The sequence below is a fragment of the Anser brachyrhynchus genome (genome assembly GCF_964034855.1).
Source record: "Anser brachyrhynchus genome assembly, chromosome: 1".
Taxonomy (NCBI): Eukaryota; Metazoa; Chordata; class Aves; order Anseriformes; family Anatidae; genus Anser; species Anser brachyrhynchus.
In genome coordinates, this window is record NC_137694.1 from 183755854 (window position 1) to 183814399 (window position 58546).

Consider the following 58546-nt stretch of genomic DNA (forward strand, 5'->3'; position numbering starts at 1 on the left):
GTCCCCTTGGCAGGGTGTTCAAAATCTGGGAAAGTCCTTTCTGTGCAAGGGCTTTTTGCTAGACTGAGATGCAGAGGTGTAAGGGCTACTCCTAGTGCACTTCTTAACTGCATGGAGATAGAAAGGAAATCCACACTGGAACTGAGGAACAGCCCTAAAAATAGTCCAAAAAGCAATGCAATGAATAACATGGGAAAGTTTCCTCTTATAACCAGATCTGTACAAATAGTGAGAAAAGCAAATAACAGCATCTCTCTATTATAGACTAAATAAATACTCTGCTGCTGAGGATGCCGTTGAAAGCAGAGTTTGCGCTTAGCTAATAAAGAGATCAGATTACCAGCAGGACTCATTGCCCTTTAGATTTACTAACGCATGCAAAATAACAAAGACAACATCCTTACAGCACTTTATATCGTCATAGCACTGTGTAAACATTAGTCATACACCTCAGCAAACCCCAGGATCTTCTCAATACCCCAGCAAGACCTGGCTTTGTCCAGACATCTGCTGTGTTGGCCTCCCTTGCGCTACCCAGCCTTCCGCCTTCCCTTCAGGGTGGTTAGATATGGCTGTGGCCTTCTGTCACTTGCACTGGAAGAGGAACCTACAGCAGGTATATCACTGTGTAGTTATCAGACTGTAAACCACTAGTATTTTATTTTGTTGGTGGTGGTGAAATGATCCAGAGCCCACACTCACTTCCCTGAGCCATCTAATACCCTTTCCACAGTCATTGCAAAATTAGTCACAAGCTATACCATAAGCTCGCACCATTATCACCCATTAAAATTCTTCCTTACTTACAGAATGTTTAAACGTGTTATTGTATCATGGCTGATATAATCATGGCTGACAATGTGGGTGGGGAGGTGAATAAGACTTTTTTGGTCCATTTACTTCTTCCAGTGCCCAAAAGCTTTGCCAAAAATGCAAGAAAGGAAGCAATCACTCAAACAATCCAATAAACATTTTCTTCATGTGGCTGATCTCACGATACAGCAACCACAGTAACTATAATAGTTACTAAAGGAAACTTTTCTACCCCAGATAAATGATCTTATCCCACAAGAAATGTTTGCCTGGCAGAAATAGCCAGTAAGCTAAGAGAGTTACATTAACTACAGTTTATTAGTTAGTGTAATAAAGCTCCTTCAAGAATGAGGAATTTGTAGGCATCTGTCTACATAGGAGAATACTGTTATTAGCCTGGACACAGTTTCCCTACCACCCACGTGTAGGCTTCATCTCTAGCGATGTAGAAAGACCCAATGGGATGTGAATCACCTGAGGGTGCCTATATTTTTTCAGTGACTAAGGCAGGCAGATTAGTAGGTCACCTAAGCTCCTCACCAAACAGTGCTCAAGAGTGTCTAAAATTAAGCAAAATTCATTTTGTCTGATACCTGTTTGGTGTTCCCCTGGAATACAAAACGAAGCTGCACACAGATCTTCACACAAGGAACTGACCCACATATTCATGCACAGACAATCTTTGCTTTTATCTTTCAAAATTTTCTTTTAGACAAATCATTTCCTTTGATCTTTTCACCAACTGGAGACATTTCTGCTATCCTGTGCTTTTACTCTGGGCTTGTGACAAATCTGCTTTTTGTTTTACCTGGAAATTAACATGACCAAGTTCTCTTGGCAAAAATCTGTCTTTCTCTTTGTACGTTCAACACAGACTCATGAAGAGTGAGGCTGGAAGGAGATTACACAGCCCATGTTTAAAGCAGCACAGATTTTTCTCTGTTCCTGCACTGCCTTGTACTGAGTATTCTCCAAACTTCATCTGTCTAAGGACAATAGGAAGATGCTGGAACTTACAGGAAGAGGCATTTTCACTGCGGGTTCTTGGGAAAACAATGAAGAAAAGTGGATTTTTGAGGAAAAGAAGAAGAGGAAGAAGAAGAAGAAGAAGAAGAGGAAGAAGAAGAAGAAGAACAACAACAACAACAACAAAAAACAAGAACAAGAACAAGAACAAGAACAAGAACAAGAACAAGAACAAGAACAAGAACAAGAACAAGAACAAGAACAAGAACAAGAACAAGAACAAGAACAAGAACAAGAACAAGAACAAGAACAAGAACAAGAACAAGAACAAGAACAAGAACAAGAACAAGAACAAGAAATGGGGACCCTGAAAATGAGCTTAAGAAGGTTAAACTGTGGCAATGAAAAAGGGGGGAAAAGGAAAAAAAAAAAGAAGAAAAAAGAAAAAAAAATACTTCTAGAAAAATAATCTCCTTAGGGAAATGAGATGAAAAAGAAAGGGCAAAAAAATATTAATTTATATGAAAATGGGAGCAAAATAAAGGGATGTTTTAACCTTAGATGGGATAAGAAGATCCTCTGTGCTTTTCTTATAATCATTCCATCCTTTCTTACATGCTTTAGACCTTCTTTGTCCTCTACAACATAAATTTGAACTAATGGCTCTTATTCAGAGCAATAAGAGATATAGTTTTTAAAGAATGCTGAGTATCTGCATTTCCGATGGACAGTAAGCTCTGAAAATCTTGTAATTTTCACCTGGGAACCTAAACACAGATGTAAATACCTAACACTGAATGGATAGGCTTGAAAGGGATTGTCGAAATGTAGCATCAGATTTTATTTGATAAATCCCAAGTGAATAAACTTGGCATCTGAATCATTACTCCAGCCACAGAACTTCTGGAGAGCAGTTAAGGGAGCAACTTCTGGGCAAGCAGAAGTAACTAGTAAAACTTTTCACATTCTTTGAACAAAGGCAAGTGCTTTAAAATCATATATTTTTTTCTTCCTTTGACAGACTTGGAATGAAATTTTTACAAGTTTTTTGCCCAAATACATTTTTTTTGGCTCTTAACTATTTCTTAAGGGTTTTTTTTTGTAGCACTCACAGCTGTAGCATTATCATGGAAAATAGCTATTTATAAGATCGGTCTTGCAAATACAGAATATTGTCCAAAGTGCTTATCCAAAAAACACAATGCAGATCTATAAAATACTATGCAGTAATAGGCCACAGTAAATAGTCCCAGAAATGCCAACATACACACATATGTATGAGGGTATAAAGGATGCATATGTTCAAAATGAAATTTAACATTTTAATTATTAGTGCCATTTACTGAGTAGATTCAAAATAAGGAACAGCATTGTTTTAGTGTTAAGATTAACAGTACATTTTCAGACAATGAAGGTTACTGTTTCATTGTTTTCATGCATTTCTGTTTAGCCCAGAATCCATGCCTAAATCATTTTATGGAAGTCACACGCCATTTCTTTGAGCATAAACAACATTCCTCACTCACATACAAGAATGTGATGATCAGCTTTTCCTTGAATGGCTAGTTAAAGGAGAGATGATGATTTTATTCCCCACTCTATGTGGAGTTGCTTTTTTGTTTTAACATGCTGACGTGCTGTGATGAGCACTTTATGATGCACGGCCGACTGGCTCTAATACCACTTGATCCTTTATAAATTAAGAGGCAAGAGGCTGCAGCCTATCATGTAACTCCATTACTGGGATTTGGATTAAGAGTGTCTTGCACGTGTTATTTTCTTTCTTTTAGCTGCTATATGTTAGGTGCCTTGAGAATAGCTCTTGGAATCCTTTTCCTCAAGTTGTCCCTTTCCTGCCCACTTCAGCTCTCCCAAAGATGGGCCAAGGATAGATTTGCTAGTGAGCTGTGTGAGCGCAACTCTGGGGAAAAATCCAGTAATCAGTAGTAAGAGTAAGAAAAAGTGTAAGCTTAGAAAGAAATTTTTCCATTTTATTTCCATCTGTCCTGCAAAAGCTTATACTGCCTAGTAGAGTAAACAGTTTTATTTGTGCAATAATTTCTAGGTTCAGCCTATGGGTATTTTACCTATTAGACTGTGGAAGTAACTGTTTTCCCAAGAAATCTGTTATAGCAGATAGAACAGTGAGTACAACAGCAGTTAGGCATTTTTTGTTCATCTTTGGGAGCCAGTGGGTTCTTAAAGTCTGAAGACAGCTTTCTCACTTGCACTTCTCAGCAAATGCAGTTAAGCACCTTATCCGTCTCTGTCCTCCAGACACTGTGATCGCTATAGCACATGGTGACCTGGGGGCTGCTGTGGTCCTGCACTCTCCTGGGATGTGGGACTTCCTACTGCAGTGCACCCACCACCACCAGCTTGGTTTCTTCACACTTGTGAGCAGCTGGGCTTTGGTCTGTGCATCAAATAGCTTGAGGTTTATGGGTGCAATTAGCAACTTCGATAGTTGGGCATTGTCTCTTGACATGTCTTCCATGGTGATGGATATTGTTACCTTTATCCTTCCAGACAAATCTTTTCCCCCATCGGGTCAAACCAAGAGGTTAGGAGGACATGGCCACTCAGCTGTGCCCAGGATGCTACCCATAAATCACTGGAGGCCAGCCACGCCTGTGGAGGCCCCTGCAGATTTACCAAGAAGGCTTTGATCTGTCACGAATCTCTGATTGAGGCATACCAGAGCTGAGGACAACAGCCATTAGAGGCTTTGTCATCTACACCATGCAGCTTTCTAGAGAAAATGAATTTAGAGCATAACTGCTGTCAAGGCAGCTTTCCTGTTTCATTAAGATATTTCTCCACCACTAGCTAAGCAGCACAGACAAAATCAGCCATGTATTCTAATAGTCAGACTGTTACCAAAACTAGATAAGAGCGTGGGCTAAGCATAGCCCTGCTTTGATCCATTTTGTAGATTCTTATTATCCCTGCTCTTCTTGAATATCAATGTTGCATCTCAAGATGGATCAGCAAGGTATCATTAGAAATGTGCATTGTCATTATGCTTTTCTTAAACATCTGTTTTTGGCCACTAAATGAGACAGATACTGGGCTAGATGGGTCTTGGACATGACCTCGTACAACCATTCTTATAGTCTCTAATAAAAGAAGGTTGAAGAGCAGCCAGGGGTTCCTGGAGGCAGTTATTCTAAGAGAAGGCATTCAAACACTTCAGTGATGGGCAGCCATCCAAAACTCTAAGGTGGAAGGATGGCAATAAACCAAGTAGATAAGCAGATGGCTTCCAAGCTACAGTATGAGTTTACAGCAACAAACACTAATAGTCTTAAGCCATTTTATGAACTTCTCACAAAATACCAAAACCAGCTATTATATGTCTGGGCTTCTTAAACATCAAAGCTTTTTTTTTTTTTTTTTTTTTAAAGTTGATTTATGCAAGCCAAAAGAAGTTATGTAATTTTCAGTTGAAACTTGTAGACCAAAGAAATAGCAACCTAATGTTTTCCTGATAATCCTTTCTGGCTAATGGATTTTGGGCCAAGTTTCTGCCCTCAATGCTTTTATATAGCCCAGTTACACTTCTGCAATGCTTTCAGTGCAGTTTGAGAGCAGCAGCTGAAGTCAAAATGAGTCAGGGCTGCCATGGTCCTGTCCCCTGCCCTGGAGAAGCCATGCACAGCTGGCTGTCCCGTCCCTCCCTGTTGTCTTGTCTCTGGCCTTTGTGCAAGCAGAAGGTGAGTCACTTCAGGAAAATAATTTGGCTGAAGATGAGCCACTTTTTTCTCTCGCTGGGCTGGTTTTCAGTCAGAACAGCTCCTTGAAATTCTCCAGGTAGTTTGGAGACGAGGAGGCGTGCCTGCCTGGTTAGGGGCAAGAGAGAAGGGCAAAATCTCTGCAGCCTCGTTTTAGCAGCGTATTAGCTGCTAAGGAGCACTGATGCTAACAAAAGCATGAGACACCCTAGTTCTGCAGGTCAGTGGATGCAATTTGCAAGTTTAGTTGAGACCTTTACTTTGATCCATCAGCTCTCAGAAAAGGCCATCCTGGTACAAATGGATTAGCCAGAAAACTGTTTGTCCTCTGGGATGCTTCACATCTGCTCAGTGACCTGCCTGCTGTGAGAGAACATTAGAAAAGTGCCTGGCCCATATCTTGGGACAGTGTTTCTCCTCCTTTTAAGTCCCAGTGATGTTTCATTCCTTGCCAATTTTTAACAGAAGCTGACATTTATATCAAGCAGGATTTCTCCTTCCCTTCTGCCTCTCCCCATGCTGATGACCAGAAAAGATACCTCTGAAGGAAAATATTCTTGGCATCACTGCCTTCCAATATTCTCAGCACAGGCAGAGGCATCATGCATATAAGGCTACTTCCAACGTGAGAGAAGGGATATTTTAACATTTCTTCTCCCATCACACCAGTAAAAGGAGTGGTTATAGCCTCAGCCTAATGAGGGAGGGGAAAGAAAGTCTGTACAGCCAGTGAGACACAGCCACTGGACACAGGAGCTCCTGCAACACCAGCCAGTGTAAAGGGGACTTTGCCACTTCCCTCTGCAGCAGTAAATCTACCCTTGTTTATGGATCTCAGAAATGGAAACAGAAACAAACATCTTCTAGCAAAAAATTATTTAAGTTTTATTTCTGTGATCTACTTTGTGATGTTTACCCTGGTTTAGATTATGCATTAAACAGCCATTCCTGTTGTTTGCTTGAAAAAAACATTAGTAAATCCCACAACTACAGAATGAAGAGTTTTAATAAAAATATTGAAACCCAATAAGCCCATCTGATTATCAATCTTCTGATTAAAAATTTATGCCACAGGTAATTTAAAACTGGATTTTTACAAATGTGGTAAAACAATTCAGAAAGAAAATCTCCCTTGGAGATTCAACAGTGTTTTGAGTGTAGCTGCTGCTTTCCAGAGTAAAATGTTTTACTGTCACGACCAGCTGCAGTGGAAAAAAAAAAAAAGAAAAAAAGAAGATCATTTTTTCCCTTCAGAAGAGTCTACACATAAAAGCTGCTATAATATTTACTACTACTGCCATAGGGGTTTAATTCTTCCTCTTTGAACACCAGTGGGTACAAGACTGGTACTTGAAAGTAAATGTTTCCTCTGCCTTGTAAAACACACTGTTTCATGAAAAACTTTGTTTAATGGAAGTTGTCATGGTTACCATCAGAGGAGTGCTTTTGTGAACATTATCATCATTCCTCGTAGAGCAGTGACACTGAGTATATGTGAAGGGCTCTAGATACTTGCCAGAAGCCAAAACGGTCTCATTGACCTCATAAAATGGACAGAAGGTCTGCTGTCTGCGCTCCTGGCAATCTTCTCACATACGTGGCACAACATGACACTTGCTAGCACTCCTTTAGACGTGACAATGGAAACGTTTCCACTGTTCTGTAATGGATGTGAGTTAATGCATTCTAGCACTTCCATCAAAAAAGAAATGAGGTAAATGCTTGAGCATCACCTAACCCTCTCTCTGGCTAAAACATTACCCCCCCCAACTCAACAAGTCCACACAAGGCAACTACAATCTCACTCCACAAGCCAGCACAGATGAGAGCAGCTGCTGGCCAAGCAGGCAAAGAGTACTTGGAAATATGTTCAAATTCGTAGGACTATCCAGCCACTGAGATCTTGAAAGTACCTCTCCAGGCCAGTGGCAATCCCATACAACCTTGTCAGAACTGTGCTGATGCACACTTATGGGGCACCAAAGGAGAGGTGCAGAGTAACACCCATGGTCTCTGACAGTTCCTGTCCATGCTTTGAGCTCAAGGCTTCTTTACAGGAGATGGTGACCAGAAAAAGGGAAATTCAACTGTGTGATCTCCACATCTCTTTGCAAAGCTGTGGCAGGTAGCCCTTGTACACCAGGCTGCCACATTAGGGATGCTCAAATGGGGTGCTGATCCTTGCACATATGAGCAGCAAGCCCCTTGTACTCCCCTTGAGTCCCCGGCTTTGGGATGATACAGAAAAGGACTCCAAATACTCAAGTTTTTATAGGAATTGTTACTGAGTGCTGCAAGTTTTCAATAAAATTTTTAACGTACTAGAATTCAAGTAAAAAAAGAGCAATTTGCTTATAAAATACATATTTGCTGTGCTGTACCATGAACTTTGGTGGGAGTGTGCATGCTAGGGTTTTCAAATGAAGTTTAGAATAGTGGGACCTGGAAACCAAACTCCCTTAAACGCCACTGAAAACCCTTGCTCGGTGCTTTGAAGAAACAGCGTTTTATTGCATAGCTGTATTTTACCTCAAAATTGTAGAATTTTAGGAGGTTGGGTGTCTGGCTTGAGACCTACCACAAATGGACCTGACCTCACTATAACCTTTAAAAAAAAACAACGACCCAACAGCCTATGTGAGAAACTGCCACAAATATTTTGGCAACATCTACCAGTCTGAAAGTCAGCCCTTTAGGGCTGACCTAGCATGAAGACTAAACCACATGCCAAGCCGTAACTCCCCTTCCTTCCAAAACAGCAATCGTCTTTATGTTTTTTTAATCCATAACCAAGTGTGTTAAGTCCAGTGCTGAATGATAACAAAATCTTGATCTGCAGAGTGATAATTTCCTTTGGGACCGCTGAAGGAGAAAAACCTTTCTATGAAGGCCAGGCCCTGTAAATCGAGACGTTCCTCATTGCAGCACCTAGAATGGAAGGGTAAGTGCCAGGATCAGAGCCCAGAACCCCACAGGAGGATCAGGATTCCGCCTACAGAATGAGATAGCAGAGGATGGGGCCAGCATGGATATGGGCCGTTTTCAAAAGTTTTAGTCTGGAATGAAAAATCCTCTTGTGTTTTGTCTTTATTAGCAGTTCTCAACCTTCTAAGCCAGGTGGTTTTTCTTTCTTTCAGAAATAGGACTCTAATGTATAGAAGGAACTGCTGTGGCATCTGTCGCTTTTCTTCTGGAATTGCACCAAAGAGAGAGAGAAAAAGAGAGAGAGAGAGAAATCCAAAATGCTGCATGAAAAGAACTGAATTGAGGACTTTTTTTTTTCCTAGCAGAGTCACCTTCCACCAGAATTTAAGTTAGATGAGAAGGGACACATTTTTCTTCTCTCTCCCTACCTTACAGTGAAGCTCTACCACTATAGAAAGAAATGTGAGGCTAGAAATATCCCGTATGTGATACCTTGATCAGTAGGATGTCCGTACAAACAGAACAACCACCTCTTTTTTGCTTACTCCTTTTTGGGCTAGAGAGAGTCCTTTTTGGACTCATGCTTTTCATCACGCACCCCATTCTCACGGCTCATGCAGGACAGATGATAGCCCGCCAGATCCAGAGTAGAAAAGAGATTGAAATCTGAACCCAGGTGTAGATCCACCAGGGAAATCGATGCTTTTGCCTCCTGTTTTAGTGCATGTATGATCTGACACGGTTTCAGCTTTCGGCTTTCAGCTTTCTACTCTGCCTTCATCCAGCAGCAGCCGGCCCCCTCCTGCAGCCTGCTCTCAGCTACTCAGACCAGTGTGCGAGGGATGAGTAGGAGATTTGCATGTCCTCAGTGTTAATTCATTTTTGACAAGAGAGGGGGGTTAATGTTTTGTCTTCCTTGCAGATGTCTCCTGCTACATTTTGAGCACTGCTACTAAATGTTATTTAATGAAAGGCTTGAAATTTTGGCAAACTTAACCCAGGAATATTTTTATTATTATCCTTATCTTTACACCATTATTACAGCCTCATAAGTGTAAGAAAGTAATTAAAACTTAACCTCTCTTTTCAACAAACCATACAGAAGAGGTAACGTGAAGCGCTGGTAGCAGAGAAAAGCTAGCTAAAGGCTAAGACTTAACACCTCGTTCATTAAAATCTCTGAAATGCTTGGAATTTAATGCAGAGAAGTCTTCTTTTCACCATAATTATGTGAAAGACCAGAATAAAACAGAGTTAAATGAAGCAAATGTATAAATAAGAGAGCCTAGAGTTTGTGGTAGCTTTACTTACTATCTTAATTATATATTTCCTTAGAATGTTTCTTTTTTCCCTCCCTGGGACAGATGGAATAAATTAATCTTAAATGCAGCATAAAATCTATTCCAGATCCTCTCATATGCCAGTGCTTAAACATTACTAACTAGAATAATAAAAGTCAGAAATGGAAAAGATCTATTAGCTGACCACCTAAAATTTAACATACAGAAATATATCCATTTAACTAAATCTATTTCTAAATATTTAAGGAGGTTTGGTTACATCTTAAATCAGTTCAATGGTGGCTAGAGTCAATTTATTTCACTTTGAAACCACACTTAAAAGTGAGTGGAAGCGACCTGCTTTTAAAGGCAGTTACACTAACTAAATAAATACACGTCTGCAGACTAAGAGACATCAAGGTCTGTCCCATCCTGGTAATACAGAATGTAAATAAATACCTTCTGAATAGGCCCTTCGGGGGTTCAGGGTCTTCCATCACCACTGCAGTTGCTGGATAATAAATATCTAGCTGCTCCCAAAACATGTTCAAGCTGGAAATGAAGATATACTGAATCTTTGTCTCAGGTTTGCCACTCTCTTGCCCTGCATCAGTCATTTAAACACACACAATGTCTGTAAACACGTTAATGCCTTTTACCTGAATATGATGATTCAAATATTAACAAGTTGAGAGCACAGCATTCTGGTCCCAACCCTAAAAGAAACTGCATGCATGTAATGTTGTGTAAGTGAATACATTGATTTAGATGGCAGTATACCAGTCATGAAGGACAGAAGAGTTTGTTTCCTTAAGTTCTGCAGTACTGCGTATGTGCCTGCATGGGACAGTTTTGTATGAGCACTTTCTACAATTTTGTCCAAACTAGCTTTTAGTAACCGCTGAGGGAGAGACGGAATAGGGATTCTAATTAGAAGGGCTCATCCCATACTTAAAGCACTATATTTATTAAAATACTTACATGAAACCCTCCATAGAAACTGAAGAATCATTTTTACTGCTTTCAAAATGCTATGGACACAAAACAAGTCATATTCAAAACAGATAAAATACCAAGTTTCCTATGCAATGGTATGATTTTTTCTAATTGTTGAGTAGCAGAGATTGAAAGACTCTCCTAAAGACCACTGGAGACACATTTTGGATCAACCTGTGACGCCAAGAGGCTGCAGGGCTGTGCACGAGTCCTGTGGCACTCTGGTAGAGCAGTGGGAATTCACCAGTGCCAGGACAAGCATTGCTGGGTTTGGTAAAAGCTCGTTGTTCCTACAGTGTGCTGAAACCACCTTTGCAGCTGTTCCCAAGCTGTTCCCTCTCATTTACAGCACTCACACCCAGATACAGATTATTTTAGACAACCATGGCCACAAACTATTAGAGACAACAGTTGTGTGAGCTATATCCATTATGAGCCTTTTAAACAAAATTAAATGCTACTCTTGATTTGAGATACTGTACGGTTGGTTATACATGGTTTACTGCACCATTGGCAATCATGAACACATCTTAAAATAAAGGACATCGATGCTGTACAACGTAGACATAGCTAAATGAGTACTAGTGGAAAACTAAACCAGTTTACCATGTCTTACTCTCTTACTTCTGGCTTATGTGATGAGTTCTACCTCCTGGTCCAGTCTAGTATTTTTTGATGTTGAGATTTTGACCATTTTCCTTCTTTTCTGAAAGGCAATGGAACAAAAGTATAAAAAGCAGTCAAACCAACAAACAAAAACCATGCTGACTTTTAACTTTTGATCACTTTCTGCAAATAGCTATCTCCAACAGCTGACAGAAATTAGGCGGTTGCTTGAGATTTCTGAAAATTCCCATTCATCAAATCTGACATTTTCCACAGAGCATCAGTGGAAGAAGTTTCTCAGGTCTGGGGCAGGTTTTTTTTTTTTTTTTTACATTGTCACACAGTATCTAGATTGCAGGGAACACAGGAACACTGCTTCCGATGTTGTGCGAACCTGATTTGGTGGAGACACAAGCAGTGGTCTCCCAGCTTGGAGCCGGGAGGTGACAAATCAGTTCTGCCCCATTCTCTTGTAGTCTGCTACAGCCTGAATAACAGCAGTCGAATAAAATACAGCAGAGGGCCACCCAGGTGAGGAAGGGCCTGGAGCACCTCTCCTGTGAGCAGAGGCCGGGAGAGCTGGGACTGCTCAGCCTGGAGAAGAGGAGGCTCAGGGGGATCTCACCCAGGGCTGTGAATCCCCGCAGGCAGGGGGCAAAGAGGCCGCAGCCAGGCTCTTTTCAGGGGTGCCCAGCGCCAGGCCAGGGGCAGTGGGCACCGAGGGGCAGGCAGGAGGCTCCCTCTGAGCACCAGGCAGCACTTGTGTGCTGGGCGGGCGGCTGAGCACTGGCCCAGGCTGCCCAGAGAGGCTGTGGGGTCTCCTCCTGGGAGAGCGGCACAAGGCGCCTGGACGGGGTCCCGGGCACCCTGCTGGAGGTCACTTTCAAAGCGCCCTCCCCGGCCCGCAGGGAGGCCTGGCGGCAGGCCGCAGCACTCAGCCCACGACTGCGAGGCCGCCCCCGGGAGCCCCCCGTAGCGCCCGGCGGGGCTGCGGCAGGAGGCCGGGCTGTGTAGGGGTGGGGGGGCCGGGGAGGGAAAGGCTCGGCCCCGACCCCCGTGCAGGGGCGGTCCGGAGCCTCCCGCCGCCGCCTCCCTCCCGCAGCCGGCGGCGCGGAGCGGTGCGGAGCGGAGCGGCATGGACGGAGCCGCGGCGCCGCCGCCATGGAGCAGCAGCAGCAGCAGCAGCAGCCCGGCGGCGAGGAGGACTGCGGGGACTCGGGAGCCGAGACGGGAGGGTGAGCGGGGGAGGGCTGGGAGGGACGCGGTTGGGAAGGGAAGGAAGGGGGGAGAGGCTTGCGAGGGGTGCAGAGAGCACCGGTGTGTTCCCGTCCCTCCGTCCTTCAGCCCCGCCGCCCGGGGGGTGGGAGCCTCCGGGGGTCCTGAGGCATCCCCGCGCTGGGAAAGCCCTCGGTCCCCCCAGCCTCTTAGGGCTGGTTAGGATAAAGCCTCCCCCACCGTCATCGTCCTCGTTACGCACCTTGGAGGAAGGTAACAAAGCTGCGGGCAGGGCCCGGGGGTGCCTTGTTGAGGGCTTGGTGCCAGCCCGGGACAGTTCGTGTTGAGGATGGGCTTAGATTCGTGGGTGCCCCAAGATGCGGTTAGCGTTGTCACGATGCTCACCATAGCGGCCTATAAAGTGCCCTCAGCTCTGCCGGTAGGTGTCCGACCTGTAAGCGCCTCACTAAAGTCGGGCAGAGTGACGGTTTTATCTGGCTCCGCGCCCCAGCTTGCTCTGTTGGTAAGCTGGATGCCTCCTGGGACCACGGAGCTGCAGGGATCGTCCACGGGATCCCCCCCGCTCAGCTCCCACCCTCAGCCCACCTCCGCAGGAGGGAGAGGGAGCTGCTGCCCTGCCCGTCCTGTGTGCTGCTGCCGGCTCACCGTGTGGGGAACAGCAGCGAGCCTTTGCTCGTTCTCCGGCCCCAGAAGCATGAACAGAGGTTGCCTGCTCCCCTTTACGCTGTTCTCTCCTAGCTCTCCTCCCTCCCTGCTTTCCGACTGTATTTGCCCCAGCTCCTTGTCTAGTGTGTCTCACTTGGTCCCTAGTCTGCATGAGGGTGTGCACGCACCCAGGTGCAGCAAGGTCGGACAGCCTTCCGACTCTTTCCTCCACTTTCTCCCTTCTTGCTGCCCTGACAGCCCGTGCTGAGATTCAGGGAAAAAAGACGGTATCCGGCTCTCAAACTGATACTGATAAATAATAGCGCATACAGGGGTGCTGGGGCTCTGTGCTGGTGTATGAGACTGAGAGCGTAACAGAACTGTAGAGCGAATTCTTTGCAAAGTGGTGTCAGGTGCACGGCACCCAAACTGAAGTTGCAGTGTCATAAATTAAAAAAAAAAAAAACAGACATAAAATATGGCTCTCTCTTTCATTTACCAACTATTAATTCAAGTAACTTTTTTTTTTAACTCTTCTGTGGTCTGAGAAACTAAGGACTTTCATCTTACATAGTTGTAGTATTGCAGGCAGACCTGGCAGTGAAAGTTTTAAAATGTGTCACGTGACGGAAAAAAATCCATGTCTTCTTTCTAGTTCTTGGGACAGCATCTTTAGGGAATGTGGGTGAAAGGAAGAGTAACTAATCACTGAATTCATGGCTGGTTCAAAGCTCAAAATGTCCTCGATGGGTCAAGTCACTCCCAGTTTGCTGTGCTTACCCAGAATAGAGAAATCTGCATTTTTTGGGAGGGGCGCTGGGAAGGGTTTGCCCCAGCTGGTGATGTTAGCCTTCAGACCTCAGTGATGAGCATGACAGCCGCTTACGTCTGGTGTTGGTGAGGTGTTAAAGCTGATGATTTTATGAAGCATCCCTGTCACCGGCTTGACACTGGAAGGTGTAGCTTAGCAGAAGAGTCTGTCTGAGGAACTTTAACGAGGACATATGGCAATTGATAACCACAGGAGTTTATCTGGAAAAGCAATAGGTCTCTGTGTTTCGATTATTATTTTTAGCTCTGTTTAGCAGCTATTTAGTCTGATAAACACGTTGCGTATGTCTCTTTCACAATGTTTATATTTCAGTTTTCTCACCAACCCAACTGCTCGCAGCACTTGCCTTTTCTTCTTACCAGACGATCTGCTTTTTGCTTTGTCTCAGTCCCATCCTAGACATTGCTGAATTGAGCTGTTTGCCTTTTTCTCTAATTACTCAATGGTTAAAAATTAAATAAATAACAATTTTCAAGTTCAGCCGCCATCCCGTGAAAGTATAAGGACAGACGACTGTCCAAGTGATTCAGTAAGAGGTTTACAGCGAGTGCTCCCTTTCTGTCACTCAGGGAACAATAGCGTGCAGTGCCTGCAGTAAAGCCAGGCGCTGCGAGCCGCTGTCATCCCGATAATTGCACGTAACGGCGTGTGAGCTCCGACATGGAGGCTGTGCCATGGAAGCTGTTTGTAACAACCAGCCAGCCTCGTACATCAAGCACCCCGTCCGCTTCTTAAGGTTTTGCTGCAGCTTCCACCTGCAAGTGCAGGCAAAGGTCTGTGCTCCAGGAAAGCTCAGTTACAGTTTTAAGCCTTCTTTTTCCTAATCCACTGGAAAACATCTTCCTCGTACTGCATTTGCCTCGGTAAATAGGGTTGGCAAAGAGGCTGCAGAACAAAAACAGTGTATTTTAAGTGACTGAATCCAATCAGAATGGATTGAGCTGTTGTTGTCAAGTACCTAAATAGAGTGAGTAGAACGTATAAGCCAATTAGTTTATATTGGCTATTTATTAATGAGATTTGAAAGAGTTTGACCATCCTGGGTCTAAGAGACATTGCCTGTACCAAGTGTGCCTTCTAAGGAAATGTATTTTTGAGCTTTCTTGTGTAAAACCCTTATTTCATCTGCTACTGAAATCTTTTAGCCCAGAAGTATGGAAGACTGAGAGTTTTCTGCTATAACATTTTTTGTAGTGTTTTGGTACTATAAAACTGGAAATTTTAGGAAGAAAATGGTCTTTTGGGGAGGGGAGGTGGACATTGATTAGAAAGCCAACCCAGTGGAAGACAAGTAGAAGAAAGGATTTAAAAGGAGGAAAAATATTTATGTTTAAAACTGTAGATCAATCATCGAGAAAAGCGAAAAAGCTAGAAAAAAAACATAATAAGCTGCTTAAAATGAGTTGTAGAAAAGTGCATTGTTGAATTTTCTTGGTTTCACAAGCCATGCAAACGCTGTTATTTCACTATACTTACTCAGAATAGCAGAGCTAAGTTTTGGGGGGGGGGGTCTGAAACACCCAAAGTGGCAAACTAAAACAATTTTAGAAGTTATTAGGCACACCAAATTGAAGCAATGAGAAAGATTTTTGCTGTCACTGATGCTAGTGGTGAAGCATTGGTTCAATGCATTGCATTGGTTCAATTCATTGCATTCAAGACTGATATCCAGAGGGATGCATAATGAATGTAGAAAACTGGTAGTTTCTCAGACCCAAAGTCTTAAATGTTTGATTCCTAAATTTTTGTTAGGCCCAGTTGGCTGTATTCGAGGATTGCTTTTATAGGTATGCTCCCTCCTTTGTATGAAGTGTATGTGCCTTTACTGAGCATAACACTTCAGCGAGATAACTGGCATTAATGAAGATTTCATTATTTGTGACAATTCCCAGCAGAACTGCACAAGTTCCCTTAGACATATGTAAGAGACAATGCCTTAAGAGGTTCACACTTTAATCATTAGCTTGCTAACAGTGTCAAACTTTGCCTAAGCCCTTCATTTTTTGCCTTCCTCACTTAAAAGTCATTTACAGTTTTGAGAAGTTATAACTTCCAACTTACATGACTTGAATTTGCAACTTGAGCCTTTCCTCGTGTACTTCAAAAATTTCATTCATATTTTTAGAGCAACCGAAGACTTGAAATACAATGCCCTTCTCAATGCACAGAAGTATTGAAGTAGAAGGGTTTTTTTTCTGTATAAGTTAAAAACCTAAATATTAAGGTTTTATTAATGATGCAAACCACATCCACTAGTAGTTAAATGCTGAGTATTTGATGAATTTTAGGAAGAAGGAAAACTATACTAGCAGTTGGTAGCAGTAAACTGCTGAGGAAAGTTTGAAGATGTATGGAGAAATCCCTTTCAAAACAGAGAAACAAAATATTGCATAGGCTTAGGGCACTGTACCATGCAGCAGTTATTTTTAATGTATATTTAGCAAAATCCACTACTATTTAGTTGTAGTTATTATATGGGGGATTTAATCCATCCTTTTTGTCTTCTCCTGTGGCTATCTTCCCCAAATTAATCTCTAGAGAGATTGTCAAAACTTCTTGGTTGTGCTATACACATTCATTATTTTTCCTTGTGGCTCTGTCCTTAGCTGCATGCATGACCCTGGATAAGTCACAAACTCTTTGAGCCTCCTTTTACTTATCTGTTAAGCAGATAAAAAATCCTTTTCTCGTTTGTTGCAATTCTGTAACCTGTGTGAGACTCAGAAAATACAGTTGTTAATGGGAGAGAGGACAGCCTGTAAAAAAGAGGGTGTACCCCACTTACAAGTATTAAGAATATTGTAGTAGACGTGTGTCCTCAGTCAGATTGGGCTGCTTAAATTATTGAATGAGTAGACGAGCCATTTGTCTGGGGTGAGGAGATGTTGTTTCCATGTCATTTTCATATGCTTCCAGCTTAAAGGGTTTCAACACTTAAGACTTTGTCATCTGTATACGGTAGTCCTTCGATATGACAAGTCAGTCTCTTGTCACAGATTTCATCCATTTATGCGAAACTCTCAGGAATACAAATCACTGCTGCTGAAACCTATTTTGAGGTTGTTATTTTTATTTTTTTAACCTTGGGGCTTTTTTCATTTTTCCATTTTTTTTTTCTTGAAACTTTCACTTCGTAGATATACATCATTCTAGGCGTGTCAAGCTGTACAATTTACCTGTGATTTGACATTCAAACAACATGAAGTTGAGCTTTTTGTCATGATTTGGGACTGAGGCACCCTTTCTGATCAGATTTAACCATTGGAGTGAAGCTGTTTCATTGAACCTTTGGGAAGGCACACCTTTCCAGTGTGTTGCTCTAGGGCTGGGTGCTGAAAGCAATATTGAAACTGACTGTAAATCCCCCTTGACTGATAACCACGATGGTTAGGTCTCAGCAGGAATGAGGTTTCTGTCAGCTAACTGCGGCTGAGAGGAACAGGACCCCAGGAGGGGATGCTACATGGAGGTAGATGTGTGCTATCTGCATCCTGGTGCGTCCATCCCTCTGGGAGCACGGTGTGGTGAATGGGGTGCCAAGGCAGGGGTGCTAACCAAAACACCATGGTCCTGCCTCATCAGGTGCCTTGTGGAAGGTTAGAAGCAACACTTCATCCTGATACAACGATGATGGGGATGACAGTAGCGATGTCTCTCATGTTCAGCCTCAAACATAGGTATTGGGAATAAGCTCTTGAGCGTGGTGGTGGCAGCTGGGCTGTGGGAATCCATCCTCTGACTTCATCACTCTGTTGGGAATCCAGAGCAAGGTGTTTTGAGACGAGCTGCTCTGAGTTACTTCGTTGCAGTCGTCTTGATTACACAAGTAGAAGTACAGCGAAGGTAATGGGTTTGTGTTGGATAGGTATTAGTGAAACAGATTGCAATCTGACCCACAGGAATTTGGTGAGAAGAAACCCAAGGCAGAGCTACAAACCTAAATCTGTCTCACACGTTGTGCTCTAACTGCTATAAAATCCTCCTGTGTGCCCTGTGGAGTGCTTTCTGGGGGAGGGAAGGCAAAGAAGCTGCTAAATGCAGCTCTTATATGAAACAGTGAAATTGAAACAACTGTAGGCAGAGAAGACAGGGGAAAATGTGAGTACATCAGGTGCCATACCATTGGTCCTAGGCAAGCTAAGGGAGCACACAACAGAGGAGCTAGTAAACTTTACATGGTAGTGACTTTTTGTGGGGGATTTTTTTGTTTGTTTTCTTTTTTTATTTTTTTTGGTTTGGTTTTGTTTTATTTTGCTATGTTTTATTTTGTTTCTAGGGACTAAGGAGTCTTGGCAATGGGGATCTTGGACAAAGCAGTGTAGTAGTGTGTTAGGATAACTTGAGAGATGTGTTCATGTTACACAGCAGACTGCCTTGTGGAGATGTTGTTTAGCTCAGAAACTCTACTTTTAGCTATATTCGTGCATTAAACAGCATGTGGGGGTGTTCTGAGCTCTGGGACAGTTTTGTCCATACTCTTGAATACTTAAAACGGTTAATGGCATCAGTTTGGATGGGGCCATCTAATTCTCCCATGGGATTCCTGGGAGAGCCAGGAGCTTTTTTCACCATGTTACCGTGGCCAGAGACCATTTGCAGAAGACCTCTTGCCAGGCTGGTTTGGAAGGCAAGAGGTTTTAATGGTACAGGTGCAGACTGTTTCACGCTGGTTGACCTCAGTCCCACACAGTTCCCGTGATGACATTTGTTAATTACCCTACATGTCACCAGTGTGGCACTGCTAATGAGATGCTGTGCCGCAGCTGATCATCAGACCTAAGTAACCCAAGCACAGTGAGATGCTGAAGTACCTGGATTGTTTTTGTGATTCAGAGAGACCTTACATAGCAGCACTTCTTCCACAAAGAAAGGGGTTTATCGTGTTTTTATGTATCGTACTCAGAAATTGCAAGTTGTGCTAGCAGCTACTGATATTCAGTGAGCTGTTTCCCCCTCTTGGGTATTTTGAGGCTCTGTATTAATAATCGTCAATGAAAAATGCAGGCTGATCTCAGAGGACTGCTCAGGATCCTTTGTGCTCGTGATGGACTTACACTCTCCGATAATGCACCATCCTGATCCTTCAACAGCTCTAGTGGGAATCTAGGTCCCACATTTATCTCAAGCTTCTGCATTCCTACTTTAATGTCTCTTGACATGCTCACAGCTCCTCTTCGCTGGTGGGCTGACCGTTAAGCACAAATTCTTTGCCCTAATTTTCGGTACCTCCCACTGCTCCAATACCCCTTTTGATCGTTTTTTTCTCATTATGTGCCCATAAAGGGAACAGTCCTCCATTTGTTCAGTTTCTGTCCTGAACATCTCTTTCCTTTTATCTGTACTGTAATATCTATCAGTAGCACAGGGGAAATTGCTGGCTGCAAGGCCACGTAATTGGCTGGGAGCCTCTGAGCAGTATGGCCCCAGTCTTTCACCATTAGAGCCAGAGAGTGCTTTAGTCTTGAATTATCCTAATGGGAGAATCATCTCCCAGGGGAACTGATAGGAGCTGATGCTCAGGATGTTTAAAACAGGGATGGAAAGAATGGGAGGAAACAAAGTTGCTTCATGTCAAGAGCCTACATGACCCAGGAGTTGTTTATTTCTGTACTTAATTTAGAATTCAGTATCCTACAAGGATGACTGTAAGGAAAAACATTCTTTTTTTCCTACTTTGTAAACCACTTACCATTGCACGCTATGAATCTGAATGGTTTGTGCTAATGTGCTGAAATATTAAGGATTTTACTAATTGTCATTCTTGCTCTTAAGAAGTAGTAGATTCAAGACAAAAGAAATTGTAGGGAAGGAGTCAGAAGAAGGACAAAAGACGATGCAGGTTGGCACTGAGAGTACACAGAGAGGCTCATATTCATCCCATTTGGTTTTACGTATGTAGCCAAGGGTCTTACAATAGCAATATAGTTTCTGTAGGCTTCATCTCTAGACAACAGCAAGGGAGAGACCTCTCGTTATCAACTATAGATGGAGCTCAGGGAGAGTGCAGTCCTTATTTCAGTATCTGAGGTTAACGTAAGCCTTTAAGCTTACTTATCCTTTTTTTTTAATTTTAATTCTGTGTATGTCAGTTATGCAACAAACATGAATTAAATATTAATTTGAACCATATTAGAATTACAAAAAAAAAACCACAATACATTTCTAAAGCCTATTAAAATGCGTCTGTGCAATTAGTCTCTGAGCACGCTGTTGTCTCCTCCCTTTTCACTCCCCATCTTTTTATTTTTCTTCTTGTCTCATTTTTCATGGCCTGCCTGTATGCCGAATGACACTCCCTTGGTTCAGGACTCATTAATTCTCCATGCCCTGTAATATGCCTGCAGCCCTCTGGGGTAATAAAATAACAGTGTGAAGTAATAGAAAGCTGCTTCTATTTGCAGTAAGCAAAAGACAAAATGTTGTCTTGCTCCTATCTGAAACACAAGCAACGCAGATCCACTGGAATTAGCTGCCAACTGCTGAACGCAGATACAAGCAAGGAAAGCCTCGGGCTGTTTTCAAACAGAAGTGCAGACCAAATGAATCCTTGCTTGGGATGCTTGGAGGCAGCTGGGTGTATATTGCTTGCCTCTGGGCTTGTGAAGAGTGGCATGCTACACAGTTTTAACACCCTTACAAATATGCATGGTGCCAAAGGATACCCGCATGACTCGTTGCTGAACAAACCCTGCAGCTTTTTGCCCCCATACAGCACCAGCCCCTGGGATTGCTTCCCCCAGAACCTGCCCAGGGTTGGGCGAGTGGTGTGGAGATGGCCCAGAAGAAGGAAGAAGAAGAAGATCTCCCTCTGCCCGTGCCATCACTGCCTCTACCTTTCCCAGTTATACAAGGGTCCTGGGGAAGTGTGGGTGAGGGGGGGGGACATTTTATTCGTGGAGGAGGTGTTGTGTAGCAGGCACATACAGGTATTGTAAAAAATTCAGGTGGTGTCATTTTTCACTGGTCCAGCAGGATGGGCAAAAAGAGCTGGGGGTAGTTCCTTGTGCTCCTCCTCACCTAAAGAAGCAGTCCTGCATCCTACCTGCAGGATACCAAGTGCTAAGCATTGGACTATGAAACATGGGGATGACTGTCATTGCTTTGGTTCCTCTGCAGAGATAAGTTCATATCAGAACCTAAAGCAGCCACTATAGTTGTTGGGGGGTGATAGCCTTTATTCCCTTGGATGCCTGAGAACCTAGAGTATCAAGGTATCTTAAGAATATGCTTAGATGGTATCTATTTCCAGACAAATATCTTGGGAGTCAAGGCTCACACATTTTTTTGATTTAAGGAAATATCGCAAACTTGTTGGAATTGTTTATACAATACAATATAATACAATATAATAATAATAGGTTTGGATCCAAGAACTGTGTTATGTCTCCATGAACAGTTTGCCTGTTGCGTTCAGGGCACTGCAGGGCATATGTGCAAGAAGTTAATAGTGGCAGAGGGCTCTGGCGAGTGGGGTCTGTTTGGGGGAATCAGAGAGAAAGGAAGTGGGGGGTCTGTGAATGACCAAAATCAAGCACTCAGAAGTCATACGCAGGGCCTCAGAAATGGAAATGAATTATAAATAAATAAATAAAGTACATTTGTTTGGCATATTTGTTTTACTTTAGTGTTTCTGGATCTTCAGGACATGAATGGGCCGTGTTTATGAGTTTTAATCAGCCCAGAACAGGGCTTTCAGAAGTTTGGGGTTATGTGCAGCTCCAAAATTAACTGCAGTAGTGCTCAAAACTCTTAACAGCTCTCATGGATAACCCAGTATGCACTGAAGTAGAACTTCTAGCCCGTGTTTTTGCTGAGAGATGTCTTGAAGAGGAAAAGGGTTTTCTAAAACAAACAAAAAAAACCCTTTGTAATCTAAAATGCTTACCTTTCAGTCCTCTCTTTTGGGGTCTTCCCTGCCAGTTGTGTCCAAAGAAGAATAAAAATTTTGTGAATAGACTTCTCTTAAAATAAAATAATTAAAAAAAAGACATCTGCAAAACAGCTTGTAGACGATATAAGACAAGAAAGAAGAGGAATAGGGTCAAAATGTAGTCGACTTCTGCTCCTAATCTTTATCTGAAGCAACCTATTTATTTCCAAATAGAAAGCCTCTGAGCTTTATTTTTATGCCTGAAGTGAGGCAGCATTACCAGCCACTGCCATCCCTAGAAAAAACCCTCATTGCTTTACTCAGCCTACATAAGTGTTTTCAAAATTTGTACAAGTTTTTCTGAGGCCACGTTCAAAACTCGTTCCAGTTATTGCCTTCCTTAAAAATAAATAAATAAATAAATAAGCATACGAAGTAGACTTTAGTTTACTATGCAATGTGAATTAGTTTTGGTACATTTTTTATTCTCTCTGTTAGATGTAATACAATAGAGCCCCATTTAACTGAAATCTTTGTCTTGCAGGTCTGAGTACAGCCGCATGTCCTCTACCAGCAGTGAGTATAACTTTGAGACTTTTTGGAAATGGAATCTCATCTTCTTGTTTTCCTGACTGTTTCTATTTATTAACGTCAACCCAATGCTATGATGGAGCTCACACTGACACAATAAAGCCCTCGTTCCTTCTCTTCTTGGATCTATGTCTAGAAGCAGCATATAAATTAAACTGATTGGAGACTCGTGACTGAAATACAAGCCATGTGTAAAATCGTAAATATTAGAGGTCATATGAACGCAAGGCAAAACGAGAACAAAATCTGTAAATACGGCTTGGCCAATGTGAATGGGTCCTGCAACTGCATGAATCTGTAATGATGAATGTCATTAGAGCTGGGGCATGTGGAAATAATTGAATGTTTATTGTACGCTGATGCCAAGGACGCAATTGAGAACAAATCCTATGAAGCGTTTTGTTGATTTCAAAGGCGATAGATGCTCTAGCGAGTGTCACAGTCTTTCTGTTTATGATAGCTGAATACCAAGTTATCCTACTGATAAAAGATGAATCCTAGTATCTGGATTAGTGTTCTTTTTCACCAAAGCAAAATGGCACTTTTTAAAGCAGTTTCAAGCAGTGCATTTTCAGTCCTCTATCTACCCACTCAAACCATTCTCTTACCTGTAGGACATCCTGTATCTACAGCGCTCATCAAAGGGCAAGATGATGCCTGTCTCCCTGGTACACACACAGACTAGGGTATTACTTATGCCAAGGAAGCAGATCAAGAATTCATAGATGAGTAATTGCATTTTATAATCCGGATCTTGAAGCACCATGAAAATCAGAGGGGAAGAAAGCTGTCAGTATTTTCTTCATTCACACACTCTCCATGCATGGAGAGCATTATTTTCTGTCTCCATGGTCTTCAGTGGAGGGCTTTTATTGATTTCAGCAAGAGCTGGATCAGACAGTATTCGTAATGTCTGGCTCCTGAGCCGATGTGACTAGCAGGGAGCTTGCTGACTTTTCTCCATCTGCTCTGTGTGTGTGCACACAACTGAGAAAAAGAGAATTCAACTCAGCTTTTTCCTAAACTTTGTTGTTTAAATACATTGCTGGCTTCCCACTGGCAGGCATAGTTCTTGAAATGATTGGAAGGCAAAATCCAGCCAATTGACTTTTTCCACAAATAGTAAATGCGTATTGAATTTGACTGGTTACCCCAGGTGTGTGCTTTCCCCTCAAATCACAGTTTTGGGTGATGGTTTGGGTTTGCCTAGTAAGCATGCTTATTTGGCAAGTAAGTTCAGAAGGCAAGGCACAAATAAGTAAATTATTTCTCATTAGGTTTTGATCTCTTAACAACTTCGTGTGGCTGCCACATATTTTAAAAATAAAGGTAACATTAATTTTTTAAGTCTTCATTTTTATTAAATTAGCTGTTTGCACAAGTAATGTTCAGTCGTATGGCAGCTATAGTTTGTCACGTTGTGTGGTCACCTTGCTGTCTTGCTGACCAAGGCTATCCACAATATGTGGGGATTACAGTTGTATTTCAACACTGGTAATTTGTCAGAACAAGGATGCATTATCATCCCACCACAGACACAAAAGTTCAGGAGACAGGACTGTCTCTGTCTTTCTCTTTTCTGCTTCCAAGGCAAATTATATTGATGCAGCTTCACAAGTAGCAGTATTTAGCTTTGCATTTTGTGTGGGATTTTTGTGGTCAGTCTGGTCAGACAGTGTGAGAGCAACAGTAACGCTGATGTAAAATAAGTTAGGTGGAAGAGAAATGCTTTTGTTTTGGAGGCTGGCAGTTGGGGATGCATCATGCATCTGAAGAAAAGATTATTGTGGGAGAAAGATTAGAAAAAAAAATACAACTATGATATGAACATTTTAATTTATTTGGGGAAGAGATTCAGAAAGTGGCATCACTTGTACAGAAAACAGTCTGGTCAATGGTGCCATTAGGACCTAATATAATGCAAAGTAAACCCTCATAAATTAAAAAGCAGAGTCTCCATTATCTACAGCTGCTTCACTTGAAGCTCCTGTTCTAATGAAATGAAATTTATCTAAGCCAGAAGTACCACTGGTTCATTTGTTCTTTTTTTCAGGGGTCTTATCCTCTGGTGCCAATGAAGCTCCCATTTCAGCATTTAATAAATGAATAATTCTGTCTTGTGAAGTTCTGGATAAACTCCACTGGACAAAGATTTTCCGTGGACATTCCAAAGAATTTGAGGGTAGGAGAGAATTAACTACAGCTGCCTGTATTGCTTGCTGCGATGAGAGCAGCTGAGCAAAGTGCAGGACCTCGTGCCAGTGCAAAGGCACACAGTGGCAGGAGGCACCACCCAAGTCAAGTGAAATCTCGACAGCTGGTTTGTGGCAATGGAAAGATCAGTCTGTGCACGGTTTATTTCCAGGACTTGTTTTCCCTAGGGAGACGTTCACCAGCTCAAAGCCTTTTCTGGCGCGTTGGTTGGACCTTTGGTCTTAGGCAGCATCCCAGTCCTTTTATTCTTTGCCCTTGTGTCCCAGCTTTGGGTAACCAAAGAATGCTCTTCCCCACAGCATCCAGCTAACATTGGTGGGTTTTTTATAGGAGGTACTTTGGGCAAGAGTACTGAAGTTTGCAGAGTGTGTCTGTGTTCATTTCTGTGCAGAAATGGAGCCACTCACCTCCTGTGCCGGCTCTGGCTGTTGCTAGGGTGACTGTGGGCCACTTTTCCCTTTCTTATCGAGCAGAGGAAATAGGCCAGGCAAACCTGCCTGATAGATGCTGGGATTTGAGGCATTACAGCTTTGAAAGGTTCAGCAGTGTGGTTTCATGGAAGGTACGTGCTAAATTAATGTTGACATTCTTCTTTTCTGAATCCTCATGTGCATAGCCCACTTCTCCCTTTGTTATTTAGCAGGAGGTGTGCTTCGTCCTAATAGGATGTTTTGCCCATTGGTGTGCTCTTCATTAATCTAGCAAATGCAATAAGCTGCTTTTTGTTCATATTTTCAATTAGCTTTTCAATTACAGTTTTCAATTACCGTTAGGGATCCCTGATCATATACAAGAGGCAATTGTGCTAGGCACTTTAAAACACAGAAGAGACCTTTACCCAGAGTGCATAATACCAAAATATAAAGGCCGTCAGTGCTTTATGGATACAGGCAGTTGGAATCACAAAGAAATAATTAATTAGGATTGGTCAGCATAACAAACGGTCTCCGCACATCAACACTGCAATTATCTTCAAGCTGCTTTGAGCTGCGCATTTCAGGGATGACTTTCAATCCAGGAGGAGGAGCTTTGATGGAGCCTGCTTACATCCTCCTCTGCACAGTCTTTGCATTTGTGGAGCTTGCGAAAGACCCAAGCCAGAAGCAAGAATTCCCTGCTTAGTCAGATCTGAGCCAATTTAACCAGGTTGTCTTAGAAATAACTGTAAAAATAGGTGGGTTTTTATTTGGTTGATTGGTTTGTTTATTTGTTTGTTTTACTGCTGACATTTTTCAGCTAAGAAATCAATAGGGAACTGCCTGGATACACTTTTGTACCCTGTCAGCTAAGCCAGTAAATGAAACACAAAGCTGGCCCTATGGGATAAGGCACAAGCTCATGGCAGATTGTAGAGCATTCGAGAGAGCAAAACCGTGTAGCTACACCATGGTTCATGTCATGCTTCTCAGCGATGTAAAAGAGGCTTGTCACCCACCTGCTTTGCAGTTGGAAAGCTGGTAAGTCACCTTCCCCTGCTCCTCTGCTTTTACTTTAGCAAGTAGGAAATAATTCAGCACTTCTGGGTTGTTTTTAGGTGGTTTGTGTTCTTCCACTGTAAACCTAAGGCCAGGGCTCTTAAAATTTTATTTCCACGTTGCACATACTTGTAACCCAGGGTTCTAAAAATTAAGCACAGGACGGTTTCTTTTGGCAGATTTACAAATTTACAGATTTACAACTATGTGAGTTACCAAGCATGTGTCTTTTTTATTAAAATTTACCTTTAAATTATTTTCTGTTTGTATTCTCTTCCTACGCTAGTATAAATTCAGGTCTCTGTTCTGGGATTGGATCAATGATTTGTTGGCATTGCCCGTTTCAGCTCACCTGGGCTGTGTTTGGACTATATTCCACTCTACACAGTTTGGACTCTATTCCTTCATTACTCCTTTTCTTCACTCCTTGTGAAGAAAAAGAAGCTGCAGCACACTCTTTATACTGGGTCTGGTCATGGGGAGCAAGCCATCTCTGGCACTACAGAAAGAGCTTTTTTATGAAAAGAGCCTTGAAACCTCATGTTGACGCATGTGCCATTAACCCATCCAAGACAACATACCAAAATCAATGTTCTTTTTCTTTCAGACTTATTTCCAATCTTACTTAAACACCTCACAATTCTCATTAAAGACAATTAGAGTAAGTTAATGGCATGCAGTCAAGTCACAGCGTCCAAACAAGGAAAAATAACAGTTGCCCAAAAATGAGTGCTGTCCTGAATTTGAGGTAAACCTTTGTAGTTTCCCAAGGCTGTGCCACCTCCCCTTTCTGACTCGGTGCTCTGCCAGGCTGCTTTCATTTTGAGCAGCTCTGCTCTGAACCCTGCTGTGAGGTTGCTTCACCCAAGGTCAACATCAGCAGTGGAAATTCAGTATTTGCTTGTGTTTTCATCCTGAGGACCCAGCAAAAGCTTCTCAGGTACAGATATTGTTCATCAGGTAGAGCATGAATAGTCAGTATTGGGCCATCTGTCCCGTCCATGCTCAGAGCTTTTCAATGCACAGTTGTCACACCATTTTCATACCATGTGCATGTAACAACATGCTACCTTTCTTCTTTGATCCTTCTGTTTTGTCTCTTTTTCTCTGTTTTCCATTCTTTTTTTTTTTCTCCCCATGGCTTCTATTTCTTGATGTTACCACAGAAGAATCCAACTCTTCCATCTCTATTCAAGTTCTCAGACTCTAACCACTGTTGGAAGGAAATGTAAGGAGAAAAAGTACCCTTGAATAGAAAAAAGTGTAATATCCACCCTGAGGACTAGGTCATTTATACAGGAAAGCAAAGTCAGTGTCTTCAGAAGTTCTCCCATTTATAATTCTTAAGAGTTTTTATTACCGAACACTCTAGAGACCAAGGGATCGCATCAGTCAAAATGGGCACTAGTGGAGCTTTTGACTAAAGATAATAGATTTAGTCTTCCTGGTTGCAGAGATAACGGGAGCTACAGGAGTGTAAGGATTTATAGTGTTACATAGATTTACAGGTATCCTCAACAACAGCACATGGAGAAATGGATTCCTGTTACTCGTGCCTCATTTTGAAATCTGGTTGCCTTCACTTAACTATTAAAGGTGATGAAAACTAATCAGGAGCAGGAGGGGGGTGGGTTTGATTAGGGCCATTAAAAATCTGTTACGAAGGTAAAAATTAGTAATGTATTTGCCTGCTTTAAGCTCAGTTAGTTCAAACCAGTTCTGTCCCAGGACTGCCGGACTGGGTATATTCTCCATGTATTTCTTCAACCAGTGTCATTTAGTAAGTGTAAGGATATAACTATATTCTTTTACTGCAATACGAAGATGTACCATAGTATATTGTTTCTTATTTCTACAGAGAACTGAGATGATTTTACAATGGCTGGCAACAGGCTCTATTAAATAAAATTGCAAAATCAAATTATGGTGGGCTTGCCGGAATCATGCTATATTCCCAGAAGGTAGTATTACAAAAAGAAGATGAATCAAAGTGTAAGGAAAAATGAAAGAGGAAATTGGGCCCAAATCATGTAGAGCTCTTAGCCTGCAGCATCTGCCAATGTTGCAAGTTCAGGTGTTTTATGTAGTGGTGGAACCTGAAGTGGCAGCTCCATAGGAAATACAGGGAGTATCTGCTGCATATCTTACCTGGCCTGTGTCATGCTGCTAGAGATAAAGAGCAGCGTGCTGCTGCCCACTGCAGCTGTGTGAAGAAGGAAAAAGTCATGCTACATGCCACCTAGCAGTAGTTGGCTGTGCAAAATGTGTTGGTATACATGCTCATCATCAAATTCCTCTTCCTTTTAAAGGTTGGACTAGATGATCTTGGAGGTCTTTTCCAACCTAAATGATTCTATGCAAATGCTTGGATACAAGATAGAAAATGGTGCTGAATCACAGAAAGCTGAGGTTGGAAGACTGAAATGGTCTGGTCTAAGCTGGAGATGGCCCGGAGATGATCACTGGAGATGGTTGTCTGACCACCCTCACAGTAAAAAAAAAAAAACACAAAACAACAATAACAAAAAAAACTTTTTCCTATGTTTAAACAGAATTTCCTGTGTTTAATTTTGAATCAGGCCAGCAACATCTCCAGTCCCTAATTTGCCACCTCCATCGCATACTTTTTAATCTATCTCTTGTTCTGTTATGGCATTTGATGGCACACCACCACCCACCCTCCTAGCCCCACCAACATCACAGTCTCATCTACAAGTGTCCACTCCTGCGTTAGGCACTGTGTGGAGTTACCGCTGCTGCTGCACCACTGCCTGGGAGCTGTGCCGGGGCAGTTGATAAAGAACTTACATTGCTATTTGCACTTTTACCTTCTAGAAGACCAGGTTAGGACACTGTTTTCTAAGGGAGATAATGCGTTGAGGATGGTCTTACTGCATGTGGTTATTTAGAAACATAAGGATTAGAGGGGAAATATAAAAACCCTAAAGCCCTTAAAGACACGTGCCCTTAAAGACACGATTAAAGATGGCCAGTGGCCAGAAACAGAAGACTGAAGAACTGAGGCAGAGTCACATGGAAGAACATGCACAAACATCTGTGTAGCTGTGCTTGAAACCAAATCCTGATTTTTGCATGTCAAGTATGTGCTGTTAACCACAAGCAAGCCCTTCCTCTTGTAAAGGTTGAAGTTCCTCTTTAAACGTCTTTAGTTTGGAGTAACCCATGCTTTGTGTTAAAGCCAGAGTTTTAGTCTTTAGGATCATTTAGCACACACCCAATTGTGCGTCCCGTGGTTGAATTGCTTCCTCCTGGCTTAGTGTTAGCTTGGGATTTCAGTACTGAAGGAGTGTTAGCTTACCCTAAACAGTTACTGGACCAGAGCTATCAGAACTCTACTTCTGCTGTTCCTTATATCACCATTATGTATTATTTTCTGACCACATCCAGGCCGTTCTTTTTCCTGTCATATAGATGCAGCAGATATAAACTGGACCAATTATACAGAAAAAAAATAATATGAATGACAATCTGACTTTTTTTCTAGCTCCTGTTTTTAGTGCACATAGCCATAATCAAAACCACATAAGCAAATCTTTCTTCTTTCTCATTACCAGACGTGATTCAGAAGCACAGGAAAGCTTTGATAAACACCGAGCTATAGAGTACCACACAGTTCTAGTAAAAATTTACAAGAAAGATCTCAGAGAGAGTTAAATGGGATTATGAGGTGATGTGGATTGTATTTCCCTGTGTGGAAGCTTTACTGCTGCTGTCCCAGAAAACCACAAGGAGCTAGGCAGCTGTTTAGTGGGTCTTCCACCCTGAGCAATGGGTTGCAGGAAAGATCTTGACACTCCCAAGTTCATCTGGTACAACGATGAAAATGATCTGAAAATTGTTGAGACATCTGTCTGAATTGTTAAAGCCCACAGAGGGAAGCTAAAAAAGTAAATCTGTCCCATAATAAATCTGTCAGGCAACTCCTGGTTCAGAGGCACCAGTTATAATAGGAGGGGAAACGCCATCGGATTCACTGAGTCAAATGGCAAAACACTTGTGAAGGCTGAAGCTACTGAGGCAGCTTTTACTAAATGCTTGCTATGTTGACAATGCCAGCAATTAGTTTTCTCACTGTGTTGCTGCAGTGCATTATTGTGGTTTATTTTCTTTTATCTGAATTCCTTTAAATAAATAAATAAATAAAATTATCATGGAGGTTCAGTGTGGAGCTGGGACATTTGCTAATTGATGCGTGCTGCATTCGAGAGCAGTAGATGTCCAACACCTGCCTCACTTTTGTTGGTAAATAGTTGTTGTATTTGTTGATAAATAGTTTTGGGGGAAAAATCTTGTATCTGTAATTTTAAAAGATACATAAAATGTTTACCAGGTGACTCCTGGCTTGAATCTCTCTGCATGAGATACCAGAATGAAACGCTGACCACAAGGCGTGCTTTCTATTGCTAGCTTCCCTTTTCTAGCAGTTGGTATGGATGGGGTTGGTCTTTTGAATGGCACACTCCTGTCAGCTGCAAGGATCCTGAGGTTCAAAATAGTTTTTGAACTGGTGAGTCTAAATGTATCCTTTGTTCTGAAGCTGATACAGTTGATTGTCTAGACAGGCACAAATGTGGCAATGCTTGATCATGCCTCAGGGCTTGATCCCATGATTTATTTGGGCTGCATCCCTACTGTAGACGCTTTGTCGTGGCTCCTGCCTTCTCTCTGGCCGGGTTTCCCAGCCACCTCCTTGTGAGAGCAAGCTGATTAAAAGAAGTCTTCCTGAGAATTAACATTTTTGGCCAGATCCGTTCTCTGACTGCCACCAGAAGGAACAATCCTGATTATTCCTTGTCTGAGTCTTTCTTTCCAGTCTGTTCAGCAAGCTGTTTCAACTTGCATCTAGATGTGACACATGGGAAGCAGTGGAAACACTTAGCTGGGAATAGCAGGGGGAAGAGTGCCAGCAGTGAAGTCTTAAATTGTCTTAAGCCAATCATAAAATCACACTCTCAGTTAACTAGAGTACATTGTGTGAGGTATGGAGCTCACTGTTAGACCAAATTTGTCAGCTGCTCAAGTGTACAGAGTTTCTTGTGTGTTTTTTTTTTTCAAATGCCATGTTCTTTCTGTGCTTTTATAAAAAACATATTTTTTTAGAATCTCAGCTTTATACAGGAGTCAGAAGAAAATGCAATGCTTGCAGTCAAAGGACTTTAAACTATATGTTGCTGGATGCAGTTTGAATGCTGACAGGCATGGAGTACAGCTTCTGATTTATCGGGGATTGCTGATGGGACTTTTACTGAATTACCACACCTTGAAACTCCAAACAGAGATCTGAAATGAATACCAAGGATCAGTACCTGGGTTCTTGCCCAGTAAAACAACCCATATCTTTATGTAGGAAGATTTTATGATCGGAAAGGACTTACGTCTTTGCAAAGCTTAAACTTTCTAACGTGGAAAGCTGGAGTCGTCTGGAATACCGCTCTCTCTGTGTTTCAGTTTCAGACCCTCTTCCCTCCCCTATCCCCTTAAAAAAGTGGGGCAACTTATTTCAGTACTACATGCAATAGAAAATACCAATAAAACAAATTAATGTAATGGTTGAGCATTAATAATTAGTGCACTTTTCCTGTATTTCTCCACTGGACTGAATTTAGCAGCAACACAGGCTGCTGTGTAACATCCCGTGCTTTGCCTTGGAGATGCAGCACCAGCAGCATCACTGAACTCACTGGGGCAAATCTGGTGAGCAGACCGCTATGATTGACTTCCCCCCAGAGGGGTTTTCTGCTTATTGTTTCTGATACATACAGAATAACAATTGCCAGCTGTTCTCCACAAACCAGGAATATTTTTCAGGGTGTAAAAAAAAAAAATTCACTTACTGTTTCTCATACGGGTATCGGGTCTCCCGTGAGAATTAATCGCTATGTGATGGAGCCATTTGAGCCCCTAGATGGGGAAATAGAGGTAGATTGTGGCTTTAGAGTGAAGACAGGTAAGGAAGATGCCAAATCACATGAATCCATTTTGTGGTATGGACACACATGCAGTGCAGACTGGGCTAAGACTCCCAAGACAGCTCTTGAATTGTGGTGAACTCTGTGGGAGGGAAGAGGGGAAATAAAAACAGTTGGCTTCTAGGAGAGTGCCCCTAAATTCCTAGAATAATACTTTATGCTAACCTTCCCTATTGTAGCTTGCAGAGCTTTTCAGTGAACATTTGCCCCGGACTGCTCCAGGTATCAGGAGTACCTAAGTACAGGGCGAGCACCACAAGTTGGACTGCAAAGTACTCTTGGAAAAATTGGTTAGAAGGCCCTGTCACCATCGTGATGGAAGAGCAAGCACGCAGTGCTCATTTAACAGTACTGCCTGTTTGTGCCATTTTACCACTAGTCTTGATTTAGTAGTGACTGTCCCAGAGATGTGTGAGCACATCAGCATTTTGAAGTTCTTGCTTTTCAGCAAGCTTGTAGCTAAATCTGTGGTGCTTGTGGAGAGCACTGAAATAAGACCTCAACTCTCCCCAAAGAGTAAGAACATGATAAGGATTTTTTTTTTTAATTGAGACTCTGTTTCTAACATTGCTGTTGCCAATGTAAAGTATGGTGTCAGCAGCATATTTTAGGGGAGGAAAACACCAGATTGCAAGGACATCAGCAGCATGAAGAGTAAGGAGCTGATGAAGTAGACCATAGCACTGGTGGAAAAAATCCATATCTTGGGTATACGTTTAAGAGATTGTCAATGGTTTGGTTGCTTGTAATTGGGGTCTGAAAACATCTACTGTGGGCTCCTACTGTTTGCCTGTGTGAAGATCCCATACACCTTTTTCTTGGAGATGGGGGTCTTTTTGCTAAGTGTTTAATATACAGCAAAGCACAGCCTCTGTTTTGACATGCCTGCAGGCTGCATGAAGCCTAGATAGAAAATATAGGATTTGCAAAGAGAAGGCTGTAGTGTGAGGGATGCAGGATTAGACAGCTAAAAACACACTGTGGCACACCAGTCACTTTCTTTTTAGCATGTTTTTGAAGTGAAACACGAAACAATTGTGTCATTTCTCTTCAAAAAAATCATTTTTTTCAGGCCCTTGACCACATTCAGCAAATTTTGATAGAGAAATAAATGACTCAGAGATGTTAACATCCCACAGGTTTCATCAGAACTGGAAGAAAAGCAGAGGGACAAACTTTTGCCTTCAGGGATTAAAAAGGCTACAATGTGAGTTGAAGCCATCTGTTTTCTCAACCTACAGCTGGACAGTCAGCTTGCAGACAACACAGATGTATCTTTACACCAAGTGTGAACTGCTTCTCATCTGCCAGGTAGTTAGGGGGTAAGTGAAAAGGCTGAAGCATTGAGAATGAGGAGTTGAGGGAAACAGGGACTGAGGGTACATCTGTGACCTAAGGAGCGCCTGAGTGTTCACCTTGGTGTGATCAGTCAGCAACTTGACTAAAGGAATCTTAGAAGTTGTTTTCAGAGGATGTAATCACATAGTTCAAGAGTATTTCTTCTGTAGCGATCATCGCTAAAGCATGTCTTATTTGTTGACAAAGTGGTACAGCAAGATAAGCATCCGGAACGAGAGTGATCTTCAAGATAATCACATAGGCCCACAACCTTTCCCTATGAGTTGCACAGCTAAGGTATCAAGACAGAAGCGTAGTTACTTAGCTCCTACTACACTTATAGACAGTGGAGCACTGTGGGCTTCATCTCAGGTTTGATTCTGACTCTTGGCATTGACTTCAAAAGGAGTCCAGGACAGCCTCTGCTGGAGGGACATCTGTTAGATTCCTAACCTTCCACAGGATGACTCTGGGCAGCAGTGGTTGAGACCCAGAGAAGAAGGGGAGAAGGAGGGTGTTACATTGTTCTGAAGACGAGCCGAGATGGCACCATGGACAGTAGGAGCACAAACAGGAGAGCAAGTCAAGGTGCAGTTGCATGCTCAGCTTAAGACGTGTTGCTACACAAGTACCCAGGCCAACAAAACAGTGAGCAGGAGTGCATGGAGGGGTGAAGGAGGGAGAGCGAGATGGCCCCTATCGACAGCAGCTTAAGCTGAGCATGAAACAATGCCATTAGGTAGGTCAGGGCTGGTGGGGAGGCGTTGGGTCTGTAACACAGCAGGTGGGGAGTTCATTGGGTCTGTAGCACAGTAGGGAGTTTCAGCAGCTGCTGCACCATCTAACAGCAAAGGTACCCCACGGTGAGATCTGCTATTGCCTTTGCTCGGTCATGCAGTGCCTCTGTGGGCATCAAGTATCACTTTTTAATAAGATTCAGTCCTGCAGGGTTGGCTGCATGCTGTATACTAAGGGCAATGACATCTCCTCAGAAGACTGTTCATATTGATGCGTCAGAAAGCTTTTTATCTCCATCAAGCAGTTAACAGGCTTCATTCTCCAGCGTTGGTTTTCCTCGATACCTTTTATCGAGCCCTAGAGCAACTAGATAAAAGCACAAAGAGCCTAACATTATGTGACTGTCTGGAGGAGCAGATTGACCATTTTGCCCTGCTTCTCTGTATGCAGGTCTGCTATGCATTTTCCATACTGCCTTAGCAAGGATGGAGGAGTGAGCATCCTGGCACCATTACCTCCGTTAGAGAACATTCAACTGCAGCTCCACAGGAAAATGCTGCTCTGATGGGAGTGTGAAAGAGGTTTCTCTTCTTGTCACAGTGCCATGCAGAATATCCCCTTTCTTATCGCTTCTGAGCATCCTCCGTGAGTTTGAGGTGGTGTGCTAAGCAGGGCATGCTGAGAAACACATTATGCTGCAGTCCTGCATTTGCCAGATGACATTAAACAGTGGGAAAAGAGAACGGAGGAGCTGGTGAATCTGTCACATCCTGCCTGTTCAAAAGATTATTGATGCTGCATAATTCATCAGAGCGTGACCTAGCAGTGGGTTCTGCTGCCAGAGGTGGCCAGTAACCACTTCTGTTGCAGCTGCCGACAGAATAATGCTCCTTGTTTATGAAAATAGCCTCTGTCTGCCCTAGAGCCTTTCAATTAACACACCTAAAAGGGTCAGTCTTGTGTTAGAATCAAATGAAATGTGAAGGTCCTGCTCAGTGAGACATGGTACCATTTCAACATTTATTTGTGTTTTGGAAAGGAGTTGAAATAACGAAATATTGAAATTATCTGTGCAACAAAAATCCCAGGAAGACTCAATTAGTAAATATTATAGCGGTTTGCTTTTCTTTTTTTTTTTTTTCTGACATTATTTATACAAGGAAGTGTTGTGTTTTGTTTGTTTGTTTGTTTACATTCCCAGAGTTAGAAGATTTTTATTTATTAGCAATGAACAAAATATGCTGATCCATGATGTTCAGTTTTGAGTTATTTCATTACCTTCTGCTAGCAATTATTTCTTAGTAATGAAGTACTGTTTGATGGGTGCTGCAATTCTGGAGCTCAGCATGTTCGTTCTGATCCTCTCTGACTGCCTCTTTTACCTCTCCTGTAGTGCTTCACAGCATCAGAATTCAGTCTGAAATGTTACTGATGTAGTGACGAAGGGATCCAGTCTATAAGGCTGTAAGAGGCTCAGACTTTGGTTCCCATGAAGTGGTGTGCCATAGCGTGGAAATGCAGGTTCATGTTTTAGTGCTCAGGTTCACGACGCAAAGTTCCAGCTCAGCTCAAAAATTTATGTCAAATATTTATAGGCCGAGTACCTCCTCTCAGTTTCCTTGATAGAAAATTGAAAATGTAGATGCACAGAGGATTGAAAATATCTCCCTCAGTTTGGAAATGCACTTTCCTATGCAGAAACTGGGGCTGGGATCCAGTCTGCCTAAAATCTCTCATTGCCCCAGTCTCCATCCTAGCTCAAATACTTCCCAGGTTTGCCTAACTCTGTAGGTAACTCTTCATGAAGTATCTCCTGGTTAGTGTGTGGGGTCTTTAGGTCCCTATCTTGATTCACCAAGACAAGTGTAAGAGAGATGTTTTGGGAAGGCAGGTGCTCATCTCCCTCCTAAGCTCTGCTACAGGCCAGATTTGGGCAGTTAATGGAATTCCAGCCAAGGAGGGTGAAGCCAGGAAAACCAGATGTCATCCAGGCTGCCAATGGTGGTGACTTCTCCTGAAATGAACAAGTGTTTGGAGCGCTACCCCAGAAATGGACAGGTCTTCATGCAGGACCCCTTCAGGGGGGACGTAATCTGGGCCTTGTAAAAGAGGGGCCAGGCTGCCAGCTGCGGCCGGATAACCACAGCAGCCTTTCTGCTAGAGGAGCCCTAGTGCCAAAAAACAAATGCAAGAGGGAGGTTTCTCTAACCTAGCATTATCCAGCTGCCATGGGGAAACTCCCACCTGAGCCTAGCTTCTGAGCTGCTGGGTACTGACCTGAAGTTACAGCTGCTCGTACAGTTTTGGCACCATGAGTCCTACATTCCTGGCCAGCTTCAACAAGGACAGTGTTACCCAGATACTGGACTCTGAACTTCATGGCACCTCCCAGGGGTAGCTGCTGTCCCCGCACCCTCCACCCTTAACCCATGGCTTCCCACGTTGCCCATTTGCGTCACTAAATGGCCACCGCTGACAGAGACTTGTCCTGTCTGTCCCCAGGACAAGGCAGCCTGAATTTTGGTGAAGCCGCTGGCACAGACCTGACAGCGCCCACTGCTTTCTGTCAGGATGTCTTTTCCTGATGAAAAGATCCCAGTTTCTGGGCAGGGAAGGGAGGGGAGGAAGAGCCACAGGACAAGACTGCCATACTGCTTTGCAGGACTTCCTTTTTTCTCTGCTCAGCAGTATTGCATCAGCAACACAATAAAAACAACACATAATGGCCCATCAGAAGCTCAGTCATAAAATACCAGGCCACCTTCTGCTGCCAGCTTTAGGACATCAAGTGTGAGAGCCCTCAGCATTTGGGCTGTTTGCTAACAGCTGTAACCTCTCCTGGTGGCAATGCTACCTAGCAGATGAGTAAAAAGTCTAGGATTGTGAAATGCTCTTTCAACCTTGATAGCAATTACCTCTTAGCAATGTTGGTCCTTTGCTAAGTCAAAAAGAATTAATCCCCTTCTGTCATGGGGGGAAAAAATGTCGTAGCTGTGAGAACTGCAGAGCTTATTTCCAAATAGATGTCTCAGCATTTTGATATTTTCCGTGGGATTAACTGCTAACACAGAAGGGCTAATACATATGCAGAGCTTTCATTTGCTTCTGTGACAATTTGCCGGAGGGCGAATTGAACTGTGTCATGAGAAACGGTGCCATTTCTCCCCTTTCCCTGTGAGTTGAAGCAAAAAGCCTTGTTAGTAACACAGAAACAATTTGCAGCTTACCATCAGCTCAGGGGAAGTTTATCTCAGCTCCTTACCTCTCATTTCTGATTCTCTTAAATTTCTGGTTTTCTTACCAAAACAGAAAGGCTGCCATTTTATAAGCACAGAAGCCACATAATGAAAGGTGTAAAAGTGGCACCCACCCGTACTGCAGTAAAAGCATCCTTGCTAACAAAAAAATAGATACTGAAGCTCTTTCTGTACTGCTTTGTTACTTTTCCACCTTCAGCGTAGTTAGCTGCTTCTAGTTAGGGAAGGAAAAAAAACAACGTAAGATTAAAAAAAAAGGTGATTTTCACTGTTAGATATATATAACCCTAACTGCTAATTATGGTTTTGTGCAGTGCTTTGGTGGTCTTCTGCGGCTGGCTCTCTGAGCATCTGGGGCTGATGGGCACAGGCAGCAGAATACTAATACTGGTGCTGGCTGCAAAATGAAAAATGCTTTAGACCATTCAGTGTCCAGGCACCACGCTGAGCAACAGGAGGGCAGAAAAGCCACGCTCAGGGAATTTTTTTTCTTCAATTCAGAGTAAGAAGCCCGCAGCAACGATGGCTCTTTGCTTCGCATTGTTGTGCCCAGGCTTCTTTCAAAGCTGCAGTCATTTATATGCATAAATATCAAGCCTGTAGCTTGTTGCATGCTCTGATAGCATTTGTGTGACAAAGGAAACAGAGGGAGAAAAGAACTGAACATCTTCTATTCCAGTCTTAAAAAACGAATGGCTGCGTAGCTATGGCAATTATTTTCTTTCTGGTTTTATTAGATCACTGTCCTCTGTAATTTGTTTGCCTTCCTGTCCTGCTGTCCCATGAAGAAGGCCATGACAGGGCCTCCCCCCACACACCCTTTGTCTTTCTCCCACACTGTGACTATCCACAGGGGATATCTCCAAGAATTACCTACCAGTAACAGTTGTCACAGCGGAGCCTCTTGCTGTTTACTGACACAGATTTTTTCTTTTGCTTCAATTTTCTTCCATGAACCATCTGACAAAGTCACTCTGCATCACCCATTTCATGCAGATACAAGAACTCCACAATGGTTGTGTTTTTTATAATTTCCTTGGGTTTTCTGTATCTCCCCTGGGAAAAATGCTTGTTATTTGTTCTGCATGCCATATAATTCTGCAGCTTCTAAACTGAGGCTGATGGTATGCTTACTGGACATCTCTGGAAAGCTGCACAGTCGCATCTAGCTTTTCTCTGTGTCTTGCAGCTATCCTGTATTAAAAGACACCTAAAACACGCTACTTGTATAGTGCTGCTTTTCCATTAAAGCAATTGCTGAAGTATCACAGGAATGTTGTTCTGATGCCAGGATGGAGGAGGGAGAGGTTCATACAATTGCCAATAGGAGGGGAAACAGCCTGTGAGACAATCCCTCTATTAAATGTGGTCTGTACAATGAAAAGCTTGGGAAGCCTTTCTAAGTCTTCACACACTTAGGCTTTGTGCCCAGGCCTGGGGTCTCAGACATGTAGGTAGTTTCAGAACACCACATAGAGGGAACCATTTCAGCAAAAATATCCAGATTACCTGCATGATTTATTAAACTGTCTTGGATCTCTGTTTACATGCTTCTCTCTTGGCATGCAGCTCCAGCAGAACAGAAGTGATAATTCCACCCCTGCCCTCCATCCAGCCATTGCTCTGCTGCTGAGCTGTCAAAGAGGTTTTAGGGACAGCAGCACAGACAGCCCTTTTGAATGCTCCCAAGGCAAAATAGGGATTTCTTTTCTCCCTTGAGTAAACGTAACTTTTTGTGCTTCCTGCTTTTACCAGTCGTCCCTAATGTTATAAAAACCTTGAAGCGGTAGTACTGTACTTATGATTGTCTAAGGACATAAACAGTGCAGGATTTGTAGGGAGAATTAATATCTTTTCCTGAAGAAAGGCTTATCTGTCTGAAGACTCCTCAGTTGTTTTTTTTCCCCAACTGTACCAATTGGTCTAACAAAAGATATTGCCTCTCCCTCTAAACTTTGCCATATTTATTAAAACAGTTGCCTTCAGGACACAGAACACTTTTAACTTGGTGGAAAACTCCGGTGTCAAGGTGATAAAGTGGAGTTCAGCGGTGCAGCAGTGCAATTTCCATGCCCCAAGCCAAGTGGTAAATTAAAACAAGATGGGATGAACATTGTCCACTCCAATTGTTCCGCACATCATTAGTGTCCCTTCCACCCCAACTCTATGTCAATATTTTTGTCTTTCCTACCTCTTAGCTGTAGGAGGCAGCTCTTTCCTAACACAGAAATACACTATGGGTAATGTCCTTTGGGTCCTATCCCAGTAGAAACAGCAACTGTTATGGCATGCTTGATGAAACTTCTCTGTCTTCTGATTACTTTCTTGATTGCTTTATGTCTGCACATTATTTTTGCTTTATTGTAGGTGAGCCTGAGAGAGATGAAAAAAAGCCCAGTGTGACTGAGTAGACTGTTTCTCCATCAAGGAAATCAGTAGGTTAAAAATCTTAAAGGATGTTTTTCTTTTTACACTCCCAGGTGAACTTTCTGTGGAAGAGATACAGGACCCATTCCTCGTTAGTGTACATATTATCACCGACCCAGGTGAATCCAAGATTCTTCAGCAAGCCATCGATAAGCTCCTAGCCTGGATCCACCCGGACCTCCAGTTGTTTCGAGTCTCAGAAAGACGCGTGTCCAAGAAGCACAGGAAGCCAGGTAAGGCTGGGGTTCCTCAGCCAGCCCTTGCCGTCATTCTGTTCCTGCAGGAGGAATACGGAGAGGAGCCCATCTTGCAGCTCCACGAAACCTTTCAGCGGCCACCTTGGCATTACCACCACACAGAGCGAGTGCACGGGAAGTTCCTCCCTTATATGCCATGCAGCCAGGACTTTTACACCTTGGCTCCCGAGACCCCTCTGTGGGCCATTCGCCCAGTGCATTACGGGAAGGAAATTATCCGCTTCACGATATACTGCAGGAATGAAAACTACACCGACATTTTGAAGTTGTATGAGTTAATACTGAAAAGACCGGTATGTCAGAAAAAAGCAGACTTTTGTGTTTTTCCTGTCTATTCAAACATGGAAATAGACATTCAGTTTTCTTTAAAAAAACTTCCAAAGGGCCAAATACCAGTGCCAACCGAGTCAGCAGTGCTGGAATTCAGAGTGAAAGATGTCGGACAGCTCGTTCCTCTCTTGCCCAACCCTTGCAGCCCAATTAGTGAAGGCAGGTGGCAGACTGAAGACCACGATGGAAATAGGATCCTCTTGCAGGTAAGCCCAGTATGCCGGGAAACAGAAGAACATTTATTGACTTTGTGCAGAAAACCTTAATCTAGAACAGCAACCAGAAGAGGAGGCTTTTCTATTGCTCTACTCTAGGTGAAAGAGGAAGGACTTTACTGCTGAAGAACTCAAAACCCCTTGCTGTGTGTGTAACTACTCAGGAAGGCAGTTGAAATGCTATCCAGGTATCACTGAACCTCAGTTTATGCAAAGAATGATTTGAGATGAGGTGGCTATTTAAAGGAACAAGGGGAGAGGGAATTACGAGCCCAAGTGGAGAAATGTGGCTGATGGGTGTAGTTTTATAGGAAATATGGGCACAGAACGGACGGTTTTATAAAATACCTCTCAGTTACAAGATTTTTATGGGAGACAAGCAGAATTCCTGATGGTACACATTATTTTCTAGAATCAGTTTGAAAAACAAGGTGACAGGCTGCACCTCTCTTTTTCACAGTGATTATCAGGATGGAGGTGGAGGAAAGGAGGTGAAGGAAAAGAAATGCAGCCTGGGAGATACATTCCCACAGTCTGTCCTCTCAAATTAATCTCAGGTCCTCATAACCAAGCCCAAAAAGAGAATTTATTTGTTAGGACATCTGTAGGCATGATATCTGGGCAGTGCATCAGCATGCACTATATCCAAAGGAGTTGAGCAGGACAACAAGCAACAAGCTTTCAATAGCTCCCTGCTCTGCAAAGGGATATGTCTGGCAATCCAGAACGAGGTTCACGTGCATTCCTTCACAGCAGAGGTGAAGGAATTTATTGCTGCTTAGCGTGAGAAACAAGGAGTGCAGACCCTCACCTTTAGAAGACTTTTGTTCAGATTTTGAAGTAGGGTATTTTTTTTTTTTGGAGTGCATTTCATTCATGAGCTCAGCTTCCTCAGCTTCCCCACCTTTCTGCCAAGGTAGCCACCAGTTTGTCAGGATTACTGACTGCAGTGTAGGCATATCTGTGTTAGGCTGAGATAACTTGTAAACGTAAGCTTTCAAGAGCCACCACAATACCTTTAGACAGCACCCACTTTAATCTATATCCCTTTTCCCCCAATCCTTTTTCTGTATGTGTTTGTGTGTTTTTTAGTTTTTTTTCCTATCTTTTTGGTTTTTTTTGAGGGGGGGGGTAGGTGTTTCCTATGTGATATAACTGATTTATGAGATCTTTGCACTGGTTCCAAGTAAATTGAATGGAAAGAAAAAAATAAAGAAAAGAAAACAAACAGACCTTGTAAATAAGGCTTTCAATTTCTAAACAGCAAATTTTCAGAAATAACAGGCACTGGGCAGTGCAGAGTTAAAGTGAGATTGCCATACAACATGCTGAAGTAAGCTTTGCAAAGTTAAAACAAGATTTTTATCATGTGCACAAAAGAGAAGAATGAAAGCCTGTTAAGTATGGCCTCCAAATGTGATTGATTTTCATTTCTGTTTTCAGTGAGGGTGGTGATGCTGAACAGGAGAGCAAAGTGGCAAATTGGACTGAGGTTACAGAACTGGAAATTATCACATAGAATCATATAATCATCTAGGTTGGAAGAGACCTTCTGGAAGTGGGATGAGGCAAAAGAAGTTTAATATAAGCAAAATGGAGAGAAAACAGACTTTGTGTCTAACATGAAATTGTAGTCATGAAGTCTAGGCCTTGGTACACAGGTCTTAATAATTTTATACAATCAGAATTAGAATCAGGAAAATGTCCTGTTTGTACTCAGACAACTACAAATCACCCTGCAGTCTGCCCATGACAAGGGAAATGCAATCTCTAGTGTGCTTCAGAGTTCATATCCCCTAAGGAGTGTGGGCAGTGCTTGCACCATTTCTCAGGGTACCGAGGGTCTCACCTGTGCTCAGTCCTGGCCTCCAGAAAGGTGACTTTGGAGAGGCGCAGATACAGGAAAGGGCTCCCAGCACACGCAGAAGAATAGAGGCCGCCTTACAAGTGAAAACTGAAGGAGTAGGGCCATGGGAGCCTTGCCAAGGTCAGTCTGAGGGGAGCTCTGACTGTGCTCTGAAAATACATCAGAACCTCAACAATAGGAACTGGGAAAGGGAATTTCACCTACGTGATTCTTCTGGCACAGGAACAAAAAGCTGCCAATAAACGGATTTAAGTTGGCAGTTGTTCATATCGATGGCCAGCCACCCAGGGGGTGCAAACAGGTTCATATCTTAATTTGAGTCAGGGTGCTCAGTTAAGGAAAAGGAATTATATGATGGGGTATGGGTTATAGAAAGCATTTGATTTGGTGATCCATGGACTCCTTCTGTTCTTCAAACTCATTCTGAGTTAAAAAATTACAGTGTCTACCCGTTAAAGCAAGATACAGGACTACCTTTTGACTTCTCATATAATAGTGCTTTTAACAACATTATCGATGCCACAGCATCAGTAACAACTTTCACCTCTTTGCAATTATGCAAATCCAAAGAATGACTTCATCATAGTTTCCAGCCTGCACATCAGGGGGGCTTAGCAATCACTGGCGTTTTTTTATTTACTGCATATTGATGCTGTACTTTCTACAGAGTAAAATTACCAATTATACCTAAAATGTTTGATTTACATCCTTGTTAATAACAGGCAGTGATTAATGTTTGAAATTGGAAGATACTTCCATGATTAGACTAACAAAATGTGACCTCTGTGTTTTTGCTTGTGTGCTTACAGGGACTGGGATACTTGCCAGCCAGGTTGATCCATGTTCTTCAAAATTACATTTTGCAAATGGAACTATCAAGGGGCACAGATAAAGTCAGTGCAAGAAAAAATAAAGTTATTCATGGGCAGGATAAGTCTGTTCAATATCATAGACCTCATTCCTTCATTTGCTTGGAAGCTGTTCAAAATTATTTTGTCACAGTAACTTTTCTAGTGGCAAGTTAGCTCCGGGGTGCACCTCTGTGCCAGCCAGGGTGAAGCGGTAAGGAAGACTTAAGAGCATGTCCACACCCAGTGGGAAGACCCATGCTGCATCACCACTGCTAAGCCCAGAAGCAGGAGATGTGGGGGCACTTGTAAGAGCAGTGGGAAGAACATATAAATATTGTAGCTAAGAATATACCATATTTTGGTATACGAAACATATCGCTAGTTTTATAGGTCTTGTCCAAATTCCTGGTTGCCTCTGGACATAACCCCCCCAGAGTGCTAATGAATTTGCATGCCTGGCAGTGCCGTGTGGGAAGCAGGAGAGGTTAATAAGCGATGGGCTGGCTTGGCCATGCATGGTTGGGAAGCAACGAGTAGTGAGCAGAGAGAAGAAAGAAAATACACAGAGGGATTCTTGAAATTAGGAGAGTGCCTTTGCATAAGGAAAATAAATAAAAATACAATTTTGGCAGAATTTCCCAAACACTCTGCATGGGGTAGGGATGCAGACATATTTGGGGGGAAGGTAGACAGCAGACAACGAATTACTCAGTGCTTAAGCATGAGATCTACTGCCATTTTACATGCCAAAGGGTAACTAAGACACCCAAAAGAGACCTTCTGGCAGATTAGACTCAGAACCTACAGGAATGCCAAACAGGCAACCCTAGGAGATATCAAAATGGATCAAGCATCTATGCTCAGGCACCTGATTCATCCAGTTTCTTGCTGAAATTCCTCCCCCTCCACCATCTCCAGTACCAAGAAACAGACAAACAGTACCAAAAAGCCAAGATAAATAAATAAAAAATCCCAAGAAATGTCCAGTTTGCTACAAGTCTTTGCTAATCCTGCCTGAAGCAATGTAGTCAGATCTGGCATTGTAAGGCTATTTATTATGTTGATGACCCTATATTGTTTATGGAGTGGCTATTTTCTGCCTAGTGTTGCTTTACAGAACATCATTGAAATAATAGTGCAAATGTTAACTGATTGTAGCTTTTAATTAGAGGGGTTTTTTAGCCAATTTGATGAGGCAATCAACCAATGTTTTTCTTACCTATACTGGGCAACTGTAATCTTGAGTTCAGAAGTGATATAATCATATTCAGGAAACCTGCTTTATTAACTGAAGCATTGGTTCTGAGAAAACATTGCATGTGGACCCAACCATTACATCTCATTAACCTGCTGCTGTGTGCTACCTGCAAGCCGAGGTCTCTGCTACCTTTGGAGGTTTCTCCATCGCTCAGTGTACAAAATGACTATTATACATCTGTGGTTGACCAGTATTCATCCCCTAATGGTTTCATGAGGTCAACTGCCGTCATTTATGTACAAGATCGGTATGTTATTGTTGCCTATGTCCTTGGAGTTGCCAGAAGTAAGTCTGTGTGTGCAGATGGATGCCACCTGCATTTTGTGAGAGGCATTTGCAGCACAAAGTGCCTGAAAATGAGAAACAGCATGAAGGTTACAAGCCTACACAGACATCAGCAAATACGTTATACAGAAAAGGGATTCAAAAGCTGATAGCTGAAAACCTCTATGTTTATTCAGTGTAGGATATACAGGTGTCTGTGAGGCTCATGAGCTCATTACTTCATCCCCTTTTGTCTGGGACCATGAGGAGAATAAAAGTGCCCTTATTTTCCTCAGGTTGCTTAGAACATGTACATGTCTTCATGAAGTGATGTTGTAGTCAATCTTCATAGTCAAGATAGATGAATGCAGAAATCAGGGAGAGATTTTTCCATGATGCACAAATAATGAAACATATTTTAGGCTGAGGGAAGGGAGTAGAGGTAGTGAGGTAGTGCCGTCATGCAGAGCACTAGTGCTTGGCCATAACCAGAAGCTAGGACAAGAGGACTCTGAAAATGCAGAAAATACCCTGTGTTAGATATATGGGCAGCAGGGATGAGCATTATTGAGCTGCTAAGGGTCAAACCGATTACCAGATCTGAGGTTAGGACAAAGTTCTTCCTTTTATTCTCCCAGGCCTAGCTGAGACTAAAGGAATCATTTTACTCATCACTTCAGCACGTACAATGGTTTGTATCTCAAGCCTATCTTGGCCAACAAGAGCCAAATCTTGGAGGCTCAGGTCCACTTCTGTTTCTGTTCAGAGGTCCAGGACACAGATCAGTGTGGTCATAGTGAAATTTACTTCATGTGACCTTCTAAACCCTGCCAGACCTCATGTGGGTCTGCATTTCCTATCTCCAACACAAAGCAATATTAATTCTCCTACCCTTAGTTTACAGTTCGGGTCCTTGGTGGTCATTCAACATTTGTATGATCTTGATAAAACGTGTAAATAATCTAGGAGCATTAGTCAATTTGCTTCCTTTTAAGGGTCTTGGGCTTTGTGGCATTATGCTTGGGCTCTGTCTTATGGCTCTGCCTGAAGCATACAGCATTTAGTCTCTTAAATTTCCGAAAACTGAAATGCTTTTGTCCACTTGAAGTATCAGCAGGCTCAGTAAAGAAATGGCTTAATGATTTTTAAAATGATAAACACAAGGTCAGAGTGGATGGTTTAAATGTCTCTGTGTAGTTTTATATTCTGTTAAATTATCTAGTCCGTGTTACTCAAAGGCATCACTGACTACAAAATCTGGGAAATAAAGGAAAGAAAGCACAGTCTCACAAATGCAGTCTTGTGTCACTACAGTTAAGCATATGTAAAAGAGAGAAAGAGAAGCAAGTAAACCAGGAAGCAGAGAAGGGGAAGAGGAAAGACAAAAACAGGCAAAGAGGGGGCACTTTGGAAGATAACTCTTTGATCTACAAGAAGGAAAATGGAGGTGAGTAAAGAGCTTCAAGCTTGCTTAAATTGATAGTGCAGATAGAGCAAACCTCAACACAAAGAAGGAAGAAAGGCAAGAAAAGCATAAAGGACAAACAAGGATGTATAAAGTCACCTTTGCAAAAATTTCTTTTGGGGCAAAAATTGGGCCAGTCAAGTCAGGTGCCTTAATCTGAATTAAATAATCTGTCTAATTCTGGCCTCCTGTTTTCAAAATCTTGCCCTTTATTTTCCTTTCCTTTTAGTGCCTTAGGTGTTTGATTCTTCTTAGTGCTAATGATTGCTTTTGGTCAGGACACAGCTGAGTCAGTTGCTAATTCAAACAGGAGTTCATTTTGCAATTTTTTTCTTCACCCCAAGGTACTTTTTTTCTGTCTTCTCCATTAATGCAGTTATCTTTCATGGCATGGTAAGATCTCTGATAGCTCTATACATCCAGCAAAATCTCTTGACAGGGAATATCTGGTGTTACAAAACACCCAACCATTTTAGTTTTGTAAACACATTATGTGCCACTTTTCAAATATGTTCAATTCAATTTTAAATTGCATTTGTGGATTTTGCCTTTTGATATTCTGCCCTCTGAATACATTGTATCTTACAAATAAGACTTTTTTATTGTGATGTTAAGACTAGCTTTTGCCACATTTTCTCCAGTTGATTTTTTTTTAACTTTATTTTATATCTGTATCAGTCCCACTGGTTTAAATACCTCTAAACAAACACCATTGTGCTGCTGTTGAGCAATGCTGGCAAAATCTGAGTTTGCAATGCAAGAACTGATTTTCTCATTGCAGCACTCACAGTTCGACTGGTTATAACCTTTTTCTTAAAAAGCAGATAACTTAGAAAAGACTACAGGACTTTTCTTGTCCGGTATGGGCAGCCCACGTGAAGTTGAAAGTACCTCTCTGTTCACCCCAGGTTGTTTATTGCATTCCTGGATATTTGTCATGAAATTCTTCTGCAAACTATTGTAATGCACAGAGACTCTAAATCCTTCCTGGCCTCACAGAGATTTGTGCAGAGATTACAAATGAGTAGCAGATTAGCACTAGATGAAAAAACCCGTTCTGTTAGAGAGCTAATCGATTGAAGCCACAGCCGGTTTTGATACGCGTATTTGTGGCAGGGTTTGGCCGATCTCTCTCCCTGTATTTGGAGTCTTTAAATAAAACAGCTTTCCTGGTGTGGTGGAAGCTACGTTGGTGACGCAGCCATTTAGATAGAGTCTTTGTTGTCTCAGGTGCTGCTCCCCTGACCAGCATCTCCACCATGCTGGCTCCTGATGCAGGCAGCTGGGTCGGGCTGTGGTGAGGGAGCAGGTAATGCAGAACGCAAATGAGGAGAAGGCTACAGAGACTTAAATAAAGAAAATAATTCATTAAAAATACAGCCTGTGGGACTGAAAAGCCAAGGGAAGAGTTGAAGAGCAGGGAGAAAGCTGAAGAGCAGTTGAACGCGCATGACACACAAGTAGGTCTTGCTGTTTCCAGTCCCACAAAGCCCAAAGGGCAGCAGAAGATGATCGTCTCTCACTCCTAGGGCCTTGTTTCTCCTGTGAATGCAAGGAAATCTGGTTTAGCTGTTAAACTTTCGGGATCTGTCATGCACTGTACAGCCAAAACAAAGAGGAGCCATCACATGAACATCCATATACAGTGCTGGGGTGGTAGGAAGGAGTACGGTCAATGGGCTTGGCACAGGGCTAGGAGCTAGTTTTGCTTGAGTTTGAATCCTTGTTAAATCATGGAATCCTCTCTGTGATCTATGACAAGCCACAGAATGTAGATATAGAAAAGTCTTATTAGTCCACATAATCCGGTTCCCTACAATACAGGATTACACTGTAATCTTTTTTACTGGTATTTCATGAGATGGAGCTCTACCCACAGGATGTGTAAATATTAGAAAGAGCTCAAAACAGCTATTCTTGTGTCTGTGTTTTATTCCCAAATAGGTTAAAACAAAGTGGTTTCCTAATGTCCAGTCTGAGCCTCCCCAGGTGCAGCTCCATGCTGTTCCCATGTGTCCGGCCATGGGTTTCCAGGGAGAAGACAGCAACGCCTCCCTCTCTATTTTGCCTCCTCAGGAAGTTGTAGAAAGCAATGAGGTGTATTTTTTGACAATAAATAAGAAAAGCAAATTATTACCGTTGTTTAAATACATGAAACTCTTACTGGTGTGCTTAATATCTCCTGTACACACCAGATCAAAATGAATACATGGGAGTTATCTCTGCAGGCTTTGTGTTCAGCTCCTGATTGTAGACACCTACAATGATGTATAACTAGATGTTTTTTTTCCGTGGGCTACAGTCTAATTTTAGTCAATGGGTATGTACTCGCTACAGCCCAAGGATCTACAGAGCAATTCAGCTAACCCAATGCAGCAGTCTTCTTGAAGGAAAACTGAATTGCCCTCCAGGTGCCACTGACTTTGCTAACTGGACAACTAAATCCTACTTGTGATGGCTGTGGGCTCTGTTTTACATATACAGACAGATGGTATAGTCTGCTTAAGGTAAAGGAGAGGTTTTCATACTGCCCACTGCTCCTGTGCAAGTGCCTGGTCTGTCCCCAAAAACCTTGTTTCCATGTAGTTTTTGTCTGAGTGGTTACCAGTGCTTGTGGTCCCACAGACCTTACCCTTTCACAAACAAGAAGACTGCACTTAGTGCAACCTTGGTTTCTCTAGATGCCTAATCTGCTCTATTATCAACAAAGTCTGCTAAAACACAAAGACAGCATGGAGGCATGCCAAGATCAGGCAGTCCATGATTTTTTTTCTCTGAGAGGTAGGATAAACATGAGGTACTTCTGCTGATTCATCAAGAGTAGTGCCTGACTCCATGCAGTGTATCTGGTATCAGAGCTACTGCTCAGAAAAAAAGGAGCACCCGTGGTTAGTGCAACCAGCAATACAATGAGGGGTACAGAATCACAGAATCATCTAGGTTGGAAGAGACCTCCAAAATCACCAAGTCCAACCTCTGACCTAACACTGACAAGTCCTCCACTAAACCATATCACTAAGCTCTACATCTAAACGTCTTTTAAAGACCTGCAGGGATGGTGACTGAACCACTTCCCTGGGCAGCCCATTCCAATGCCTAACAACCCTTTCAGTAAAGAAGTTCTTCCTCATATCCAACCCAAACCTCCCCTGGCGCAACTTTAGCCCATTCCCCCTCGCCCTGTCACCAGGCATGTGGGAGAATAGACCAACCCCCACCTCGCTACAGCCTCCTTTAAGGTACCTATAGAGAGCGATGAGGTCTTCCCTGAGCCTCCTCTTCTCCAGGCTGAACAACCCCAGCTCCCTCAGCCGCTCCTCGTAAGACTTGTTCTCCAGACCCCTCACCAGCTTCGTCGCTCTTCTCTGGACTCTCTCGAGCACCTCCATGTCCTTCTTGTAGCGAGGGGCCCAAAACTGAACACAGTACTCGAGGTGCGGCCTCACCAGAGCCGAGTACAGGGGCACAATCACTTCCCTAGACCTGCTGGCCACGCTGTTTCTTATACAAGCCAGGATGCTGTTGGCCTTCTTGGCCACCTGAGCACACTGCTGGCTCATATTCCGCCAACTATCAACCAGTACTCCCAGGTTGACCTTCTTCTACAAATTCATCTGAATGGGGTGATCTCTTTCAGGATATCTCATTATTATTTCTGGGTTACCCAGAAGTGTCTCCAGCTAAGAAACAACTGGTATTTTCTTCATAGACACAAGTCTTTTATGTTGTTGAGTGAGTTGTTAAATGAATTAACTCACCGATTGCATAAATAAAACACTGTTGCATATAGACATCAAACATGACTTCTGGTAATGTTTTGTTGACAATTTAACTCATTTTATTTGATACTTTTGCACTATTGATTCCTTATTAGTTTATCAAACTGCTGCAGTACTGTGGTTAATGTACTCATGAATTCATTTAATTCCTTATGGCATTAAAGAAAACAGCTTATTTTATTACACAGAAATAGGTTATGGATTAACATACCTCATTATGGATACATTGCAATGTATATATTCAACTATAATGCCTAAGTGAATTCCTAGGGATTGGCTGTCCTATAAATCACTTCTAGCTAGGCAATCACAAACAAGCAAAAATCTTTTACAGATGTGAAAAATCTTTCTTTTTTTTTTTTTTTCCTGTAAAATGACATCAATAAAAAAGAGAAGATGGTTGTGACAGATCTGGGTCACTAAGACAATACAATGTGCACTAGCGAGATGTTAGAAGCAACAATATATGGAGTTCTTTTAGAGAAAGAGTATACAAAAAGACCTCCTTGGCTGCCAGGTCTCATCCCTTTCTACCATGTCATGTAATCTATTTTGTAAAACAATCAAGCTCCATCTTTATCCATTACTTGCCCCAGAAGGCTCTTCTACTTCTGTTGTGATTAGAAACCTTTTATTAGTTTGTAGTACATATTTCTTAATGGATAGTTCATCTTTTTTTTTATGGCTCCATCTTTTTCAATTTGATTTTTTTTTTTCATATAGGGGTGATTTAAGTCATGTGAAGCATTCCAGCTGAGGCCTTACCAGTGTTTTATGCAGTACATTAATACTTTTTTAACTAACTTGAGACAGCCCAGAATCATGTTTCTCACAGCCTTGTCACTTTAATAGCACATAGTGGCCAAGATCCTTAATTATTTCTCCTCTGCTGTTTCTGACTGACAAGTCCCATAGCTGAGATTATTGCTTATTCTCAATGGTATGTTATTCCACATTTTCCCATTAGTTCCTCGCCCTTTTGGAATGGAAATCTAGTGTTTTGAATTATGTGAAAAATTCTAGTAAGAAGAATCTAAATTGAAATTTTAAAAATGCAAACTTTTTTAAAAGCCTTGCTTAGATAAGTGGGATGATGAAAAATGTTGATTGCTCTGACACTAGGGGCTCAGTTTAGTTATCTGCACATCAGTGTCTAACCCCATATGAAGGCCACCTGACCTCCAGCTGCTTCTTGAGGACATTGGCTCTCTGTTTGTAACAGCTGCTATCCCTGTGCAAATGCTCAAATATCTGGCAGGTAGACAACTGAATCCAGCTCAAGGGGTGAGATACAGGCCCAGATTCAGATCAAAAACATCAGGGCTCTTCATTCTAGGAGTCTAAAGCAAATTAGGTGTCTAAAGGTCAACCACTGACCTGATCTTGTGGGTGGCGTCCCTTCCCATGGCAGGGGAGTTGGAACTAGATGATCTTTAAGGTCCCTTCCAACCCAAGCCATTCTATGATTCTATGATAAAGCTGTCCTTAGGAGTTATAGAGCAAATGGATTCTGGAGCACACTGCTCAGCTAACCAGACGTAAAAGAGAAAATGAGACAGAGCTGAAAGAAGCGGTATATTCCCATTGAGAAGACAGAGAATGAAGTTGCTTGCTAAAATTGCTTTTTGATGTCTCAGAGGAAAAAATAAAAACGTGCACCACAGTAATGAAGAAATGAGAAATAAGAATGGTAGTACCATACATCTGCCGTTTATTCATTTTTGTTCTTTAGATTTCTCTATGGCAGTAAAGTTGGAAGGCAGGATATGAATGAATCTGAGCAAGTCAATAGCAAGGGAGGATTTCGAGCTAGTGTAATTCAGCCCGCAAGGCAGGGCTCCTCTACCATTTATTCTTGTTGTCTTCAAGGCTCCTTATGTAAATATTTGGGATTTTGGCAGGGTGGTTTCTCTTTGTTATTGAAGTGAAACATTTGCTGTGAGCATACTGAATGAAGTCTGCTTCATAATTATTTGCAGTAACAACTCAGCAACGGAGACTTACGGTTGTAAGACTGCCAACTGTGTATTAATATGATCTTCTTTTCCCCCTCTCCTGCTGCAGCAAGCACGCAGTTGGTGTAGGAAGTCTGCAAAGCAGAACAAGCAACCATATCCATCTGTGTCAACAGATTCCCGCTTCACCACTTTGCCAGGCTTTCTTCCTCAGAGCCACCAGCCTGTCCCTGAACAACCAGAAGAAACGAGTCAAAACAAGGTACATCACGCAAACGGCCTTGGTCATCATCTTGGTTTCTCCCAGCAGGACTTGAGGCACGGTGATCGAGGAGACTTCACTCGCAGATCCAGCAGTGCTTCTAGCATTTCGTGGTCATTTCAACGAAGCAAGTCTCTGTTCTGCTTGCCCACAGTGAGCACCTCTCCAACCTCAGAGACTGTTCATTTCAGTGAACCATTTCAGTTTTCAAATACTGGGTCACCTGCAACCAGGTTGAAAACATGGAGATGCAGCCCCAGGCTTAACATTGATGATTTGGAGGGTGCACAGGAGACTGATGTAGACACGGGGAGGAAGCTGTCCTTCTCAGACCTGTCTGTGGTCTCTGCATACTCTGCCCTGAATGGATTTTGTAGTGACTTGGAAGCCTCTCTTCCCCCACAGAAGCAAACTATGGCTACGCAGGCTGCTACCAGTGGAAGGCCTGTATCTGTCATGTGCAATACCTTTGAGCCTGGGGATGGTTCACTACCTTCTCTCTCTGAATGGTCTTCCAGCTCATTTAGGTCAGCATCTCTCTCCAAGCAGCCCAAACAGCCCTCGAGAGCAGCCCCTTGTTCTCTGGATGACTGTGGTAGCATTTACCCAGCTTCACCAACTAACGAAGAAGAATTTTACATCTGAGGTTTCTCTGTCTCCCAGGGCAAATGTGTTCTTCTTGTGATGACCACGGTGGGCCTAGTCTGAGCTTACAGAAATTTCCTCACGAAGAAGAAGGTGATGCAGCAGAGCATGCTAAATATTTGACAAAAGCTCTCAGATCCTTCAGAGATGGGTGTCCCCAAACTGTACTGTAAAGCAGTCTGAGCTGGTGCCCAAAACCTCTGTCCTGGAGGGGGTGGTCTGTACCGAGGCTCGTCCATGGCAGTGCAAGGTGGATGGTTTCTGTGACCGATCTTTGGACTGACAGCGAAGGAAATTCCAGAAAAAATGTAAAATAATAGAATTTTCTTTGGCAGAAACTGAAGAGTAATTTGTGACACCAAACAGCTTCAATTTTTCTGCGAAATTATTTTAACTATGGAAAGATATCAGGAGAAAGGGATCTTCTTTCCCTTTTACAGGTTCCAAAGGCAACTCTAAGGACAGCAGGTCCCAGCAGCACATCTCCAGTAGCCTCAGACAAGATGTTTCCAGCGGGGACACACATGGTTCCTTCTAACCTCTGAGAGTTTACAGTACTGAGAGGGGGAGAAGCTCCATTTCTTCCACAGGGAAGAGGAATCTCCACTGGATCTCTTTATTTTGACAGTCCAGGGTATGGAAAGTGCCAAACAGGAAACCTTACAGAACATTTTCTACCCATCTCCACGTGAATCCCATTCTTTCCAGCTGTGACTGTAGTCTGAATCACTCGTGTAGTCAGTGGTAACCTAAGTAAAAAATGTTTACTACTTCCAACTCAGGCAATACAGAGTTTACCTTTTTGGAATGCAAAACAAAAGACATAACCCAGCATTTTTATATATTGCTACACCACTAGTCCTGAATATATAGCAACTTCCTGCTTTCTTAGGGGTTGTTATTTTTCTGTTAAAAACAGTTGATGCAAAAATGTATTCTTCATATTTTCAGTGCAAGCGTACTTGGTTTTGGGTAAAATACATTTTCTCTCAAATAAATCTATCCAAAGGGAAAACAAGTCAGATTTTACTGGCTTTTCAAGTTATATTTTTAAAATACACATTCTTGATAATCTGGTTTGCTCCAATTAAAATGTTATTAATAATAATAATAAATAAATAAATAAATTGTAAGTACAAAGCTATTAATATGGCAGCTAAGTACCTTCAGCAGGATTTAAGTCAGATTTATAGATTGATTATAGTTCTGAACACTTACGTTGGTGCCACAGAGAAGTGGCACTGATTGCAGTTCTGGTTTAGCCAGTAGGAAAGTGACCCTGATAAAAGGTGTATGTTTAATGCTGTATGTAATCTATATGCACATGCTGAAGACCTACTGTGACAGCATTGAAAAAAATGCATTTGGGAAGAAAAATGTTTGATATATTACCAGGGATTTTTACTCAGAAGAGTTGCTGCTTTAAAAAATAAAAATAAATTAACACACACACACTCTAAAGTAGTTACAAAAAGTGAAACAGCTCCCCTGGCCCATTGTAATGATTTAAGTAAATGCACAGTCTGCACAAACAATTCTGGAAGAAAGTCTGAGGGAAACTGAACACAGCTTTATGGGGGAGGAGGGAGTATTCCACTAAACTTGTACCCCAAATCCAGAAGAGGCCAGAGGGACTGTCAGAGCCAGGAAACCAGTCCCTAAAGCTTTTTCTTTTTCGGTCATTTTCTCCTCACAGAGAAGGAGGCATCAGGCTGAAGTCCAAGTCTCTTTGTGAGATGCTATCGTAGCATGTACCAGAGGTAGGGTTGTCTTCTGTGCTAAATACCATGTATAAATAGGAAATTCTGTTCGGCTCTAAGAGCACGGGAGATTATTGGCCTTCTCCTGTGCTCACAACTGTTTAGATTTACTGCAGTTTTTGGTAAATCGTTTTCTTAAGAAATGTCTGGGACCAGAAATGGCACCAGTGAAGGATTTGTCGTGGTATGCATGTGTTTACCTGCTCTGTAGTCAGAATATGTGTAAAACACTGTGAGGTCAGACCAGCCATGGTTTCCAGCAGCTTGGAAATCACTGTGTGAGCAGCAATGCCCAGGACAGCCCAGGTTCCACATCTTTTCTGTCATATTTAAAGTAGTACACAAATAAATGATGAAATAGCATTGTATATTTATTGGACTGCCATTTCATCAATGCTAACCGCTTCCAGATATGACAAACAGTATAAAGTTGGTTCAATACTGTTAAAATTTTAGTGTTCATTATTTGGAAGAGGGAAAAAAAAAATCTTTTCAAAATATTTCAATAACAGATAACATTTGATCTGAACACAGAACCAAAAAGTCTTCAGAGAGTCATTTTCAGCTGACATATCTGTTAGACCCTGGAATCAGGCCAGCACTCAAGCTCTTGACAAAAACTCACTGGGGTTTTTAATGAAGAGGAGGCTTTGAAATGTCTTTCAGCATAGCGCGTGCCTCCGCAAGGAGTTCAGCGCATCTAGGGGCCATCTCCTGACATGGCAGGAAGCAGTGGTACTGGAAGTCTACAGACAAGCACAGGATAGTTTAAGTGTCAATCGTGAGGTTCACGTGTGGTATTAACCTGCAGCTCCACAAACATCTAAACTCCGGATTTCATCCCGTTAATGCTAACAGGAAGAAAGCTGAATGAACTTCCATGGACTCTGAATTTACGGTGTCTCTATTGGTTGTGTCCTCAAGTATGTCTGTTCTGTTTACTGATAGTTAACTAGAAAATAAGGTTTTTATTGTTTACATTGATGGTGCTTGTAACCAAATTTTGGGATAACTGAGTGTGCCACTGTCAGGAAAAGCAGTGATGATAGTGTACAGAAAACTTTTTGTCTGTAACAGGGAAAGCCAGAAGTTGAAGAGTGTTTCATTGAAGGTAATATTCATTGTTTCCATTATTTAAGAAGGGGCTGATCTCTTCGGAGAGCTGAATATGCACAAATTTCATGACATTTATGTATCATATTATTTTGGTTAACTTATGAACAATGTCATTTGAGAACTGCAGGTTTTTCTTGGACTTTCTCCTCACCCCAGAAGGTGTTGCTTCTGTTAAATAAAATAGAGACAAAAAGTGAGTTTTGCTGAACCTTCTGTGTGCTCATTTATGAGGTATTGCAGACTCGCTGACTATTTTAACTAGGCTTCGAAATGAATGCAATGACACAAGCTGTCCAGCTCTTGGCAGTGCCTGTCAGTGGGATAATTACAAAATAAACATAGCAAAAATATTTTTATGTTCGACTCAGCTTTGCCTCTGCAGACCGGATCTTTTGTTTCTCATTGTATTATTGTAAATCATTTGCTCCAGTAAAGCTGAATGATGAAATAGGAGCTGTGACAAATACTGGTAACCCTGCATACTTAGACCCTATCTTGGTTTGTTTCATGTATGTTGGTCTTCATAACAGTTTTTCCCCATTATTTCCATCACTGTGGTGTTATCTATTATATATATTTTTTTATTCTCCTCATGAGATTTGTCTGCATGTCAACATTACACTGTACATGCAAAGCTATGTAGGTTTGGCTTTGTTTAGTTTTTATGGTTTAATGTTGTGGGTTTTATATATATTTATATGGCAGTTATAGAATTGTAGAAACATCAGGAGTTGTAAGAGGCCTCTGGAGGTTCTTTAGTCCAAAGCAAAGCAGGCTCAAACCTCAAAGCTTCAAAGTCAGATCAGGTTGTTCAGGGCTTTGTCTGGTCACATTTGAAAACCTCCAAAGATGACAATTTCACAGTGTCTCTGGGCAACCTATGCTAGTGTTTAACCACAGTCATGGTGAGGAATTATTTCCTACTCTGCAGTCACAGTTTCCCATGTTCCAACTCATGATCTTTATCCTCTTGTTGTTTTGCTGTGTACTGCTGAGAATAGCTCTGTCTTCTCTATAATCCCCTTTTTGGTGGTGGAAGACTGCAATTGCTCCCACAGGCTCTCCTTGCACATCACAAGCTCTAGCTCCCTGACCATCTCAGTGGCTACAGCCCCTCTAAACTCTCTCCAGGTTGTCAATATCTCTCTTGTACTGGGGAGCTAGCAGTCTGGATGTGGTTTGAGGAGTGCTGAGTAGGAAGGAAGAATAATTTCCATCAAACTGATGGCAATTCCCTTCCTTATACCCCCCAATAAGCTGCTGGCCTTATCGCTGTGAGGATGCACTTTTTACTCATGTCCAACATGTTATTCACTGGGACTCCAAGATCTTTTTTCTGCAGAGCTGCTCCCCAGCCAGTAGGTGCCCCGCCTGGGCTGTCATACAGGCTTAGTCCATGGATGGCACTGGACTTGCCTTTGTCTGTACTGAACTTCAAGAGGTTCTCGTTGAAGTCCACCTATCCTGTCCACATTTGGTTGATTTGGATACAAGGCTACTGGAAGAACTCACTGAGGGCAGCCCTCCATGGGGGTTCTGGTGGACAAAAGGCTCAACAGGAGCCAGCAATATGCGCTTGCAGCCCAGAAGGCCAGCTGCATCCTGGGCTGCATCAAAAGAGGAGTGACCAGCAGGTCAAGGGAGGGGATTGTCCCCATTTACTCTGCCCTCGTGAGGCCCCACCTGGAGTACTGCGTCCGGGTCTGGGACCCTCCAGCACAGGAAAATGTGGACCTGTTAGAACGGGTCCAGAGGAGGGCCACAAAGATGACATTGCATGGAGCTATCCTGTTCTTGGTTTGTATTGCCTGGTCCAATCCAATGAAGGGCTTTCAAGGCAGAGGATATGTTAACTATTGAAGAAACCAGAATATTGGAACACATTGGTGTTTTCAATGGCTGGTATCAGCAAGGAGATGAGCTCTTGCGATTCTGATCGGTAGCTTTTTAAGGCCTGCAGTTTCATGCCTAGGTGACAAGAACTGCAGTGGCCTACCTTGGACACCTGAGCTGCGTTCATAAGAATATACCAGAAGGCTATAGGAATGATTAGGGTGGTTAGATACTGGAAGAAGTTGCCCAGAGAAGTCATGGATGTGCCCTCCCTGGAAGTACTCAAGGCCAGGCTGGATGGGGCTTTGAGCAACCTGGTCTGGTGGGAGGTGTCCCTGCCCATGGCAGGGGGTTGGAACAAGGCAGTTTTTAAGGTCTCTTCCAACCCAAACCATTCAATGATTCCATGATTGCGATTCTATGAGTATGTCTCAGGAAGGCCTGTGGTGCCAATGATGGCACCTTTGTAAATGGTTTCCTTGTTTGAATTTGTTTGATTGTTTTCTGATCTATCAGTAGCAGCATCCTGTGAAAAGGAGTTCTACTGCCTAATTACATGCTGTACAGAAAGTGTCATTTCCCAAACCTTCCAGCTATTAACTCCATTTGATAAACACTAGATTTCTTCAGGAAGAGATATTCAATAACGTTATGTTATTCACCATTTCCAGATCACTCACATTTTTATAAGTTTCTATAATATCCACCCACTGCTCTCTTTTCTCCTCTCAAGATGAGAAATCCTAATTTAATCAG

The 58546-nt window shown here is 42.5% G+C and overlaps 1 protein-coding gene and 1 long non-coding RNA gene across 10 annotated transcripts; one reads left to right on the plus strand and one right to left on the minus strand.

Annotated features, from left to right (window-relative positions):
- Window positions 1-5195: 5195 nt before the first annotated feature.
- On the minus strand, window positions 5196-22440 carry LOC308183514. Of its 3 annotated transcripts, XR_013942457.1 has the most exons (4): window positions 12798-22440; window positions 11321-11420; window positions 10178-10749; window positions 5196-8703 (listed from the first exon to the last, which is right to left on the minus strand). It is a non-coding gene; the product is annotated as an uncharacterized lncRNA (long non-coding RNA). The 3 variants fall into 3 exon arrangements; XR_013942458.1 differs by having other exon boundaries at window positions 5196-8441; window positions 10178-11420; XR_013942459.1 differs by having other exon boundaries at window positions 10178-11420.
- Window positions 11566-55229, plus strand: FAM124A (family with sequence similarity 124 member A). 7 transcript variants are annotated; one of them, XM_080569578.1, is made up of 6 exons: window positions 11566-12555; window positions 22448-22479; window positions 39987-40726; window positions 43412-43495; window positions 46290-46422; window positions 52284-52436. In XM_080569578.1, the coding sequence occupies exons 1-6, from the start codon at window positions 12482-12484 to the stop codon at window positions 52301-52303; spliced, it is 1083 nt and encodes a 360-aa protein (XP_080425704.1). In that variant the 5' UTR covers window positions 11566-12481; the 3' UTR covers window positions 52304-52436. The 7 variants fall into 7 exon arrangements, with proteins under 7 accessions (XP_080425704.1, XP_080425705.1, XP_080425702.1 ...); XM_080569575.1 differs by lacking the exons at window positions 43412-43495; window positions 46290-46422 and having other exon boundaries at window positions 11710-12555; window positions 39987-40483; window positions 40574-40726; window positions 52284-55229; XM_080569579.1 differs by lacking the exons at window positions 43412-43495; window positions 46290-46422; window positions 52284-52436 and adding an exon at window positions 40835-40903 and having other exon boundaries at window positions 11638-12555.
- The last annotated feature ends 3317 nt before the right edge of the window (window positions 55230-58546 follow it).

What these genes read in the sequence shown, in the direction of transcription:
- FAM124A (XM_080569573.1), top strand. Translation starts at nt 12,482, where the DNA reads ATGGAGCAGCAGCAGCAGCAGCAGCAGCCCGGCGGCGAGGAGGACTGC. An exon ending in TCGGGAGCCGAGACGGGAGG is followed by an intron (nt 12,556 to 22,447) that starts GTGAGCGGGGGA and finishes TTTGTCTTGCAG; the next exon opens with GTCTGAGTACAGCCGCATGT. An exon ending in GAAATAGGATCCTCTTGCAG is followed by an intron (nt 40,727 to 52,283) that starts GTAAGCCCAGTA and finishes CTCCTGCTGCAG; the next exon opens with CAAGCACGCAGTTGGTGTAG.